The 72089-nt window shown below is 31.5% G+C and overlaps 2 protein-coding genes across 2 annotated transcripts; both read right to left on the bottom strand.

The window, feature by feature from the left end:
* Positions 1-26540: 26540 nt before the first annotated feature.
* Positions 26541-39277, bottom strand: LOC124369625 (piggyBac transposable element-derived protein 3-like). The gene is made up of 2 exons (XM_046827677.1): positions 38584-39277; positions 26541-26833 (listed from the first exon to the last, which is right to left on the bottom strand). Exons 1-2 carry the CDS (start codon positions 39275-39277, stop codon positions 26541-26543), a joined length of 987 nt encoding a protein of 328 aa, XP_046683633.1.
* Positions 39278-39424: 147 nt separating this feature from the next.
* Positions 39425-44489, bottom strand: LOC124369624 (piggyBac transposable element-derived protein 3-like). Its single transcript, XM_046827676.1, has 2 exons — positions 44427-44489; positions 39425-40486 (listed from the first exon to the last, which is right to left on the bottom strand). The coding sequence occupies exons 1-2, from the start codon at positions 44487-44489 to the stop codon at positions 39425-39427; spliced, it is 1125 nt and encodes a 374-aa protein (XP_046683632.1).
* Positions 44490-72089: the final 27600 nt, after the last annotated feature.

The raw sequence follows: 72089 nt of genomic DNA, 5'->3' as shown, positions 1-72089 counted from the left end.
TCTTTAAAGGCATATTAAAGAAATAAGTCCTATAATATTTTAAACAAACTATTCCAACCCTATATTGTGTTTAGGTATAATATGAAACATAATTTAAATAGCAAACATCATATGGCACACAATATTATTGATCATGTAAATATCCGGTAGGCGACAGTCAATATCATATTAGTAGTTTTACTTATTTACATAACTCCTCAATTTTGTTACTTAATTCACCGTAACATAGATTGTATATCTCTCAAGACAATCAGTACAATTATATATATATATATATATATTTATTTATTAATATTTACATATTTATGATGTTATATATATATATATATATATATATATATATATATATAATTTTTATGGAAAGGGATTGTACTTATCAAACATTTTTACGCCTATACGACATACAAGAGTATCATGCGATGTCAACGAGTTGGGAGAACGATATTGGGAACTGTAGAAAATGTGTGAAAATTATTTGCTCTCAGATTATTTATGTCTCTGGTAACGTACATAATGGCTTTATACAAAAACTGACAGGAGGCCCTAGGAGGCAGAAATATAATTAGAAATGATTTTGCACCATTTGCCTCTGAAACCGTTTATTGTCATCCGTTAAAATACAATAAGTGTAAATATCAACAAATACAGAATATAAAATCATAAGCCACAGTGAGTAACTGGTTTGGTATGATTATAAACTTTCACTTGTATTCCAAAAAGTCTGATTGCACGAGGAGAGCTCTCTATACCATAATACCATTAGGCAATAGAGATGAAGAATCTATAATAAACAATTATCAGAGGCTATTATTGTTCAGTAATAGATACAAAACTATATGTGAAAAATGAATAAGGCATAGTACACTTTTGTCCATAGTAGTACAAATTCCGTAAATTGGATATGTAAAATCTTCTTCACACGCTACTGTAAAACATCAATCCCAAAGACCACATTCATGAACGATAATTTATTCTAGTTTAAAAAGATTTCATAAGGTGTGCACTGAATAAACAAATGTTTTAAACGAAGTAGAGCAGTAAGTTTTTTATATAACAGCCAATCATGGAGGCCTTTGATTGCGTTAGACATCCAGCAAAGTTGTCTCGTCTCCACTCAAAAATTGTTTCAATAGACCCATACTCAGTCCATACCATACGAGAAATTGGGGTTCTAATATCATCGGAGCACTTGACTTTAGGGCAAAATCGTTATTGATATTTAGCATTCAATCATTAACTGTCTTGTCCTGTTTATCGTACCATGAGTCAACATGCTTTGGAATTTCCCTTGTTCTTATCTTACCGGTTGCAACAATCTACTGCTGACTTCTCTTTACTACTCACTTGCATTTCATCAGCTGATTGGTTAAGTTGCTATAAACAACATCAGTTTAAGGTTATTTTTTCTGACAAATAGTGTTACTTATTTTATTTCTATATGGAGAATTCCTAGTTTGAAAGAATCACTGTGTTAATGATGAGAGGTTATGGAGAACGTATGAGATCATACGCTGAAGTAGCAGAATTATTCAATGAGGAATTTCCTAACCGGAACAATCCCATAACTAGATTTATGGTGGCTAGAATTGTTCAACGGTTTAATGATACTCATTCTGTAAAGGATACACCTAAGCCAGGAAGGGCTCCTGTAATTGACGAGGAGAAATCATTAGATGTTATGCAGTCCTTTGTTGAAGATCCCCACATATCTACGAGAAGAGCTGCTTTGGAGCACGACATTAGCCAATCTTCGGCAGGAAATATTCTTAAATGTAATAAATTCAAACCTTTTAAATTCAAACTAGTGCAAGAGCTTAGTGCAGATGACTATGACCGTATAGTTTAATTTTGTTATATAATGATGGGCAAACTAGACGCTGAACCTGAGTTACTGAACAGAATCCTTTTTAGAAAACTTTCATGACCAACGGTGCCGTCAATAGGCATAATTGTCGTTACTGGTCAGATAACAATCCACACTGGTATGTAGAGGGCCATACACAACGCCCTTCAAAAGTGAATGTTTGGGCAGGAATATTTGATCACCGTTTGGTCGGTCCATTTATAATTGATGGAAATTTAAATTCTGTTAAGTATTTAGATATGCTCGAAAACCAGATTGTGCCTTCCTGCTGTACTTTCCTGTATTTTCAACTTTATGCCACATCCTTATTTAGATGAACTGTCCTAGTTAAGTACTTCGTACAACACAACTTCATGTACATTAATCGATGACGGAGAAAATTTAGTCCTCCGCCAGAGTCATAAATTAAACTCGTAATAATTAGCGTACCTACGCTCACCGGTTTAATTGGTTTCTATTGGCTTCACATTACCATGCGTACCCTTTACAGATAATTCACCAACCCTAGTTCTATTATCTCAATTTTATTCACCTAACATAATACGCAAAAAATGACATAATAGTTTTCCATTGCTACATATTTTAGTTTTAAACAGTACACAAATAATTCTATTTAATTTCATATTATTTCATCACACACTAATGTTTTTTTTACTCGGTATGACATAAATAAACTATATTGTATAATAAATTTAGTGTAGACCATTCCTTAGTTTTATACGTATATATATATATATATATATATATATTTTATATATATATATATATATTTATATATATATATATATATATATATTTTTAGCTTCATAATTTTAACCTTATTTAATAATTTGGTTTCATTTCTTCATCATTTGCCCTAGCTACTATGTCTTGCCTTGTACTATATCGATGTTCAATATGTTTCCACCTAGAGAAAAATTATAAAAACAAATTCCACCTAATTAAAAAAACTGCTTTTTATAGCAGTGATTGCGGCTTTTTTTATTACAAGAACAATGTTAAGGCATAAAAATATAGCAATATAGCAAGATGGTTTGTAAGTATGAAAACGTATATTTTATATCGCGTTATTGGCTGGCTATCAATACACAAATTTAAAACATTATTTGACCTGTTAACATAAAAAAAAAAAATATATATATATATATATATATATATATATGCATAGTATTGAAAAAATGTTATATATGTATCCATATAAGTATAGAATAATTACCATTATTATTCTGGAGTTACTCTGGATTACTGCAGTCTATTCTGGTTTGTATACTAGGGTTTTTTAGTTTGTTAATAGTTTGTAGATAAGGGTGCTCCTTATCACCCGGGTTATACGTTCTTAAGTACGAAAACATAAAGATCAGTTTTATAGAAGCTAGCTTTGACATAGAATATTTATACTTCGAGAGCATTAAACCTGCATTTACACTCCACCCTTGAAGAATGTATCTATGTATATATATTTATTTATTTTACAATAATCTACCCAACTTGGTAAACGTGTGATATTTGTGCTTTAGCCCAGTTTCATTACTTTATGTACTGGGTAGCTTGACTTCCTCTAGTAGCATGTTTTCTACACTAGTACCCTTGTGTAACTTAAAATTAGTTTTATTATTGTTATTATGCTTACCATAGTTCTGTGACTACTTCAGACGCCCTCTGGGTCCTTGTTATGCTGGAAGCCGGACAGTCCAGTCTTCAAGCTTTTCTCGTAACTCGACGACACTACTAAATTTCATTGTGTTCCTGATCTCTCTCTCATGTATCCTGCAGTGCATAATCCAAAATATATTTTTTTAAATAAATTTATATATCTAAGTTGTAGATTCAACAAAAAAAGTAATATATATTTTTTAAAGTGTTATAAACTGGATAAATTAATAATAATACACCTATATGTGATTGTCAGTGAATTGTTTGAAATAAAAAAAAAATGAATACTATAAATACTTAGATTTGATAGGTATTTACGTTTGTGCCGTACGTAAAAGTGATCTTTTGGGTGCATTAATGTTTATATATATATATATGTTTATATATAACATATATATAAACAAAATGTTTATATATATATATATATATAATATATATATTTTTAGCTTCATAATTTTAACCTTATTTAATAATTTGGTTTCATTTCTTCATCATTTGCCCTAGCTACTATGTCTTGCCTTGTACTATATCGATGTTCAATATGTTCCACCTAGAGAAAAATTATAAAAACAAATTCCACCTAATTAAAAAAAACTGCTTTTTATAGCAGTGATTGCGGCTTTTTTTATTACAAGAACAATGTTAAGGCATAAAAAATATAGCAATATAGCAAGATGGTTTGTAAGTATGAAAACGTATATTTTATATCGCGTTATTGGCTGGCTATCAATACACAAATTTAAAACATTATTTGACCTGTTAACATAAAAAAAAATATATATATATATATATATATATGCATAGTATTGAAAAAATGTTATATATGTATCCATATAAGTATAGAATAATTACCATTATTATTCTGGAGTTACTCTGGATTACTGCAGTCTATTCTGGTTTGTATACTAGGGTTTTTAGTTTGTTAATAGTTTTGTAGATAAGGGTGCTCCTTATCACCCGGGTTATACGTTCTTAAGTACGAAAACATAAAGATCATTTTTTATAGAAGCTAGCTTTGACATAGAATATTTATACTTCGAGAGCATTAAACCTGCATTTACACTCCACCCTTGAAGAATGTATCTATGTATATATATTTATTTATTTACAATAATCTACCCAACTTGGTAAACGTGTGATATTTGTGCTTTAGCCCAGTTTCATTACTTTATGTACTGGGTAGCTTGACTTCCTCTAGTAGCATGTTTTCTACACTAGTACCCCTTTGTGTAACTTAAAATTAGTTTATTATTGTTATTATGCTTACCATAGTTCTGTGACTACCTTCAGACGCCCTCTGGGTCCTTGTTATGCTGGACAGCCGGACAGTCCAGTCTTCAAGCTTTTTCTCGTAACTCGACGACACTACTAAATTTCATTGTGTTCCTGATCTAATCTCATGTATCCTGCAGTGCATAATCCAAAATATATTTTTTTAAATAAAATTAATATATCTAAGTTTGTAGATTCAACAAAAAAAGTAATATATATTTTTTAAAGTGTTATAAACTGGATAAATTAATAATAATACACCTATATGTGATTGTCAGTGAATTGTTTGAAATAAAAAAAAAATGAATACTATAAATACTTAGATTTGATAGGTATTACGTTTGTGCCGTACGTAAAAGTGATCTTTTGGGTGCATTAATGTTTATATATATATATATGTTTATATATAACATATATATAAACAAAATGTTTATATATATATATATATTACTTAGTAACTAAGATCACATATGATCTTTAAACAATCTTCTCTTTACTTCACGTCGAACAAATACTTGGATATCGTGAACAACTAAAGTTTAATAGTCTTACTTAATTGATTCATATTATAAAGATTTTATTGCAGATTGATTTTCATCTTTTAAACTGTCCTACAATATTATTATTTTCATTCATTTTAATGAAAGTTGGATAAACCTGGAACGAAGATAAAATTCTCTATCTCTCGTAAACAACGGTGACACTAACTGCGTGGTTGAATTGTTACACTCAGCAAAGAATGTCTTCGGAACTCTCCGGTTTTGTCGTTTCCCCTTAGGATAGTGCATTGAAAACTTTTAATTAGATTTGAAATATCGCTTATTCTAGTTTTTAAAATAGAATACAATTTCCTATTATAGAAAAACTTAGAAAATACTGAGCGCTTCGATACTTTTGTAACTCCAAAAAGCCAAGTTTGGGCTTTACTATACGCTAAGGGTTATCTACAATACATATAAGACCATGTTCTACAAGCCTCAACCACTTAGCCATAGTGACATTTGGTTGAGTAGGTTGCAAGTGAGGATTCTCAGAATGAAATCTCGGAATCAGAGCCAGACATAATTTCTCAAAATGATGTTTAAAAACGGTTTACAGGACACTGAAATCAGAAGAATGGTCATGTGTGTAGAATAAAATGTATACAATTTCACGTTCCTACGAGTATAAACCATTAACAAATCTGTAAGAAGTAACACCTAGAACGAAGATTACCACTGTTCCTGTGACTATCTAAAGTTGTGTTTATAGTTTGCTGTTACTTTAAAATGTAATTTTATTTTCTGTATTTGCCCACTGATTTTTGAGCACTTCTATTCAATTGTATTATAACAAAAATTAAATAATCAATAGATCAACTGTTCTTAATTTAAATGTATTTCTAAAGCCTATATAAATTGGTATGCTGTAGATTTATATTGTGCCCTAGTTAATTCAAATTCACAAACTTTTTAATTATGGTAACTATTTGCTGTTTGAAAAAAAGGATTTTTTTTAAATATTTTACTGAGTGAGCAAAAGTTATCACCTCTCGTGGAAGATCGAATGCGTTGTTTAAAATGGCGGCGAATTGATATTGAATGTTTAGCATTAATACTAGTTGATACCATGCTCCTCACTCCAATTTTCCCTAGTTTTTGTAAGAGTATATCATGACTTACAAAGTTAAAAGCTTAAAATAATTCATTCATCAAATAATTGATTGACCGGAAGTTTTATTGATTTTATTTCAATTTCTGTAAAAAATCTCGGCCATTTTATTAGGGCGTCCTCATATTACATTGTTTAACAAACGGGTTTTTGGTAATTAACGACAAGTTATTAAGGTTGAAGATGTGGTCTCTATTGCTCTATGAGTGTAATCTACGATACTATTCCAGACAGGAGGCATACCCAAGGTACAATCGAGCCATGAACCACTTTTGGAACTGAAACTTGCCCAACACTGATATGTAACTTTTTTAAAGCATTATAAATGGTTTCCTCCAGAAAACACGAAAGTGTGCCCAGCAAAGATTACTTCGGTATTTGTAGTAGGTATTTATGCCGCAAAAATTTAAGCCTAGCATATCTGATTGAGTTATATACTGAGTTGTTATTTATAATTTTTATTATCAGACTTTGTAAGCACCAGCAACATGAGTAATAGGGACTCAATACTGTCGGATGAAAATATAATCGCCAAAATATTATAATTAGCTTTCACCAGATTCACGCTTGCTGAACTCCACCGGACAGAATAATTCCACCATGACAACGTGCAGTTTGTTTGACATGTATAACAGAACCTTACACAAGGAATGGTATTTAAGGGGAGCATGTACCTTTTTCGGGTCCCATGTTATTTAAATGGGAGTACACTGCAACATGTCGGTACCATTATCTCCTAAACTATTAGACATATTGACTTTAAAACTTTAGGGTTTTGTTCTAAATTAACAGCTTTATATTTTCATGCCTTTTTTTTTTTAATATCTCAATAAACAAAAAAAATTATCGTGGTAGCAATTTAACAATTTTTTTTTTTTTAATTATGTAAATACAATATTTTTTAAAATTATAAAAACATAATATATATTGATAAAAAAAAAAGCATGAATCTACTCACCAACTAGTCTGCAATAAGTGTGTAAAATTTGAAGTCTGTAAGTCTACTAATTGTTTCACAACGTGTTCCGAAATGTCACAAAACGGTACTTTCGGTAAAAACAGCTTTAAAGTTTTAGTTACACTTCAAAACACATAATCACTTTAAAATCCACCTGGACAGTAATCATCTTCTTCATTTTTACTCTTTTTTCCTATCCTTCTTTTTATCCTCTTCTTTTTATTTTCTTCTTGGACTTCTTTGTCAGCTTTTTTAACCCTATTGGAATCGATTTGTTGAAGGCCTTCAACCATAAAGCGTCCTGGTTGGATGCATAATCGTTCCAAAACATTTCACTTTGGCCATTGCTCCTTCATTAAAACTAAGAACTGCATCACAAACCCCTAATTTTAATGTCTGAATGCCAACAAATGTGGTCTTGGGTAGCCTATTCCAAATTACGCTATTGATGCTTTCATTAGGGTTCTGTGTTTTACCGAGCAGACACCTCTTTAGTAGGGCTGGGGCTGATAAATCCTTATAGATTGGTTTTATTTCTTCCATAATAGATTCAGGCAATGAGTTTGTATGTTTGAAATCATCTAGCTTATTATTTGCCTGAGCTTGTCTGTATTTGCACCAAGACTCAATCCCAGGCGGGCATAGTTCGTGCTGAGGTTTTGCGTCAGTCGATAATTTGTGATAGAACGTAGCCCAAATTGCTCTCTTCATTTTTTTAACATCTTCCAAATTATTCCTTATTGCCATCCCATAAAAACGTTGTAAGTGATCTATCTCTACATCAGTCAACCTACCTTGTCCTCCAAGTCCTTTACCATCCTTCAATTTGATTCCTTTTTTATATCCCTCTTCAATCGCCGCAGTCTTGTTCCTAGTCGCTTCTGAATATGGCCTACACATTCAAGTTTTTTCTAACAAAACATCATCACCATAGGGATTGTTTGCCACAACATGAGTAAACCCCTTAGAGTCCCCATCTCCAAGGTATTTTGTGTATCGCACATTGAGTTTAGCCTCAGAGCGACGACAAAGAGTCAGAGCTCCCGCCACCTCCATTCCACCACTTGTACCTGAAAAATTTGCCAAACAAGTACCAGAATTTTTGTGCTGTTTCAATAGGGTTTTGTCATGGCTTAGAGGTTTTCTGACACATTTATTACAATATTTGCTGAAACACTCAAAGTCCATAACCTTTCCTGTATCGAAGGATGTTGCTGTCATTACGCCGTTCACAGAGGTGAAGCCTCGCTTCTGCCAGGTACCGTCAAAAAGCGGCTGCTATATCACGACAATCATCATTTAGGCTACGAACTTCATCAGCTGCCTGTCTAAGTGAACATTCACTTACCTCTGTTACAGCAGTAAGCAGTTTTTTATTATATTTTTCAATTCGGCTGTTTGGTGGAGCGATATTCATCACAGCAGAAAATACCCTACCAGAATCTAGGCCTTTGCCGATTGAACGTAGAGCATAAACATATCTTAGATTCAACTCATACATATTTCTAACACATTTGGAGCTTATTACTGAGTCAGTATGTTTACATACATTGCAACAAATATTTACACGATGTACTATTCCACACTTGAAGTCTTCATCTGGGCTTATGTCAATGCAGTCGGAACTACTACAAATACGAGTATTTACATGCAGTGAAAGATTTTATTAGGCCAGAAATCTGTTGTAAATCTATTATAATATTTACATTGTTTATATCATAATCACTAAATTTAGGCAACTTTGAATCATTAATCTTCTTAGAACTAGATGATTGTTTAGGCCTAGGCCTATTAGATTCACTTGTACCTGGAGAAGCACTTAGTCCTAGTTCACTTGAATTTTTTTTTACGAAATTGGTTACCTCTGTAAGACTGTTTATTGAACCTTTTCACTCTAGGCATGGCTAATACACAATTATATCACTTATTTATATAATAAATACACACTAAGAGTCCAAAGTTTTGATCACTGGCACCACACAAAATATAATTACACTGACAAACACTGTTAGTAAACATAAACAATAACAATAATATCAATAGTGTAGGTTAGGTAAGTTACAGATGACTTACATCCTTCAAATGCATCTAAAGCAAGCAGTGCTACCAACCTAAAGGGGAAAAACTTAATAATCATACAATTGGAGCAAGTAATATGTATATAATACATTCTGACACTAACAATCCATAGCGCGCCATGTTGTCAGCTGAAAAAAAGCGTGAATACATTTCTTAAAACACATTTTACACATATTTCTAAACCTCTCAGACATAGAGTGTTATATATTTTTGAAAAGGGCATAAAAACATAGTATTTTTTATGATATGTTTCAAAAAATCGATATTTAGGTGCCAAAAAGGTACATGCTCCCCTTAAATGAGAACGTAATACTATTTAATATGACTTTATATGTTTTAATTTATATCATAATACGGCCTCTGTAGTTTGGATTTTGTTGTTTGGTATATTTACAAAATAATACTCAAAGATTAGTCCTAGATATAAAAAGTTAAATGATTAGTAAATTAAATTATGTTTAGGTAGCTTACACCAGATGCAGTAAAACAATGTATCAAACTTATAATTATCTTTTATATGCTACTAAATTCTCTATTTACGTTTTATGAAAGTGCAGTATGAAAAATATGCTTTCAGATAATACCGTAATATTCTATATAGTTATCATTCCCAATAATAAAAAATTAATTAAATCTTCACGTTGTAATCTAATTCAAACCAGACGTTCAAACTAAACTATTGACTTTGATATATTTTCTCCTATTTACTAGGTTTTATAAATTTTAACATTTTACCTTTACCCTTTCATATTTACGTAATGCATATAAGGAAATCGTTATCCTCCACACATATGTATATATGTTTCATATTTAAAAATTGAAGTATATAGAATTCTTTTAAAAATAATATGGATGTGGTGTCGGTAACGTACATTGGATATTCATTACTAGCGTGTAGAGTGATTTTATAAATAACAAGAGTTATGGAAACCTTAAACAGAGTTACCTCATTAAATATTAACCAAAGGTCAATACATTATAAGGTGAAAAATATATAATCACTTATATCAATGAAATTAATGGAAAAAATTAATTACAATATGTGGCAAAGTTTATTTCTCAAATAATTTACATACATTTACAATATATTGTGGAACTGATGTCATAGCAAACTTATAAGATGTATAATTAACTAGTTTAGTTAATGAGTGGGAAAAATAACTTTGACAGTAATCACTATTATGCAAGATTTATTTAATATCTTTATTTTTGGCATTTTTCAACTTTCTGGATTTAAAGTATCCCCTATTCCTAAGGCGTACATATTTTTATGTTTTGGTTTCAATTAGACACTTATTACATTTTCATTTTCAAATCGAAATTCCAAAAGTTCTAGACTATTTGGATTAGCTTGAAATTCTACATGTGCTAGACTAGCATTTAATCTAGGGGAACACCAACACCATTCATAATGCATATTGGTTTATAGTCCGTTTACTCTCTTAGAGAATGGTTCGTTTTACGAGTAAAAGTAACTGCCACCACTATTCTGCGGTTTTAAAGGCGTGTGGTTTATTAGCAGAATAAATGGCTGCCAGTAAAATGATTGGTACATCACATCCACGATAAGTGGATTAACATTTGTCTCATCAACATAGCGCTCGATATCACATTTTAGAATGTTATATTATTTAAAAACAACCATAAAACATAATATCTATAATCAGGACTTGTTTCGCTCTCAATTATTATACGGGACTATCACAGTTAACTCCACCAAATCTTACTATATGTATTCTCTTTTGACGTTATGATTTGAATTACGAACAAGAATAGAAGAATCCAAGGTAAGTTTCTTCTAAAAGAGATGATACAGATCCTTTTCGCTCAGCCCCAGAACCAAAACTCCTCTAATAATGCCTCGCTGATAAGGTGAAAAAATAAAAAAAAACCCTCATATTCAGAAACAACTGAATACGACTGTTCGATAATTTTTTTTCTACACACAGAACAAAGCTATAACCCTAAAATTACAAACAGTTCAAGTGTTATTTAGGCATTATCATGAATTTGCAATTATGTAGGCATAATTTAATTTGTATATCCTTAGAACCTACTTGAACAATGACGCAAGTAAATAGCACTTGTATTGAATATACACGTATAATAAAAAAATATACATAACGGAACTGTATGATACGTTTTGTCATAGCAGACTGTATAGTTTCAACAGTTTACAGGTGAAATACCTTAGTTTCACTAAATCTTCACATTTTCATGTCTATGACATGATGAATTGCTCTATATAAAAACATTTATATACTGAGGTGAAGTACTATGAACACATCACAGAGGCGTCAATCATTACAGTTCCCTTTGTTTAGACTTCGTCGCCTTCTTCGTCGGTACAATGCTGCGATTTTTTTTCAACCTTCTCAAGGTTAATATATACCTTCTCCAGCGATCCAAGTATACATTTACATTAGACATTATAGAATATTAGAATATTCTAGGGTTAGACCACATATCATAGTATTCTACAGAACTTAAATTTTCTATGATCAGAATATTTCAGCTGATGCCTGGTGATTAAATTGATTCAAACAAATTTGATCATCACACACATTGTCATCTGTCCACGTTGATACCTTCTTGCTTACTCATCATATTTGCCTAGGTAACAGCTACAGAAACGAATATTTGGAATTCCCTACATTCTCATCTATCATGTATTAAACAACAAGTTGTATACCACGTTCAGTCTTATGACGCACGTTTAAATTAACTAAATACACAAATTTTATTTTTGGACTTATTTTTAACCATCGGTAGAAGTCCTGAATGGATATTTACTTCAAACTTTGGGTTTACCAGGCGCGGAAGTCTGTGGCTGCCAACAAACTTAAATGCTGGGAACCAAAAATGGAGCGCATAGATGTAGCTAAGAATCTTAATAAATTATAACTTTTCAATTGTGTGTATATACTTCATCTTTTTGTTCGGTGTTGCTAATCTATTTATACTTTTAGTTGGACAATTTTACTATGTATTTTATATTTTTGGTGGTAAAGTTAGTTTTCTCGTAATATTAAAACCCTCTTTGACGTATATCCTGTTAATTGAAAAAATAACATCTTATAAGATATTTAATTTGCAATAATTAAAGGTTTAAAATGTATCAAAATTAAAAGCAAATAGTTAATGATATTTAAATTTATTCTATACTTTGTCTATACTGTACGTTGCTTGATGCAAATCAGACCTCTATACATCTGTTCAGGCCTACTCCTTCTGGTCGTCCTTAGCTAATATATTAGTGCAGTTTTTCTGTATTATTATTATATGTATTAATTATTGTATTATACCGTATCCCTGTCTAGTAATTTATATAACATGTGTGTTTTTTTACAGTTCCAGATAAATGCACGATTTTAGAACAGTCGTAATGTGGGAAGACGAATTTGATAGTATGAAGATACAATTCATACTTTTCCGGAAATGACGATAAACATGGGGCTGGAGATCTCTGATATTGTAGTAATAAGTACTCGGAATTACAAAGTTTACATACAATTTAATTATGGCGAATAAAACGTACAAGCACCACTCTAAGATGTTTAAATAAATGACGAATTGCTACGTTGCTGTCAAAATAGAGTAATAATGAACCTAACCAATATCTTGGGGTTCGGTCAGGTGATTCCAACGTTCTTTGGAATTTTGCATACGAAATTAATCATTTAATAACACTTTAAATTTACATACTTTAACAATGATATGTCGACACACACCGTGGTGTCAGCATCTTTACGCGACATTGAAGCTGTAGTCTCCAAAAAAGGAGATTAATAGACTAAAACTCTAGAAGATGAATACTAAAAGTGCTCGAAGTTGAACAGGAACTTGCCTTGATCTTGAAGTTTTACTCAAATTACTTGGTCTAGTTTAGAACAAAACTGTAACGTTTTCAGCCAATTATTCAACTTACAATCACGGCAACGTGATCTCATCGGAAGGAAATCACAACAACTAATATCATTAATAATACGGCAAATAATACATCACCATAGGTAATTTATTTTACCATTTACAAATTTTACTTTATATTACAATTAAATTAGATGTCTCGCATGAAAGAACTAATTTATAATACAAACATGTAAATTTTAATTACTTGGCAGCAACAACATCAGCTACAAAATTCAATAGGCGTTCTAATTAGGTCAGAAAGGTATAATATAAAAATATCTCTGTGTGAGTTAATGGGACATGGCATCGACATGAAATGAAAAAATTAAAAGAAATATTTTTTTATTTGAGGCGAAATTAGGGACATGGGAGCTGGGCCAGTAAGTCATAAGCTATAGTAAAGTAGATGTGTTGTTTTTGAAAAAATAGTATTTTGAGGGTTACCAGTAAATATACATGTGATAATTTAGCAGAAAACTTTCGATATAGCTGTATAAAGCCCAAAACAAAACGTAACGTACATTTAAATACAATTCTAAAAAATGTCGTGATTTCGCCATTACTTTTTAATATTTACTCGCAAAAGGAGAGCTTTTAAAATGTTTTTGCTGTAAACGTTAGGACCTAAACACCCAAAAATACTGTGGACAGAGTTAAAGTGTTTCATATGCAGAAATAAACAGGTTATGTAATTCAAGATTCACTGTTGTCCATCTGAACGGCTGTGAGGACCTTTCATTCTTGTTTAAATCATTGCAAAACGTCACAGAACAATATTAATAATGTTTTTTTATGTCGATAAAATGTTTTAGTTGTACAAAACTCATGAAAATAACCTAGACAACTACAGTAACTGATTGTGGAAACTGTACATAAATATTTTATAAGGTGAACAAGGAATTATGGACTGTTGGAGTATGCCAGTGCAAGTGTGTGTCTCGATGTGATAGGAACAGCAGGGCGATGTGACTTGTACGTCTTGAGTCTGGACTTTACATATCACAATAAACATCTATTCTCTTTGTACATGACAGATGGCAGTAACGTAGACATCTCCAATAACTCACCAGGTAAACTGAACCATCAATGGAAATTTACATTCTTACATTAGACGTCAAAGAATCCAAACTAACAGTTGCAATAAAAATATGTGAATAATATTGTCGTTTTATTAGGAAACTGACTATGGTTTTAGGGGATATCAGGAAGATATATTTGAATAGCGCTTTTAAATTGTCCAGTAACTGCATTCTGGAGAAATACTTATTGTTCTAATATTTTTGACTCGAAATACAATCACAGTTGATCTTTCATACTACTGATAGTATTATTTTACCTACTAAAGATGTTACATTAGCATAATTAGCCGGAACACGGAGACGTTAATATTTTGGCGTAACGTGAAACACATCCTAACGTGCTTTAGTAGTCTTTAAAATGAGCAATTTAAAAACTTGGAGAGCCCGAACAAAATGTTTTTCTTTTGCAAAGACGCGAGATCGCCATAAGACCAAAAACACATTTGTTCGAAAAAATAAGTTTATAAGATAGTTTAGGAAAAGTGTCTCCATACGCAAAAGAAAGGTTAAAGGATGTATTATTTCACCATGCTAAATTAGGACTAAGATCTTGGTAACACCCAAGGCCACTCTACACTGCTATTTGACTATTGTTATGACTTCTACAAAGTTATATTTCTTGGCATATAAGAAATAGACTGGACAGATTACTTAGTAACCTAAAGAATACCTATGACCGAAGAAAAGTTAATAATTGTAACCGCCGCAAATGTTTTTTCAAATCTGTGAAATAAATGACGGACAAGGACTAAAGAACGTAAAATTTATTTAAAACAATATATGTAGCTCACAATACGTAAAGATATGAGTAAACAGGTGGCAGATGTACTCAATAAGTATTTTTCCCAGATCAGGTACAACTTAGCATCGATTCAAGCGGCCCACCTGTTGTTCTGAACAATTTCTACTTCTTTTATTAAGGACAACTTTCAATTAGTGCGTTAATCTCTACTATACTTATATAAGATTAGCAATAGAAAATGTTCTATTACAGAGTCCAAAGGAACATTATGAAATACCGATAAATTATGAAAAATAAGTATTGAAAAAATAAATTTAAATATATCAGACATAAGAAGCACTTATTTTTTTAAAATCCACCATGATTGCATTTAGATAATATAACTGATCTGATAATACAATGCCCTAAACTATTATATTTACTTTTAATTGACCTCGCCTTTTTAATAAATAATAAATTTTTTTTGCATTTCCCTCAATGGGCTACTTCGATCAAGTTGGATAAATTTGGTAAATACACAATGAGTTGTGGATGGAATTGTGTAAAGAAAGGAATTATCTAATGATAAACAGAGGTTGGTTTTATTTTATAATGTAATTTAGGAGGACGCGCTCTGTTCTTTTAACAGAAAGTGTTGAAATTATAATCCTTACTTCTAAAGCACTACTTTTGTTTGTTTAGTTCCTAATAGATTGAATGTGAGACTTTATCTTACTGTGTGAACTGTAAATTAAAAAAGTATTAGGATATAAAATTTCTAATTTTCTATCATATTTTCAAAATGTTTTATAAAACGATTTTAATTGTTTAAATCACTTGTTACTAAACATATGGAAATTAATTCGCCTTAAATTGTTTACGATTTTTTTAAATTAAATGTTCTCTCACTTATCTCTTAATTGGAATGGCAATATTAAAACAGCCATAACTTTAAGACTAGTAAAGGCTTTTATGGCATTAATCTAGGATATAATAGTATATATTTTAATTTCTAATTACAACTATGTACCTAAGTTAGAAGCAGGCTGTGTTAAAATCTTGAAGAGCTTGTGTTTGTTTTAATAAGAAAATCTTAAACGTAGACAATTATTTTCCTCTTTAAATTATTGAGTTTAATTATACCCTTAAAGTGAGATCCTCACTTTAAAATTAAGGGTTAAGGCTTGCTAAATATAAACGGGCTTATAAAATTAAAATGAATAATTAAATTTAACTAAAAGACAAAAAATAAGAGCACGAATATGTTTGTAATTGAACATTGATGTATTGAAAGATTACATATATACATATATAAGATTACATATATTGATGTATCGTTAAATGATGACATATATAACGATGTCATCATTTAAAGTTATATGATATTCAAAATCGTACAAACACATGACACATAAATAGGTGAAAGTAGACTTTTTGTTACTTTCACATATTTATTGTGTTAAGAAATATTTATTTTTCACCCCTACTTTTAAACAATTTGGACATACATTTGTAATTAATCTGCATATGTCTACCTATTATTCCACCTATTCAATATCACCAAAAACATAATGCTGCGAACATAAATGAGTTTTAGATTAAAAATAAAGCTATAAATAAGGTACATAAATATAAATTTTAATAAAAGATTTTAATTTTTTCTATAATAGTTGCAGAAATTTGAAATTCCAAATCGTCATATTAATATTTTTTGGACAGTTAGATTTTGGTCGTTTATGGAAGCACAATACCCACTTTATAATAAACAACATCAACTAATCTGAAAATGCCTTCTTTCCTACTTAAAACTAATATTTAAAGCTGAAAATATCTCCAAAATGTTCTTTGTTCACTTTAACAATACCAATATGGTGTATATTATATTCATAGAATCAAATTATTTTATCTTCACCTTTGAAATTATAAGTGACACGTCCTTCCAGTTTCAAATTGCCGTTTTTTAGCAAGGATATACTGTAACTTTTAGAACTTATTTAAGTTATAATTTATTGATTAGAGTTTTCTTTATGTTTAAAAACATGTAGTGGCTACCCTAAAGCTCTGTATCGACAATAAACAATAGCGGTGTTGTTTTTTGACGACCCATGAAATTAAACAGTAAAAATGTCCGTAACCTTTCTTTCATTGTTTTTATGCTTTTCCTTTGTTTTATGTTTATATTTCGACAAAATGTGCTATTATAATGAAAAATAAACAATTATATTTCTAATTTTATGTTCGATTAAACAAAAAATCTAACCAGATAGAAAAACAAGAAGTCTTCATGTTTGGAAGATATTGCTAGTAGCAGAAGTTCAAGCAAGGAAAAGGAATTTAAATTAAAAAAATGTTTAAATGCCAAAATAAATAAAACAATTATATTTTGCTCTTTGAATGATATTATAAAATTAAAAAATTACCTGAATAATAAATTAGTTTTAAAATCCTGATATGAATCTCTAATAAGTACAGCTAGAAACGGTAGGAAAAAAGTCAAAGGAGGTAGCAATTCATTTTGCATTCGAATATCTGGAAAAGATGTTAAAAGTCAAATTCAACCTTGCTAGACAGTTTTCATCAAAACTTTGGGTACTACTGAATAAATCGCCGATGGCGTATAATTGGGACTCCAGTATAGTTTAGTGGAGGTAATTATCAAATCCAAATAATGGTGTAGCAAAAGAGTTTTGAATAGTTTAATTAAACCTTTAATTGTTTGGGAAAACACTATCACATTTAGAGAGGGTACTTACTCAGCCATTTGATTATAATTCTCTCTGCGAAGAGTATATAATCGTACAATATTCGATTTGGGTCGCCAAATACTGACCAATTCTTAAAAGGAATGCAATATAAATTGTGCACAGAAAGCTAGCAAAAACAGTTTGTATTTTAAATTTGGTTGTAAAAAATTGGTACTACAAAAATTCATTCATCCAAGCTTTCTGTAACAGCCGTAAATTCTACTTGTATAATGTCCACTGTTTGTTAAGTTAACTTTACATAAATTATTAGTAGAGAAAGAATGTGAATCTGTGACTTTAGATTGAACCCGATAGTAAAAATGTCCTGACACAGTTTCCCCAGCTGTGTTCCACAAGCTCTGTAACGCAAATATACGAATACTTTCGCTTTTAGCTGGCTGCCAAAAAATTTTAATTTGTTTTTTATTGTGATGTATTGGTTGCTAATCCTCGCTCCGGGCAAGATCAAAGAAATAAAGTTACCCCTTCCAATGGTAGAACATTCAAACTTACCGTCCAATACAAATTTCGGACTTATTGAATGAGTCAAAAAAACTGAAACATTCACACAGTCTGAGTAGTAATATAATGTTTTTACATAAGCATTGGACTATCCTTACATATCTACTGACTTTGAAATTTTCGACTGGAAAACACCGACCAAAACTCTGACGAACATTTCGGATAACTGGCAATTTCGTCTTGCTCTTACATAACGATTCATAATAACCCAAGTTGAGACTCTGACATCTTTAGTTTTATCCAGGGAGAAGATGCTTACGTGTTACATAATGGAAATACTAAAAAGGAATTTCAAGCCTTCAATGGATGTTATTAGTCCTCAAATAAAAAACTTTTAAAAGGAATACCTGAAGAAACTACGTTAATTGCAAGCTTCAGTTGCTCTTAAGACACGCATTTGAGAAAAACCTCGAACTTCGTTTTTTAAAAACCTTTCCTTTTTTGGAAAAAGTATCTTTTAACCGTCTTATATAGTTCAAAATCACCTTTATCCCTGTAACATTTCAAAAATCCTTTTATCTTAGAAAAATTTCCAAAACTTGTTTAAACCTACTTTCCTTGTTCCGAAAAATTTTCTTTCCTGTTATATATATATATATATATATATATATATATATATATATATATATTATATATATATATATATAAAACTTGATATATTTATATTATATAACTTTATATATTTATATTGTATAACTTTTATACCCACGTTGGTATGGCTTGCCTATTCTACGAATGCAACTCGAAAGTCAATAATAATAAAAGGGTTTAAAAAGTTTTACTAAAAGATTTATGGCTTGTTCTTGGAATCGATCAGTATAAGGCAGTAGATCCGACCTACGGGAAGTCACCGTCGCAGTCAGAACGCAATCAGTTCTTATATCCGCTCTCTTTGTTGCCGATTAGATTGACGTAGAGCTGAGAATCCATATATTTTTACGATGAAAATTGTTTATATCTAGTCACATATAAAAAATGTATTCTTAATTTTATTCATACCATCTTAATTTTCCATTCTCATATTTGAAAACTAAAATCAATGCAGTTTGCTGTAAACTTAGATTTATAGCATCGGTTTACTTAAAGCTAAATTAATCTAAGCTGTATGAATTATATTCTGTGCAGATATGTGTATTTGCTATTTTAAAATATTATTTTGTGTTTTTTGTTTTTCCAACTGTCTGTTAAAGTTGTACCATCGAAAGTTAATTAACGGAAAACTTGTATTGTCTAAATTTATAAATATTCCTCAATGTCCTAATAGTCTTAGAGAAAAAGTAGGAATTGTTTTCAAAATCTTGAGATAATTTTTGACTTTTATTAATAGACTAAGAATAAGACTATATTTACGGCCGGAACCAACTAACTTTTGTAATCCAGCTCCAAGTAAAGATGATGCGTAATTCAGAACAAGAATTTCAAAGTTTGGAAGGACCAACCAAACAAAAGTGTGTAAAAACTTTATTACGATCTTCTAATTTGCACTTTACACCCCGTCCATTGCTAAACAAATTAAAAGTTTGGCCGTATTATGCAGAGCTATCTTCAATAAAAATATTCATCAATTTCAGTTTTTATGGGATTGCAGCTAAACAACATTCGATTACCAAACAATTCAAAATTTACAGCTATCAATTTCTTGTGTTTTCCACACAATACTTTTCTCATTGAAGTTAAACTGTGTCTGTAATGGTTTCCAAAATTCTAGTATACAATTCGAAACACAGTACTTATAGCAGGCTTATACAGTTTATATAGCTCATTAAATTGGCTCTTGGCACCTTAAACGTATTACAGTTCAAGGCGAATTATGTCTTAATATCTCATAGTAGGGGTGTGTAGTGGGGAGAATGGTTCCAATGAAATATATTTTCAATACTTGTTCACGCTCACCCATAATCGTCCTCTATCTTTCCTTGTCTCTATATTACTTGAAAAAAAGGTTTTAAAAGATTTTGGTTAAAATAGAGATATTTTATATAAATATAACTAGGTATTTCAATTTTTTTGCAACAAGATGACTTATGGAAAATTTTATAAACATCTGGAAAATGTAATCACCCTCATGACGGAATTTCTGGGAAATTTCCTAGTGGAATTTCTCTAATCATGGTCGCCAGATACTAGAAGAGATCTGATGTGTTGGCGTTAAGAGGACATTTGAGTACAAACTAAGACAACGCAAACTTAATTTAATTAGACACCAGCGGTTTGGCACGTACTCATTGCATGCAGTGTCGCAACATATTTTAATGCTATATATGTCCTAGCTTAATGCATTAAAGGCAGTGAATCATCGTGGCATAGAAAAATTTAAGCTAAAAGGGTTATTGATATAGATCTTACATACAAAATAATATTGTAATTTTAGCAGTAAGTTAGTGTTATAGCTGTAAATCATAATATGGAGGTGAATTGGTGTTTAATTTTTTTATATTTGCCACATTTACTGTACTGTGAACAGTATATCCTTTATCTCTAAAAAGTTTTTAAATACTTCAATAACTGCAGAATCCATCTATTTAAATATCAAGCAGCAATTATATAACTCAGAACTTTAAAATAATATGTACCCACCTAAACTCATTATAGACAATACTTTACCCAAAATAACTAAATGTAGGCTACTGAACACAGTTAACGTGAACAATACACAAGAAATATCAATACATTTACGTGTATTTCTATTCTTCTTCCAGTCTGTCTTAGCGAGAGAAGTTTAGAATTGTCTTCTCCTAACACATTAGATTGGACTGACCAAGTTTAAGGTACCTGCAATAAAATATTTGTGCCAGTTTATAAAAAAGGGCATGCACTATTTTCAACACAAAAAATAACTCGAAGATACCATATTCGACTACCTTCATTTTGCTCACTTTGTTCCATAATTAGTCATTTGACGTATACACGTTCCTTACCTACATTGTTTTGTATTTTAGTGGTGAAATAAAGTTTTGGTTTTGAAAATTTGTTTTCGTTTTAATTTCCTAGTTTTTGCTATACATTTTCAAAATCTCTTACCTTATAATTACATAAATTTAAAATAAATAACGGCCAAAATAAATATCGTCTAAATATTTAAATATAAAAATGTGAAATGGAAACAGAATATACATGAGTATTAGCTGAAGGGATTAACAGGCTTTTATTTATAAAAAAATAGTGTTAATTTAATTTAATAAAATTAACTAAACAATATGATTTCCTTGAGTACAAAATTAGTAAAACAACATGACACTCCTTGACGCCATGAATAATGTACATACTGAAAACTTTTAATTACTTTATCTTCAGCCGTTTTTATTTGGGTCTGATAAACAAATTTCATAAATGTCTATCTTTATGCCCTGTAATTTCATGTTGAGTAATTAAATACATTACTTTCTTCTTTGTTTGCATTTATAAAAGATTCGTCAAGAGCAGTGAATTAAATAAAAATGGGTGATCGATGGCAGTGTCTTAAAGTATAAAAACCTAAGTCCACAGTACCCTCTTTGGAGTTATATATTTTTTGGTTTATATAAACTGGAATGTATTGCAAAATATATGTTATGGCATTTGTAAGATTCTCTACTATGTAAGGTTGTGGCTTGTGCGATTTTGGTGATATTAGAGACTGGAGTGAATTCACCACAAAAATTTAGGTCATGAACCACTACGTGCATATATATATATATATATATATATATATATATATATATATATATATATATATATATATATATAAATATATATATACACGTAGTGCTTCGTAAATACATCTGCTTGGCCATAGTGAGTGAGGATTTATTTGTAGTTTCGATCAGCAATTCAGTACAGTCACATGAAGTAACTAATAATTTTTTTTAAATTTGAATTCTAGATCTAATTTCATTCTAATAGTTTTAACATTATTTAAACTCAGAAGTATTACATTCAATAAACATATTAAGGATGAAGAAATCTTCCTCTTTTATTGATTAAAAGAATTATATTTTAGAAACTACTCAAGGAAATATCGTTCTCTTTAAATATGTAAACAATTATAATGCCCAAACTATGCAATGGGAGAATGATCTCTTTAAACTTTTAAACAGTTACATGTATCTTTTCGTCTTTTAATGGTATTATATTTTTTGATAATTATCAATACATTACATATTTTATATAGAAATTTTAACTATATCTTTTCTACAACAAACTGTTACTTTGATCTGTGGAAATAATCTTTAAGTTGATTGTTTTAAATATAAGTATTTTGAAAATTGAAACAAAACATTTAATATTAATTGAAAAAACTTTGATAATACCTAATGTTATTTTCTTATTAACTAACGTAGTTATTGGGCACTAATCCAAGACCTTTTACACCTAAAGTATTTTTCCCACACACGAATCACACTCATGCACACACACCTTTTCGTTTACTCCCGCGTCTTCCGCAAATTTTAGAAAACTATGCTCACTGGGCTCCCGTCTCCGCTGCAGGGTTTTGTGTTTTGTGCCTCCCTCCGACTCCTGGACCAAGCCTATTCCCAATCTCCGCTGGTGATTGGTGAGTACCAATATTTTGGTATCAGCATGTTTGGTGGGAACTGCTAAAATGATGATCACATCCTGTTGTCTAGCAGCTGCAAGAGAATGGAAGTCGGTATCCGCTCACGGGATACCACCGTGTGACCAGACAGTCTGTATGCTTCGTAGTATGATTTGTAATACTATACTTCCTTTCCTACGGTGGGAAGGCGGTGTTCCTTTAGTCATGTGTTTTGATTTTCTATTAATTTCATATCCCTTACATTCTCCTGGCTTAGTAACGATTCAACCCACGACTCGTGCTTCTCTCTTAATTTAGGTTGTCCATTAGGTAATCACGTGTGGGTGCTATAGGCTTCAGGAATGTAATGTTGATGTTGTTGATCTAGATGCAATAGAGGGATATAATTGTTAGGATTGCAGTCCAGGCTAATATGATGTACAGGATGAGTTTCTGTGTTTTTTACTATGCTGTTGTCTTTGTTGTTGAGCTGGAAATGGTGTTGTATTTTTGGAATGTGAACGAAGTAGGTGGGTGTCAATAAGATCCAGTTATCATATAATACTTCATGAAGGTGTTGGGAAATCTTGTCTTGTTTCTGTTTCAAAGGTAACATTATTATATATTGGAATTTCGACCATGAGATGGGTAGGAGGTGTGTTATCTGATAGTTATAAAGATATTTGGAATCGCATGGTATTACAGTTTTTACAAGTGTTAAGACTTAGTAAACACACAGAAGTTCTGTATAGTGAACTTTCACAGGATAAGATGATCTCTGGAGTTCCTGTGATGTTTGGTTTTTGGATATAGTGTTTGATCTTATGGTGTTGGCATACTTTTTCAGGTTTGTATGAATGTTTGTTACGAGGGACTTTTGGTTTACGAAAGGTATCTTTTCGTCGCTGTAGCAGGTGAATACTCAGGTAGCTCGGAGAGTAGGTAGTGTTGTTGTATTACACATCAAATCAAATGAAAACTATCATTATTTCTCACAGTTTTTTACAATTAAGTTGCGACATTTTCAAGACTATTTCTTAGCAGGCACCCAGTAAGTAAGACGAAAGTGTGTACAAAGTTCCGTGTAAATCCATTCTGTGGTTCAGAGATATAATGGTGAGTTAGTGAATTTTGTTATATTTCAAATGTACGTTGGAAAAACGTTCACAAATTATAAATTTTGTCCTTTAATTTCTTACAACAAAATATTTAAATTTAGCAGTAATATGTATTTTAATTTATAATAACTTTTAAACGCTAAAGAGGATTTTATATGTTTTGTTTCCCTAAAAGTTATATAATTTTAAAATAGTTCTTGTATAATTTGTACCATTATTAATACGTTTATAATTATAATAATAATATAAAGTAATACTATAAGAAAATCGTGTTTGGTATTTCCTAAGCTTAATATAAAACAATTATGTATCATTTTAAATTAGCACTATTATATTTGTTGCAGTAAACAATAAACTTTTCATACAATTTATCATCAAATATTACAAATTTCTCATAATTAGTCAGTATTAACACAATAAAATACCATCTTATCATTGAAGAAATGTCTTACTTTCTGCAGTTTATCAAAATTATTTTTTTAATATTTACAAAACAAATTTGTGTTTTTCGATATTTTTCCATATTAAGCAACTCATTTCAAATGTTTACATATTTCAGGACTGTATCAAGTTTCTTAAAAGGTTAGCAGGAGTTTAAGCTTTCTAGACTTTTTTACTTTTAAAAACTTGTAAGAAAATTTCCTTTAAATTTGTTTGTGAAAAAAATTAACAAATTATGAAATTTTTATTAACGTACTATCCATGGTTATTACGGTCAAGACTAATACAGTTGCACTTTTACATTTTAAAAATTCGGAGTAACAGCTCTATATTTCTCGTAGCTAGAGTATTAATTTAGAGCCGGGAAACTCTATTAAGATTCACGACTGGGGAGTGCCTTAATTAAACAGTGTTATTCTGCTTTCCACAACAGACGTCTTGATGTAAGTCGTTTTCAAGTTACAAACCACACCATAAATCATTCCTTTTACTGGAAAGAAATACGCTTGCATCATACGATCAATTTCCTAAATCTAAGTTCCTAAGATGCAATCTTAATGGTTGTTCGCTCTTACTTAATAGTAGAAATTATAATACCTAATAAACTAAATATATATTTATCTTTTATGTATATTTAAATATACACATAAAAAAGGAGTTTCGTTACTGAGCATGTTGGAATTTGCACGTTTTTAGTACTATCCTGATTATAACACATGTTTAATAATGTTACATTATTTTGTATATATATTTAGTAAAAAATTATTTCCTACATTTGAATATTCAGCTAGTACAATGCCTAGTAATGAAAAATATAGGAAAATAACAAATCTCTTGAACTGGTTACAAGGCAGTTTGGCTGCAGTCATTTAGGAAATTGTTAATTGTAAGATGTGTTTTATAATTGGCATCTGTAATGTTTAACGCACCTCATATTTAATTACAGAACAGCATTAAAAAGGCTTTAGCGCTCAGAAGGGTTTGGATAAATTCAAACCAATTTTTACTGATATAGAAGAGGAAGAAATATTTGCACACATTCTATAACTATAAGAATTTATATTTATAGTATCATCGTCGCCATACTACAACTCGCAATTTTTCTGGCTGAAAAAATAATATTGCTCGTAATTCCATTAATACTGAAACATAGTTGAAAAAGCGTGTCTTGACAGTTTATGTGAACACCTTAGTTTTTTCATTTACTAATAAAAAATACGTCTTTAATATGAATAAAGTGCTTTTAACACAATGCTGAAAATAAGTTTTTCACTCTTCTTCTAACCACTTATAAAATACACATTTTTACGATGATCGTTTGTCTGCCTTTTGGCTAACACCAAAGTTAATTAATTCTAAATTCAACAAATAGTCGGTTCAAGCACGCTGACATACCGCGTGCACTAACTTGGCTCGGCTACTTCAAGGCGGTTCCGCAGGGTGGTGGGACGCACCCCTGGCAGCTTCGCCCTGCCTAACGGATAGCTAGGCGGGGTCAGCGTGACGTACTGATCCTACTTGTAAGGCGCCAAGCCATGGAGTCGTCCGGGTGTTTTCTAATGTAGGGAGTTCGCTGACACCCCGCTTGCACCACTCGAGAGTCCTGCAATCTATTGGAAGAGCCGGGAGGCACAGAATCTGTCCTTCTCAAATAGCGTACTCTCTTCTGTGCCCAGCCTCTGGGCCAGCGACTTCTTCCTGGCGGCGAGCAGGGTGTTAGCTGGGATAAGAGGTCACCAGACTCTAGTGGCCACCATTTTCAGACTGAAAGAGGAGACCGCTACGATCTTTGCCAGTGAGCTTGCTCCCAGCAGAAGTTGGATATGGTCAGGACTTACATAGTCACCCAGCTGGATTTCAACCTCTGCCTCCACTCGCAGGAAGTGTAGAGCTGGTTGAGTTACCGCCATCATGGTGGAATCCTCTCCAGTTCCGAGCAGGCTGATTTAGCCGCAGTAGGACATGCGTTCCGCGAACTCCTAACCCGAGGATCGCACATCTTGCCCTGGAGGATCTAGCCGTCTCTGCAAGGCATCGCTCTGCTGCCCGGGTCGAAGTTGGACGACTCGTCGCATACCTCAAAGGGGAAGTAGCAGAAAACTAAAACGTCACTACCACCTTCTCTGTGGCCCGGACTGCTAGTAACCGCCTTTCTAAGTGACTGACAACGATCCGTTGGTGGTTGAGTGAGGAGCGGCGAACCTTCAAGCTTGTGGTCCCTATTGCGGGCCGGCCGATCGTCGTGGACGGAGAAGGCGGAGGTCAACTGCTCTACGGCGAGCACTGCGTCTCCACGGCCGAGTTGCCCTTGTTACGAAGCCGGATGAATAAAAGCTTATGGATGTCCAGGAGAGGCACATAACTAACCACAAATGTCTAGATTTTGGGGTTCTAGGACAATTCGATAGGTCTATTCTACTGCGGAAGATGACTGTTGGAATTGGTGAGGTTTCTTCCCTAAGTATCAGAGTCACACAGTATACACAGTCACTTATATTAAGATTAGTTTATTTTATTCATCTTTGTTTCATAGATTCCTTCACATTCACTTGTAGATGTACATATATAATTAGTTCAAAACCTATTTTATATTTTAATTGCTTATAATTATTTCATTGATATTAATCCTTTCTGACAGTTATTCCAGTCTTTACTAAACGCAGAACAATTATATCGGCTCCCTGCATGTTTTTGTATTTCACATAATTAGCAAAGTAGTTTTTCTATAATTTAAAATATTCTGTCTTTATTAGATTATTTCATAAGGTGTATGGCTTTCAGATTGATCATTTTTGTTCACAAATAGAATATATTTCAGAGATTTATTAGGAGATTATTACAACAAGTCAGGCAAACGTCTGTATCTGCTCCCTTCGAACGTAGTCTCATTGTACAACATTTATGTGTATCATCACTGTTGTAAATGTGTCCTTCATGTGGTACACGACTTGTGTCTAGGATATGTTTATGCGATTGCTCTGCATACAATAAAAGTAGTAGGCTAATATATCTAATATTTAATTATCTTAATACAATTTTTACAATTGTTGGCAACAACAAAATTCTAATAAACTTTAAGAAAACAAATACACACTCCTTTTAATAGAATGTTTTCTTCTGAATCTTTACAAACAAAAATAAGTTTTACTGTCATAAACACGAATATCTCTATGGTATTAACTGTGATGTGATAGAAATAGCGGATAATGTAAAATACTTACGACTAACTTTTGATAAGGTCTAAAATGGAATCTCTTTACAAGTATGTTTAGCACTAAACTAAGAAAAATTAATTATGCTATGTATCATATGAAAGGTTTTGTAAAACCCAATCTGTTAATACAAATCTAAAACTCTTGGTTTGAAGGTACTCTGCAGTATAGAATAATCCACTATGGAGGTGCCTACGAGTGTATTTTAATAACAATAGTAAAACTCCCAAGATTTGCTGTGAGAAATATTTATCATTACAGAAATATAATAGAATTTCACATTTGTTCAAAGAAGACAGCAATTTAAATGTTCATATATTTTATATATCCATACATTCTTACACAGTTTGAACACTGAAAAGAATGTACTTAATACAATTTCATCTCAATTAAAGCAAATTTCGATTCCTAAGTACACCAAGAAGTTGGTAAGAAAACAATTTACTTATACAGCCATTAAAGATTTCATTGGACTATAATAAACTATGGTAACGGTCTATTGCATGAACAAAAACCAAAATTTAAGATAAAAGCTTCGGAATCTGTGAAAGACCTACATATTAAATAATTGGTAAATTTTTATCGTTGTGTCACATTACATATAGTTTAAAAATTGTTATATATTTTAGAAATTGTTTGTTGTCATATGTATACTGTTAGGCTGTTCTTATCGAAATTGTTTGTTATATCTATATATTGTAGCATATTATATTAATGTATATATTTTAAATTATTTTTTTTTTTTTATTATATTGAACTTTATAGATCTTAGATTTGTTAAATTTGCTACCATCGCACTATTCATTTATCACACTATCATTAATTGTTACTTTGATTAGAATTTGACTATCAATTAATATCGAATGCAAAGTTACAGTTGTTGAAATAGTTTCATAAATCTATATCTTGTTAAATTTGTTACGGTTTCGTTCATTTTCTATTGAGTCATGTATTACTTATATATATTTTTATACTGTATAAATAGTCCTAATATTCTTTTATGGACTGCTTTTATTTGACGTATGTAACAGTTTATTTATTCTTGATAAATAACAATTTTGAAATATCGTTTATTTTATGTCCCCACTCTGCCAAAACATGACTGGATAGCCTTTAAATATACTTTGAAACTATTTTTCTTATATACTTTGTAACTTTAGTGTATATTGACAATATATTAATAAGGAAATTGTTTTCTCTTCCACACGTGCTATGTATAGCACATGGGATTGTATTTTTTGTAAACCATTTGGGAAATAAAGTTTTTTGTGAACTGTGAATTGAATTATAAACAATAATAGAGATAAATATTGTTATAAAACTCATAGTTACGTCTATCATAACAAAATATATAACATCTTGGTCTTCTAGTACAAACTGATAATATAGCTTCACCTGTCACAAAACATAGTGACAAAGAAAATAAGAGACTTGTGAATATCAAAAAAATCACAAACATCTTTTTTTACATACATTTGACATGGATAACAATTATATTGTTTTCGCATGTATTGGAGTACAATTAATGAAGTGGTTAAGCGCCTCAATTTTTTTGTTAATAAATGACCGAGATATTTTTTTTTAAATAATTTCATATAATTTTAAAGAAATTGTTTAGCATCTTTTAATGCATCTCTGGGAAAGCTTTTTCTTTAGAGACTATAATATTTACTTCTAAATTATAAAATAAACTAATATGAAGTTAACGTGATAGAAATTATTGAGCTGCATGTTGTATTAGTGCTATTAGAATGAATTTTAATCAAATAAAAATTCCCAATAGGACTAGTTATTGAGTTTCGAAACACATAAACATAATACATGTAGGACTGTTTATAACCAAAGGAAATTTAGATTATAATAGAACAATTTGGTCATGTATATTGTAGGAAATACTGTTTTGATTGCAGCTATCCCAACAGATGCATAATTATTTGAAATCTCTGTTTCGAAAAAGTGGAATGTAAACTTCATTTTAACGCAAGTGACGCCCTGATTTATGACCTACAGAGGCCGAGAGAACTCATGTAATCAGTACTTTAAATAACTCAGATAACGAACAAAACTCATTTGTTCTTAATGATAATGCGGTATCTTATTCCATTGGACCTGTTATCTGCTCATATGTGGTAAAATGTTAATGCATACGATTCTTGTTTACCCAAACATGTGGAGTGCCTGATCAGCAAGTGTAAACTGTAAGTCAATTGGGTAAATAAGATTTTTTGAATCATTTAAAAATTGTAAATGTCTTTTGGTTATTTTCGCGTATTGTTTTGATTACCTGGATGAAACAGAGGTTATATTATAGAGGTATAGGTTCAGCACCTATACAAAATAATAACTATACTTAGCTAATCAGAGTATCTGTTACAACTGAATATTATTGAAACGTTTTATTGATTATAATAATCAGAAATTTCATGTGCATACACTGATTTTTTAATAGAATAATAAAAAGGAATTCTACAAGTCATAGTCTATTTGTCAATATATTCCTTAACTTTTTGATCATATTACTATAAAGTTTTGTTTTTTTTTTATTATCTTTATATTTCTTATTATTTTAAAACTTTTAAAGGTATCTAGCTCAATTCAATACGACATTATAAAGTGAGGTGTCGGAACGAAAGTTTGCGACCAAGATGTGTTTATAGGATGTCACTTATGTGATTGTACTCAGGGAAAGTCAGGTAACGTATCATTTGTATCTCTGCTACACTTAACTTACACATATTAACAATCTCAACTAGCCATATGTACTGCCAACTACTACATAAATTAAAACAAAAGGTTTAAAGCAGAACATACAGAATTTCTTTATAAAGTTACAGATTACCTTTCTTGGCTCTCCCACTGGTCCTAACTTTGGATACGAGATATTTGATTGCAGATTTACGATTCAAAGTAGGTATTGCTGCTTATGAATGGTGTTACGATTATGTTTAATCTATGAAACAATGTTTACTTATAAATTACTCCATGATCTCGAACTAAGCCAACTGTTTAGAAACTGTAAGCTAACCAACAAATTCAATGAAAGAATGTTAAATAAACTAATGAAATTCAATTACATACATGGGACGATTTCAGTTAATACAATATTTACGCTGGACAGAAAACATAAGTACAGAAGAAGAAAGGAAACCTATGCAAAATACGAATACAAAACTAATGTAAAACTGTTCTCATATATTCAGCGAAAGGTAACTTCTATTAATATTCAGAAAAAAACTTAAATATTTTTTTACTAAGTAACCGAAAAATATTTTAGTGTTCAGAGCATTCATTTTGAAAAATACTTAAGTATCGAGTAAAAATCGATATTATAAATAAAATCAATTTAGAAACAAACATTAGTCAGTTTTTAAGTTTATCATTTGCTACTTAAGATCTCATATTCTATAAATATGTGTTAACGTAAATTTCAAATTAAATTTTAAAATTGTAGATTCTCTACCAGAATAACACTGCCAACAGTTGGGAGTGTAGGACAGAACTAGCGTATAACTGCGCAGCAGTCAGATCTCCAGCACAAATGCCAAAAGTGGACAAAGTCCCAGCGGCCAAGGTTTCCTGAGAAGGCAATTGCACGAGGGGCGGGAAGAGAAGGGGATGGCTACAGAGTACATGAGAGACTTTCTTTCTATCCCCCCCCACACAATAACACGCCTTTCTCTCCATTCAAAACTCTTCTCCTTGCTATATACCTCTATTTCACCTCCGACTTAATGAACTTAAAATAGCTAAATGAAAAGATAATTTTTATGTGATACCTATTTTTAAATTTGTTTACATTCATCCCTAAAATAAAAACATATTTAGATAAAACATATATGAACCCTTTGCATGCACAATTTTGTCTTTCTTTAAGGAGTTGTAAACATTTAGGCAGATTTAAATAGCATCTTAAAGTCATACCCACAGAAAGATGGTGAAGTAAAGAACAGTTATATATAATGTATATAAACTGTGTTTAGAGTTAGTTATATGAATTTCCTTCGTAAAAAGTAACATCTTAATTAGGTTTTATTAATATGTTTTATTTTAAATTGTATTTAATTTATAACGTTTTATTTTACTAAGTCGTATTTGGTTCATCTAAATCACCCAAATTCTTGATGTTACAATTCGAAATTATATTAATTATTATATACAGCTGGTTTTGTTTGGGCTGGTGTAAAAATTGCCCAAATTTTCTACTTTAAAAATGACTGTAATTCGTGGTGAAAGGTAAAAAAACTTTTCTATTCGTTCTGAATTTGAGAATTTTATTTCAAGGAGCTGCTACTTTCGAATTAAGAAAACCCCAAACAAAAACGGCTGCCCTATCTTAAAGACCATTTGCTTCTCATAAAATAAATAAAAAATAAAAAGCACATTAAACTAAACGTTTCTATTTCATCTGTCTATCAGGCTATCAGTCCAATTATAAACAATTAAATCACTAAAAGCTTTTCTCATATGAGCAAACAAAATTTAATGCTCAACACTGTGGACACCGTTGTGAATGAATGGATTTATCGCATTTTATCGTTCGATCGGTTTTGAATATAACATAAATGTTTATACTTAAACAATCTGGTACATTGATATATGATCAAATCTTAAATAAATGATTGCAAATAAAAACTATAAACATCACGCTTGTTAAAATCAATGTGCTGTTTCTTTACTGGTTAAGGACCAATTAAAATATTTTCAAGTTTTCCACTTGGTGTAACAATTGTTCTGAAACAAGGAAAGATCTCGTTATATCTCCGTGTAATACAAAAATCTATACCATTATTACCGGAATCAAATATTATCTGAGCCAACATTATTGCTCTATTTACATTTTTAACTATATTTTACTTAACATTTGACATAAATAATATAAAACGACGTAGTTTTGTACATTGTGCGTACGTAATTACATTATGACGTACACAGAACACAATCATAGTGGTCTACTGCAAGTGAATATTAGGATAGGTTTCCAATACCCGATATATCAAAAAATGTATTGATTAATGAACATTGTATATTTAAATACGTTGCATCATTCACTATGTAAAAGTCCTAAAATGTATCATTCTTTATATTCTTGTTGCCGTTTTGCCTAAACGTAATTTTATTGTAATTTCCTCATAGCGAGTAATTAAAATAAATAGAACAAAATATCAGCTTGTATACACTTTTTCTTGTCATTACACCTCGTGATTTTATACAAAAATCATTTTTGTTCTAGTGTAAATTACAGAGTTTCGTTGACGGAAATAACCCAGACACCAGCAGTAAGAAGGATAATGACCAGACTATTCACACTACAGCTGGCTCTAGAGGATAGTTGAGTGTTAAGGTGCCTGAAGAAGGCTTTCAAGCACTTCTGTCAAATACTTTATTATATGTAAGGCCTCCCTAATGTTAATGCTATCTAAACTAAATTTTCTCAAATTATTAGTTGTTGATATTATCTAAGAGCTCAATAACATTTTTTACAATATTATGCTGGAATTTATTTTATTAAATTAGCTTACACGCATCAAAAGATCTGATATAACTGTTGGAAAACTAAATATTGAGTTAACCATAAAATATGTGATAAATTAGAAATTTGTTTGATCTTCTTTACAATGTTTACACAATCATGCGTTTAAAAAAAGTGCTTTAGGTCTTTTTTATCTGTGACTTTCAAGTAAAGTATTTATATATTTTTAATTAATGTAATTTTTAATAATTAAATTTAGGTGGGTTAGCTAATCGAAACTGATTTATGAGTTTTATAATAATCCGACGAAAACTTAGTTGGTACAAATATAAATACTTACTAAGATCGATTTGGGTAGTAATAACTGAAACCTAAATGTTAATATTCCACACGTCCATAGAGGTTTAGACCCAAAATTTCTTATATTTACAAGTGTTTCGTGAAGTAGAAAATGGTGGTTTTGAAACGAATAAAAAAGGTCCATGAAACGAAAATTAAAATTTAGTAACATTAAATACATTTGTTAAGAATACGTAGGCATCTAGTACTACAAAAATACATATTAAAAAATAAGCATAAATGCTCAAGCTAAATTGATTTAAAGTTTTGTAATATATGTTCGTCTATCTGGAATTGGCCTGATATTTTTAATTTACTCGTTTCAGCTGATTATTTTAACTAGTGGCATTACGTTGGCCATTTACTTATCTTAATAATACACCAACTTTACAATATATTTATTTAATACGATTTATTTATTTTTATCAGATTTAAATATATATATATACTATTTGTAAGAGATTCAGACTATTAGTTTCAGGTATTAGCCACTGATTTTTAAAATAGTAAGTATTATTGAATTTAAGATATATAACAACAACGTAAAGATTTATTTAATTTTATGTTGATTATATTTATTTGTGTACTAATTGTATGAATTTAGACTTTTATTTGTTATAGAAATGATTTATATTTATTTCTTTGATTCTGCTGTAGGGTGGGCTGAAACTAATAATTAGTTTTTTATTATAATATGTCGACTACAGTATTGGAGGGAGGCTCGTCATCTTGTTGTTCTCATACATTCCAAGTTGATTTCTCTAAACAAGTAAGTAGTGTAGTTTCGAAAGCTAGGAAATGTAAGAGACTTATACTCTGAACTACTTATCTCTAATAATTTAAATAAGTTTGATCTGGTAATGTATATATTATGAATATGAACTTTTATAAAGTAAACCTGAAAAGTGATAAAATGGATTGTGAAAAGCGTGCTAATAGTTTATTATTTTTTCTTTTTAACTATTTCACCGAACACTTATACAACTTATTTAAATACTGAAATGTGTTATAATTAGGGAGAAAAATCACAGGAACTTCATGATAGAATCAATAAAGATATAATCTATTAAGTCTATTAAATTAATTAATAAATTAAGTTGAAGAGGGCTGATAATTATATTATTGTGTGCATGCTTCTCAATTCCGCAGATTAAATTGTCAAAAGAAGATAATTTGGTTGTAGTATAAAAATAAATAAAATAAGTGTAAATAATTATATATGTTGGACTGAAGTGCTTAGCAATAATATATATAATTATAAAATTCCTAATAAACAAAGAAAACTTTAAATACACGAAGAAAATTTCAAATACAAAAAGAGGAGTAATGCGTGTATTAAAATCCATGTATGTGAACAGAAATTAGGGAATAAAAAGGTTAACCAGACCTATGAACGGCTCACACACACAACACCTGTGACGAAAGATAAGCGGACCACACCAGGGGCGGCTCGATAAAATGGGCATCCGAGTAAGTGGCCTACTATTAACTGGCCCTCATCGTGTGGCACCTGATTGCCCGTCACCAAAATGATATTCAACTTCAGGACTTCGTCAAACAGGACCTAAGGATTGCAAGATCTGGAAATCATGAACCAGGACCCAGGGACCGCAGGATTCATGGAACTTTGACAATGCTGTAACCAAATAAGACTTTTTTAGTTTTTAAAATAGAAATGTTTGTCTGTGTATTTGTCAGCCTGTATGAGTGTGTGAAATTATATTTTCGGAGTTAAATTCAGTATTGTGCGTAGTGTTTTATGAAGTTCCTTATAATTAGATATGAGAAGCTGTACATACCACAAGTTACAGTATATAGCTTGATCGAAGACACGTCCTTAGAAGCATGTTGATACTAGTCAACAATAGATCGTTCAGAGAGATACCTGTGCTGCTCTTACAGCTAGCATCAAAATCTGTTTTAAATTTTTGTAGTACTGCTGGTTTCAACAGCCCGTGATTAAGCAACAAGTAAGGAGTGGTAGAGAGATCAAGGGTAGGACATTCCTTTCTTTGTCCCAGAGCGTGTTATTCATCTATAAAATCTGTATATCTTTTCTTAAACTGGGGTTGAGAACAAAACTTATACTCCAAAGAGGTAGGCATTTTCTTTGAGCACAAGAACGGTAAGTTTAGACAAAAGCGTCCGTCCGCGTCCCAATAATGTGTTCGAGCACAGTCTGCCAAAAGATTACTGAATAGGCTTTGAATGTACTTAGCCAACTGTAGTATATAATATATAATGCCAATATATTAAAAAAGAAATAGTTTTTCTCTCCCACGCGTGCTTTGTATAGCACATGGAATTGTATTTGTTTGTAAGATTTTTTGAAAATTCAGTTTTTTGTGACCAGTGAATAGTAATCATTACACATTTTTCTTACTGTGTTTAATTGGAGGTAGATGAATGTTCGTTTTGTTGCTTAAAATGTTGCCACTCACAGTGTAATACGTTGTCATGAGTTGAAAGAAATTAAATTGAAAAGTTACGGGTCTATCGTGTATGTTCATTACATGAGAGTCTGTTCCTTTAACACGAAGCAGAAGGGGTGCCTATTACATGAGGCATACAATGTCCCAGAGAGTGATTTTCTTTCGTTAGTACAGGTATAGGAGAGCAGGCTATCAATATACCAATACTGTCTGCTAAATGGAAGGAAGGGTCAGCGAGAACGTAAGGTTTTACTCAACAAAGTACTTACAGTGAGAAGTTTGTTTTTAGTAGATTATACGAAATCTTGTTCAGTTGTTCAGTAGACAAGAGTCAGCTAAAGAGAGTTGAGCGGCATCATGCCTTTAGTTGATTCAGAGAGTTGAGCTAAACCTGCTATACTTAGATTAGGATCATATTGACGTGAGTCTAACAGATTTGCCGCACGTTTAGAGAAACGTAATATGAATAACCTAAAATCACATTTCAAGTACTGTGATTTTACAGAAGTTTCTTACATATCAAGTAAGTGAATTCAATTATCTCCATAAAATCTATACGGTCAATTCTTAGAAACGTCGCATAAATTAAGAATAATATTACAGTTTGGGTTTTAACAAAATATCCCTGATTGAGCCGGCTCCTGTTGACCTCTTTCACATGCTAAACACCTCACTTAAGCATCTATCACAATAAAATTTACACTTTAATTACATCGGAAACAATTGTTACTATCTGTTAGTATTCAACCACATATTATAGCAATAAATGTGTTTTATAGATTGTAATAAGGAAAAATATGGGGAAAACAAAGTTTTCTGTTTAAATGTTAAGGTTACTTATGTTGAACTTCTTAATATGAAAAAATTTACTAAATAATTTTCTATAATACTAACTAAGGACTAATATCTCAACCGACAGAGACTTACAATATATTTCCAAACATGTTTAGAATGTTTAGTAAGTAATGCAAGTTTTTAAAATCATATATAATACTATGTTATAATAAAAACAAAAGATGTTTTTTAAAATAATTGGGAAATTGTTACTATTGTACATAACAGAAAAGAATTTCCTATAAAACGATAACTTTATTCTGATCTTCTTAATATATATTTATAGTTTTCGCTTGAAACGTTTTGTAAATTATTAGTATATTTATCGAAAGATTTTTAATGCTAACTGTAAAATTGTGATATATATTTATGGATCAAATGTAAACTAATATAATTTTGTACTGTTAAACATACGAAGAGATCGAATAACATTTTTTTGAGTTGTTGAAATCTATATTTTGTATAAATTAGCAAGTTTTATTATTAATTTTACTAAAATATTTTTCTTTCCGTGTTTTAATTCTGGTAATGTGCTATATATTTATTTTAAAATTTATGAACATTCACAATGTTTTACAAGTATTAAAACGTAAATGACTTCATTAAATTAAAACGCTAAGTGAAAACCTAAAATAAATTGTTACTTTTGTATTAACTGTCGGAATAAACTCGCATTCACGGGATAAATCATGGAAGATCGGTATTTACATTATGCTGAATACTACATATTTATGAGCTTTGCTATTTTAAGGTAACCATTAGAACAATGTGCACCGAAGTACAAATGGTTGTACACCAATAAATATATGTTAGCCTTAAGAGTTGACAATTATCATTTTATGTAATACTGTCTGGCATTTTGCCCTTGTCTAGAAGAATCTCTGACTTACTTAAAGACTAAAAAGCCTTGGAAACATATCTCTATATCCCTGAACACTTGGTTTATATCAACGCAAAGTTCCAAATATTTTTCATAATAAAAGTACTTCCTGAAAGGGATTTTGGGTCTACGAAGTAAGGATGGTTTCTATTTATTACGAGCACCCGAAATGACTCTTGACCACAAATATTGTTTAATAAATTCTTTTAACTTACTCTACTAAAATAACTAACATAAATTAATTTTAACGTGCAACTTCGATCAGGAATGAGACATATAGGTAGACTTGGCTACAATCTGTATACTTGTGTTACTACTGGTCCCAGGATATTGTAGACGTATTTTGTAGGTATTCTACTCATGCCACACACACACACACACACACACACACACACACACACACACACACACACACACACACACACACACACACACACACACACACACACACACACACACTTTGGAAATTGTAATAACTTTTTTAACCCATTAGTGCCCAGGAACTTTTTTTTCTCAGATTTAGATTTTTCTTTAATATTGTAACAAATTAGTCATATAAACACCAAATATATGTGTATTAGGCTCATTATATACTTAAATGCTATATTATGAGGTGCCAACAAATGTGGGCACTGGGCATACATGGGTAGGGTCAAAGTTATTAAGCAATTGTTAAAAAATACAGAGTTAGTGGTTTAGGTTAGGTAAATAACCACTACAATTGTATCATATATTCTGTATATTTTATTACAAAATATATAAAAACCATTAGGGATTAAGAAAAATTAAGAAATGTTACAAATGGCAGGACTATTTACATACATGTTGTCAAGTTCAGGAGTGAAAGTTTTCAAAGCATTTTATATGACATACAACAAGACACTGTTTACACTTTTTCCGTGTGTTCTTTCTACAGAGGCCACATCGTATTTGTGTCGGGTTAGTTTCCAGGACATGAAGACTGTTGGAAAGCCGCACACTTTCTTCAACCCGTTCTTTTCCAGTGACAGACACACGGGAAGCTCTCTGACGTTGTGGGGTATATTTCTGGAAGTATGTCTGCACAATATGTCTTATAAAGGACAGTAGGTCTTTGGGATCTTCTCTTCCTTTTGGGGTGAGCCTGTATAATTGCCAAGCATTATTCATTGTAGCATTTAAAAGGTACGCTAGAAGTGCCCAATACCATTTCCGATTTCTAATGCCAATTCTATAGGTTGATATATTCTGGTCAAGTTGATCAACCCCACCCATGTAAGTGTTGTAATTTATGATACAGGCAGGCTTTTGAACATCAACTTGACGCTTTGCCACACGACACCATCTCTTGGCCTTACCCATGGGCTGTACGCCACATCTTGTTGAAGCAACAGTTACAACATTGTTGTCATTATACCTTACCAAGGTGATACCTGTTTTTTGTTCAGTAAGTTGATCGTATGAACCTCGTGATTCCTTTTTCAAAACAGTTGCTTCCTTGAGTGGGGCATTTTCAACTCGGTTAGCCTTTATTGTGCCTGTAGCATCGTGCCCCTTTTCTGACAAATAATCTAGTAGTTTTAAAGAGGTAAAAAAGTTATCCATATAAATACTGTATGTCTTGTTTTGAGGCAGCTCACTAAGGATATCTATTACAACTGAACCACCCACTCCAATTTCAGGGATGGTGTTACCTGTTTTCTTACCTTGGTATGGTTCAGCCTGAATCAAATACCCCAGGCGGGTACATACTCACCAAACTTTGTACCCAAACCGTATAGGTTTCCCGTGTATATGCTGTTTAGCACCATGTCGTCCAAAGTATGGAACCATTGATTCGTCGATGCTTATATTTGCATCGCCAGGGTAAGCTTGAAGCCATCGTTCATTCAACATATTCCACAAAGGACGTATTTTGGCAAATTTATCTGAGACATCTAAATTTGCATTATCACAGACATGAAAATATCGAAGAATCTCTTCAAACTTGTTTCTGCTCATAGCTTTTGACACAGTGTCATGATGAGTGTCCGGAGATAATTCCCAGTACATCCTCTTCCGTGGTACAATACAATATCCACTCAGAAACAATATTGCCATGAATATGCGCATTTCTTCTATTGAAACATTAAAAGATTCATTACCACTTTGCAAGGCATAAATATTAGTACTCTCAACAACATGTTCGATAATCTCATTAGTTAAAAGTTTTTCAAACATTTCTGTTGGAGTGAAATCTTTTTCGAGCCACGAAGGCCTTTCAAATTCCCTCTCAGGCTTATTAGGAATGTCAACATTATTCCATGTTCTTTGTTTATCTGTTTTTGTCTTTTTTCTTGCATTTGACTTGTGGGAACTCGGTTTTGTTTTAATTTTTCTTTTCAAACTTGGGAGCGACTGAGATGGAAGGTATTGTGATTGATTTATATTGTTCACTTGTAAAGATTGAGAAGTGCTTGGTTCTGTAGGTATGTATTGTCTTTGTAAAGAGTCTGATTGTACCGATTTAAATGTAGACACAGTTGCTTTCGGAATTACAGTTATAGGTAATGAAGACTCGCCGCTTAGATTGTTATCAACTATGTCTTGTTCTGTACATACATCTACTTGTACAATACCATCATTTGTGAACTGTTTTGCCTTTAACTCTGCGGCTCCACGCAGTTGATTTCCTGTGAAGTGAGTGAAGTCGGTGTCGCCATCGTCACCGCTATCCTCATCACTCAATAGAGGGTTTTCAGGCGGTTGAATAAAAACATCAGCCTCCAGAAAGTCGACTTCATCGAATAAGGCAGTGACTTCTTCACGTTTAACCTGTAAAGGAGCAAAAATATTACATATCAACCATAAATTTATATCATGCAAAACAATAGTCTTGAATTCAAAGAACTCAAAACACACTGATCAATCTTAGTTTTACGTATTAAAAAAAAATAAATGAATCACATTTTTACAGTTACATAGGCCTCTATTTTTACTACCCAGTGAATCATAATTTTACCAGTTTGATTCATGTTATATACCATTAAATAATAATAAAACACCACCAGCATATATGCCCAGTGCCAACATATGTTGGCAGATTGATGAAAAAATACCCCTACTCTCTTGTGCCCACTGCCAACAAAAGTGGGCAATTCACTTTAACTACAAATTATTCTTACAATTATTTGAATTTAAGGGCTAAACTATAAAAAAATATTAGTTTAAGTCTACGTAAAAGCAAACATAACATTATGATTTTATAAGATTGTATTTGAAATATTATAGTATTACTTACCAGTTGTTTTGATCCATTGAGGTTAGAATACACAACAAAACAGAGCTGTCATTTGTAAACAACTGCCAACTACAGTACACCAGGTGCTTTAGTGAGTGCAGAGTGGCCAACCAGACATATTCCAGCACCAAATTTCCCTCGATAAATTTTTAGTGTATTGTGACGTATTTTAAAATGCAGCGCCCACAAAAGTGGGCACTGGGCACTAATGGGTTAAAGTGTATCATGTACAAAACTATAACAGCCTACTATGTGGCTACAAATATTTTATCCAAGTACTATTGTGATGCCGGTATCATTAATACCTGAGAATAACACTCAATAACTTGTCTTGAATTTAGTATTGAAACTCGTCAGTGGGAAATTTCAACTCGAAAACGTATGTATAAATTAAAAAAGTTACAATAAAAAGATTTTAGTATGAACATTTTATTACAAATGCAACGATACCATTTTTAATAAAATCAGTTGATGAACTAGATACATGTTGCCCTTTTAATATCCAAAGTACTTGACAAATTATAAGATCACTTTCTGCTGCTAGATAAACAGTATTTTCTGTATTACACAGATTGTATAAACAGATAGTCGAGTATTTTACAATCGGTGTTCAAATTTCCTAAATCCTGTTTGGATGAACATTTTAAGTGTCAGTAGAGTTAGTTCCATTTATCTAAATTAGATTTTCCACTAGTTGTGTAAGGAACACAAATCTTTATTTTCAGCTTTATTTAAATAAAGCTGTTATATTGTAGACAGGTGTTTCAAATGGTTCTGTCTGTTGTTTAGTAACTCTTTTATAACAAAGCCGATTTTTTTTTATTAGAAATTACAAGTTTTCAACTAACATCTTCTTTTGTTGTTATTGAAAATACTTTTTTAATTTCCTTTTTATATATTTAACATTATTTGACAAATTTTGGTTTGGTAGCTTAACTAGAATTAGAGATAATATTTTTATAAGAAAATGGTAGCTAGCTGTAAAACGAGACATTTCTCGACCTATGTTTATATGAAAATTTTTAATGGTGAGTAATTTAAGCCACATAAGTATGATACACTCTTTTTTGAACATTATGAATATATACAACTATTAATTGAAAATTCACATAGAACATTTTTAATTCATTGGTTCATTATTAGATGTAAATTTTTTGTTTACTAATAATATAATTTATTTCTTATTTTCATTAAATTCTGATATCGTTCTTGTTTTGTAATACTACATATTACAATGACAATTAAACATTGATGATAAGTTAATAGGACAATAAAAATTTGCTTTTTACACCCAAAGATAATTTATTTCATGTGTTTTGTATAGTTTTTCATGTGTTAACGAGTAGTACTGATGTTTATACAATTTTGGGATCGTCGTGGATTAAAAGTTTTAAGGTTAAGTTTGTTTATTTTATTCTAATAATTATTATTGTTTATTTAATGTAAACTTGACCTATTCCCTCATTTAAAAATTTTCTGTTTACACTTGTTACGACACACCGTTACCTAGTAAGGTGGCATTTTAAGGGTTTATTGAATCCCATGTTGTTAACATGTACAATGATGAAGGTATTTTATATCTGCTTATAAAGTTTTTTATGTCCAGATGTGATATATAAAGTACTTTATATCTAACTGTAACGGTTGTACTGTAATTCTGGAATATTCAGCAACGTTTTATATACAGGCTGACTTTAAAACAGGCCACTTAACTGTAAGAAATAGTTTTAAACTGAAATAAAGCAAATAACTCCTACTAATCCTTAAATGTCCTTAAAAATGTGCCTATTTGACTGGTTTTGTTTCATACATTGCAATACGTTTCTCAGTAACTGTTAAAGTTAAAAGTTGAGAACTTTTAAAATGATTATAGTTTTAATTATTCTCTATGACAAATAATAATAATAATAATACATTTCTCCACATTTTATGCTAAAAAATGGTTTTATTATTAAAATTGCTACAATAGGTAATAAGATGTGACTTTTTAATCAGTTGCAGTGTAAATTATTAATTAATAATTTTTAAGTCCATTAATACACTTAAAAATGTTTGAAAATGATAGTAGTACCGCATTCATGTTAAAATAAAAAGTGATAGCAAGTCAGACATTATATTATGAAATAATAAATGATATAGGACATATTTTACATAAGGCAATCGCCATTAATAACACTTTTTAACTACGCAGGCAGCTATCAGAGAAGAAGGTTTCATATTACTTCGCCTTCTTTGAAGATATTTCAATTGACCATCACTGGGATATTTTATTTGCGAATAAAGTACGTGGAAGGAAATGGAACAGACACGAGATGCGGAAGCTGATTGGCTGAGAGTGTTCAGTGAACTGTGAAGTAATGTAGCAGACGTGTGCTCATTGGCTCTAGCAGCTTTAATTATGTTGTTTTTACCTCGGGTATAACACCTTTCACGACACAGCGGTCTATCAAATAAGGTAACAGTTACACTATATTGCAGCGTCCATAGTTAAGTTATACCCTAGCACTAATTTTAAATCTAAATTAATATTTAACATTTGTTTTTTATTCTTAACACTTGGTGTAACTGTATTGTACTTAATTGTACGAGTAATAGAAAATCTTACAAAATAAATTATTTTCAGTGAGGTTAATTCTTGATTTCTCGTGTTATCTGTTATATCAATGTCAATTATGCGTGTGTGGGCGCGCTTTTGTGTGTAAGTGAAAGCTTAATCAATTGTGCGATAAAAAGATTGATACAATTATACTTGTTTATGCTTGTGCATTATTATTGTTAATATTAAATGTATCTAATTCATATGTTTTTCGATGTATTGTTAATTATATTGCGATATATAAAGTTCTTTATTTATATCTTCTTTTTTAGTAAATGAGTTTTACCTTTATTATAATAAACTTATTATAGGTTTACTATAATGAAGGAACAGTTTAGCTGCCTTTTATGTGCAGTTAAATTAGTGATTTGTGGATTCTACTATTAAATCTCAGATGAAGGATTTCGTTCACATAAAACATACTACCATTTAAACCATACTTATAGTAACTATCGCTAATGCAACTACAATTTATAGCTATTTCATTGCAATTTCCAGGATATCTGAATGACTTATGTAACAGCCAGGACATTACGCATAGCTAAGGTCTTGATTCTTGGATATGACATATGGAATATTACAAATGGCAGAATCCTTCGAACTTGCCCTATAAGAGATTTTTTTAGTGTTTATGGGCAATATAGTATTACTGAGAATGCTCTCTACGAGAAACAGTCATCATTTGACTGATACATATGTTTCATTTTGACTTTGGATGATAGTTTTAACTTATTAGACCCACCACGACTCACTATAAGGAACTAAGAATACCAACGTCATCATCCTCATAAGTAAGAGTAAAAAAGACTTTGATTAAGTTTCCTAATATACCAGGAGTTCTTTAAATATAGAGTGCATTGAAGTATTTCAGAACGAACTTTGAACTTACGTTTAGGTAGCAGATTTCTGATGACAGACACACGCAGGTACTCCACATCCATTAAACAAGCACTTTTTGTTTTTGTGAGATATTGGTGTAAGTATGTTATTACAAAATCGTTACAGGAAAAAGATGACGGCAAAGTAAAAGAATTTTGGGACGGCGCAATTTGTCTATCCCGTGTTTTCAGAACACCATCTTAACAGAATATCCTTGTGATTTCACATGTTTTTTTTAAATTTACTCAGTTACGAGTGGAAGTGGATTTAAAAAGAAAATGGGGCTCTCGCTTGTCCGAAAACAAAATAGTACTTATAAGCTACTGAGAAACAGGTAGATGCATGATACAAGAGGTAAAAGAACAATAGGGTTGATATTGTAAGATTGGTTGGAACGTGTTCTTTTAGAGAAGTGCCTTTGTGATCTAATGTCTATGATGTACCTGTTCAAAATAAAATAAGAAAACTTGCAATGACTTTGATGTTTTTTTAGAGTATTCATCTTCTTTTATGAAAGGTGACAAGAAGAAAACTGAAAGTTATTAGTCCAATCTTGTCAAACTCTAATATTTAAAAATAGGTTTTGATTGTTGGGCTTTATCAGGATACATATGTGCACTTGTAGAAAGGGAACTGAAAACAAAACAAAATCAAAGCCTATATCCAACTTGCAAGCTCCATGAATGAATGAAGTAAGAATCCTCTTCTGACCTATAGGGCAACTCTTGAAGTGATGCTGAAAAAAAGAAATGGAATCGGCAAGAATTTATTCCTGGGTCGGTGGTGTTTTATTGCCATTTCAGCCCCAAAAATTAGTCCTCAATATGAACACACCAAAAGCTGTAAATCTTTGTCTTGTTGGAGATTTAGGACCTACTGAAACTCTAACCATACATGCAACATTAAGTTAATCATTCTCATCCTATCTAGGGCTAACAGGTTCGAGACGACTTACTAACTGCTAACTATGACCTGTAATATGCACAACCTTTTACGCAGTGTTCACGTAAAAGTTGGAGAATTTTTTGTTGCAGTATATTTTTGTCAAAATATTTTAACTTTCTTCTGAACCTATATTTTAAAATCTAAAAATTTTGAAAAATATTTTTTGAAGAGTTTTCATTAAAATGGCCACTTTAACAGTATTTTAGATACATTAAAAAGTTTTATTGAGAGAGAAAATGTTTTGTTGTTTTAAATGCATTTATTATCAATTGTTGTTACAACATTCCTTATTTTGGACTATTGATCATTAGCACAAGAATAATGTTTTATATATTGTGATTATGTTAATCATATACCTCATTGTCGTTATTCACGAGCATTACATAATTTTTAAATTATAGTTAAGTCCTACACCTAATGGCTGTTATTTTAACCTAGTTTCGTTAATCTGTAATAACGGAATTATGTGTTAATTTAGAATATTAATGAACTATACGTTACAAAACAAGACATATATTCGATAAATCAAAATTAACACACATTTAGCGATCTTTGGCGTTTATAGTTCAGAATTTGAAGAAAAATAAAATAAAAGGAATTTATATTCATTTTATATATTTAAACTATTAATGTTTTATCAAAGGGGTGCTCTGTATTAGAATTAAAGCGTTTATAGGTAATGAGTGTAATGAAAATTAAAGAAAACATTTAATGTCAGTTGACAAGAATATAAAATGTAAAAATAAGTTGTGAATAAATAATATTAATATAATAATGTAATGTGGTACACACCACTTGCCTATATAAATCCGCTTTATCTGGATTTAAACGTAGAAATAAATCCCTAGAAGTTTGTGATTAAATTACGAACTTTCTCTCAGAAACCTATACACAAACTCAAAGTTTTATTTACTATTCCAAACTGAGTTGTACGCTGGGCGAGTAGTAAATACTTGTGCTGGAGAGTGATTTATTCACTTATATTATTGAATAAAAAAGTTAAATATGAACAAACATTCAATAAACAGACTTTGGGTTTGTGGTAGCCTGTTTTTAAACAATGTTTCGTAAGATGTAGCCTTACTTATGGCTTTTATCTTATCTTTATGTAGAAATGCACAAAAATTTATATATTTATCGCCTATCACATTACGATTTGAGTAGCTTAATGACTCATTCAAAATATATGAACAAAAACTGCCTATTTATAAATGCTATCAATTTTATAGGTCCAAAATGAAGGTTAAAGGTTTTACCTTGTTTGAAATAGACATAATATGTAATATTATTACTTAACTAAATGTGCTGCAAAGTTTATAATTATGTACTTATTGGCTCTGAAAGTACAACTCACTATGTTGTACTGCATGCTAAGTACATGCAAAGATATTAATGGGTAGAACATATCAATGTGGTATAAACGATTTTTGTTTTGGAAAATGTTTTTCTTATTTCAGATTCATAAGCTTTTATAATAAGTTTGTTATAGAAGGTTTCATAATAAGTTAAAATCAGGACTAGACAATTATATTAAGTACAACTTAATAGATAATCCCTAAAAATAAAAGCGTTAAATAATTAAAGTTGTACATGTGATATTTCAACAGAGGTGGCATATTTTTTATTAGTTTATAAATTAATATTTACATTTTATTTGAATAAAACTCAAGAAAATAGCAAGTATTATACTGCTTTAGGGATATCAATTTTATAAAATATATAAAACTTGTCACTCGTTTGTGTCTAATCGTATTATATGTATATACTAATAAACTTTCACATTGATCGTTTTTGTGGGCCTAATTATAAGATTCGGTAGCAGCACCTTAAAGCTACACAAGACGGATTTTTGCGCAAAAGATTAGAAATACGTCACAATATAACATATTGTGTTCAGTAATCTTTCTCTTGAATCTCGCTTTTTAAATATTTTACTTAGGTTTAGATTTAAATCAACTCTATTTAACAAGAATACGAGAGTAATAGAACATACAGATTCATTTCAAATGTGTCTGTGTTAATGGTAATTTTTTATGGTTTATAACAAAGATATATTAAATGGCCCTAAACCTTATAATGGTACTGCCCTGACGTATAAGTTACGAATATTTCAATATAGCCATACAAGTTTAGTGCTTGGAAATTTTCCTATTAGCCAAGCAATGATAATTCCATAATTATTGGAAATCATCTTAATAATGAATATACTGGACAGCAGTAATACTCCAACAGCAAAAATACTGCAGACGCCAAAACAAGAAGTAGAATGAGACCATGAAAAAGATTATGAATGAAGAACAAATGGTGAACGAAGAAAAAACCATAGCAAACAATTATTAACTTTCAGTATTGATATTTATTTATATTAAATAGAAGGAAACCTCCTCACAATAAGGATGAAGTTTGTGCATGCTGCCAGAAACCTGCTGCGGTGTCTTAAGTGGCCTCCTAATGCTAAAACGAGAGTCAGATTCAGTCTAACAGTTTAACCTAAATTAGCGGAAATGTTAATTGTTTTACTGTCTACAAATATTGTACTGTGTATGTTGAACTGTGCAAACCTTTCACAATAATATGTATACTAGGTTACTATGCGCAATGTAGCTGTGGTATCCATGTTCCGAATATTGTTCTCCGTATAGTCACTGCATGTTTGTCACAATATGGCGACTACAATATTATCTAATGGCTACTATTCAATAATCCCATACCCTAGAAAACTAATAGGGCAATTTTTTAACCCTTTTTACAGAATAAAATAATTATAAAATGTAGGATTTTGCATGTTTGCATATCGTTAAAATTTAGTACAGACTTGGTTTTTATATATTAGATTTCAATTAAAAACATTTTACAAGTGTTATTTTTTATGTTTTGTGAAAGGTTATTACATTATAATAATATTAATGTCAAAGTTCATTTCTGAAGGCCTTTAGCGCATATTCTTCTGTTCAATTAACTATACTCCAACATGTCTTTATTGCCTGATGTGGCTGTCTGTTTGGTTTGTATGAAGGTAGTATTAGACACTGAGAAAGGGATTCAGTGTGAGAAGGAATTTGGTAGATGGTTTCACTCCCATTGCATGAATGTGACTGATACGGAGTATCGCAAGTTGGCCACTGATAATAAAGTTAAATGGTTTTGTAATAGGGTGGACTGTACCAAGCCAAACCAGCATCCGCTCAACCAAATGTTTTCTCGGTTTGATGTGGTCGCTTCGCAAATGGCACTTGTTTTGACCAAATTGGATAACTTAAAGGATGTTCCTGCGAACATTGGCGCCATTAAGGATGAACTTGCTTCAGTTAACGAAAAGTTAAACAATTTCGAGCCCCGCATTGCTGATATTGAGAAACGTGTGGAGACACTTGAGGACCATTTGAAGGATTTACAGACTGGCAATGAGTCCCGGGTCGGGATTGAGTCTGTGTTGGAGGAGATGTCTGATAGATCTCGTCGGTCTAGAAACATTATCATACATGATTTACCTGAAAGCAGTAGTAAAACGTTGGCTGTAAGAGTTGAGCACGACAATCAGCTTATTGCCGTCTTGATAAGCAAATTTTGTGCTAGCAAGGATATGACTTTTAAGTCTTTCAGTATAGGAAAACCATCTGCTGTAAAGCCCAGACCTTTGAAAGTAGCATTAAATAGTTGCAATGATGTCACCGACTTTTCCAAACACTTTGATCAATCTTCATTAGACGGCCTGGATTCTCGTCTCTCTGGAATTAGTTTCTCCCGGGACAGAACCCCTCAGGAAAGAAAGCATCTCTCTAATCTTAGGGCTACATGCATCTATGATATACTGGTTTTCACAGAGACAAACTTAAATTCTGATATTCATAGCTCCGAATTGGGTCTTGATGATTTTAATGTGTATCGTCACGACAGATCTCATACTAGTTATAAAGAAAGTGGAGGTGGGGTTCTAGTGGCCACTAGGACATATCTGGGATCTAATGTTATACATACTTCTGTAGAAGATATTGAATGCATCTTTTTGTCTGTTAAGGCCAATAAGTTAGATTTACCTATACTGATTGGAGGAGTCTATATTCCACCACAACAGCCCGCTGTCACCTACACCCGCTACTGCAATGCAGTCGATGAAGTTTTCTCAGATGGTACTACTTTTTGCCACAGTTTGTTGCTGGGGTCTTCAACTTGCCGGATGGGGATTGGGCTCGAATTGATCCTCTCGCTTCTAATGGAGCTGCTTCCTATATTATTGAAATGGCAGCCACTTATAGTTTAACCCAGATAAATGCTGTGCTCAATCTGCGCGGGGTGTTGTTGGATCTCATATTTGGCTCTGACCCCTCTGTTTTGGTTACTGCTGCCCTTGATCATCTATTGCCTATTGAACCTGCTCACCCGGCTATTTGTTGTGAAATACCTTCTCCCCAAATGATTGTCGATGACCAACTTGTAGTCTACAATTTTATTAAATTTAATGTGGGTGAAATTGCTCGAAGATTGCATTATTTACTTGGAACTGTTCAATATGACCTGCCTGATGTTTCTGATTTCTTCAATGATCTGTTGGACAAGATTCGGAGTATTGTGATCGAAAACACACCTACTAGGAAGGTTGGCAAATCAAGGTTTCCCATTTGGTTCACGGCCGAGTTGAAGAGGATGACAATTCTTAAGAAGACTGCTCACAAGCGATACAAGGTCACTAATCGACTTTCAGATTACGAGGAATTTAGGCATGTCCGCGCTCTCTGCAGGGACCTCAGCTCTGAATGTTATAGGGGTTATATTGCACATGTAAATGGTTCAATTCCCAGGAACATTAAGTCCTTTTGGAGCTTTGTCAATGGAACTTTGGGAAGTCATCGGACATCATCTGACTCATATACCCTTGGAGATCGTATGGCTTCAACTCCAATTACGGTTTGTGATCTTTTTGCCGACCATTTTTCTTCCGTATACTCTGCTTCAAATGTGACTGTGCCACCATATAGTTTTGATCTACATACAAATTTATCTTCTTGTGTGTTTGAAGTTGATGAAGTTAAACGAAAGCTTGATTTACTGGATCCCTACAAGGGTACTGGCCCTGATGATATACCTCCTCTAATTCTCAAGAGATGCAGTGATATTCTTGCTCCCCAGCTAACCGTTATCTTTAATAAGTTTCTACTCGAAGGTGCTTTTCCGGATAGACTCAAGTCCAGCTTTGTGGTTCCTATACACAAGTCCTCAAATATTGAGGATGTCCGAAACTACCGCCCAGTTGTCATACAGCCTGCACTTGGGAAGCTGTTTGAATCACTTGTACTGGATCGCATTGGATTTTCCTTTCGCCACATTCTTACATCTGCGCAGCATGGTTTTGCAGCCGGAAGATCAACTACTACTAACCTTGCATTGTATGAAAGTTTTATCATCGCAGCTTTTGGAGATGGAATGCAGGTTGACACCGGTTATATTGACTTCTCCAAGGCGTTCGACACTGTGAGTCATCCGCATCTTCTCGGCAAACTTAACGCTTATGGTATCACTGGCAATCTTCTACAATGGTTTCAATCATACCTGGCAGACCGTAGTCTTTCTGTAAAGTTTTTGGGTGCCACTTCTCGGCCTTTTTATGCTACATCGGGGGTGCCTCAGGGATCCCATTTGGGCCCATTCTTGTTTACTGTATTTCTCAATGACTTGGTGGATGTTATCAACGTAAGATGCTTACTTTTCGCTGATGATATTAAGGTTTTTTGTCCTATTTCATCCATTGAGGATTGCCATCTGTTACAACGTAACTTTAAGAGAATCGAAGAGTGGTGCCTACTCAACGGAATGAGACTGAATGCCGAGAAGTGTGCTATTGTAACATTTCACAGGAACTCCAAGCCTTTGATGTTTGATTACTGTCTAAGCAACACTACACTTTGCCGTAAGTCTTACATTAGAGACCTTGGAATTGGGTTGTCTTCGGACCTAAGCCCTGAATTACACATAGACATAATCACCAGGAAGGCTGCTAAGATGTTGGGGTTTATCATAAGGACTTCTAGAAGCGGTCTTAGTGTTGAGGCGATGAAGATAGCATATACAGCGCTAGTTAGATCTGTGTTGGAGTACGGCTGTGTTGTGTGGTGTCCCTACCAACTTGGACATATTCAGCGACTCCAGAGCATACAAGATCGCTTTGTTAGGATAATTGGTACCAAGCTGGGATACAACTACAGTGAAGTTCCCTTGGAGTTTGTAGCGGATCAATTGGGGCTGGCTCCATTATATGCGAGAAGGAGACTGCATGACCTGGTGTTTCTACAGAAGATCCTCACTGGAGATGTCGATTGCTCAGAGTTACTCCACCTCATCAATCTCAGAGTACCTGGTAGAACTCGGTCTCTGGACATCTTCTGTGTACAGCATTGCTCCACCAACTATGAATTTTACAGTGTCATCCCCAGATTACACCGGCTTGGTAACCTAATCTGCCATCACCACGACTTTTTTTGCAATAGTGTGTCATCGCTGAAAAGGATATTTTTCTTATTGGGCTACACTATGTAAGCATTATCTGATACTGGATAAGTTAGAGCATTGTTATACCAGTTCGTTTTTATAGCTCTTTTGTATTTTATTGTTGAATTGTACTAGTTACTGTATTTGTTGATTATTGCCCTACTATATTTCGTAAATAGTTATTGCACCTTGCCGATATTGCAGTTATTTTCAATGTGTTTTTCTATGTAGATATTATTGTTATTTATTACTTAATATATTTATTTTGTATATAAACTGTATATTTTAGATATTAATGGCATGTACTGGTTGCATGTTTTTGGTTGTTGTATTAATTTGTTTTATGGTATATGAATCTATACAGACTGCTCGTGTATGAACTAGTCATAATGAATCAAATGTATTGCATGTCTGTCAGTTGTTTATTTATGCCTAGTATCTTATTGTGTTTAGCATATTGTATTTGGCATATTGTATTGTTTGCATGTAGCCTACATAATTTTCTTGGCTTCTCTCCCGTTGCATGAGTATGATTCACTTAAGATGAAGTTTTGTTTTGTTTTGATTGTATATATTGCCATCTTGTGGAACATGATCTATTATTATATTACTTGTAAAAATGGTGACAACCGTGTATAAATAAATAAATATTAACAGTTTAAAAGTATTAATGGGTGCCACTTTCAAAAGATAATACCATAAAAATTCGTTTCTAAAACTTCAGTCAAATATACTAATTGACTTATCACGAAAAATTCTAAATATTTTTACACAAGACTTTCTCCTTGGCTGATCCTATGTAAACGGTTGTTAAAAGATCACAGTCTAATGTTGTAAATAATTAGGTACTTCAATATATCTTATGAAAATTGTTACTAGAATTAGAGTCGTTACAACACTAGAAATACTTTTGGGGCCCCACTTGCGTTCTATAGATACACTAATGTTTGAAAAATATTGTAATCTTGTAAATTTAGTTAATTGTAAAGTTTCATAAAATGCTCAATAAGTCATTAATGATTATTTAGTCTGTCTTATTGTTTTATTTGCCAAATGCTACGCCGTTGGGCATTTTCTCTATCTAAACAATAGGTCAGCAGGTACTCCTCGAATTAATACGCCAAACAGGTGAGTGTGTAATAATTTTTATACAATTATGCATTCTTGGGGGTGTAGCGAATAAGTTGATTCACAATTTTCTACCAAAATTATGTTTGTATATTTAAAACATGCGTTCTTGTAAGTTTTGTGATGTTTGTAAATGTCATCTTCTTTATTGTCAGGAATCATTACCCAATTAGATAAGTAAGTTCTCCCCAGGCATCCAATGTTTAAGGTGCTTTAAAATAGGTTTTTGCAATCAAGTAGGCATCTATTTCAACGCGTACTGTTGTATGTTTATCTAATTTTACAAATGTGGTTAATTTTCCAATAGACCATAATCGTATGTTTGGGCAAGGGTGGACGTTTGTTATGTTAGCCGTAAGTTAAATTTTTGTACAATTGCATAATAAGACAAAATTGCATTTTGGGCCTATTATATCACGTTTTATTTTCAAAATACTAAGCCGTTGGGGGATTTATATATATATATATATATATATATATATATATATATAATATATATATATATATATATATATATATAAGTAGATATGAATATGGGGTTCCTAGACCACTTTTGGGACAGACAGAAAATCAAGGGAAAATACTTTTAAAGGACAATAAACGAATCTGTAAAATCAAACAGTAACTCACGAATGAAAAATTAACTGAATCCGTTCCAAAAGCGACCCAGAATCCCCTACTGACCAAAAATGAAAAAATCACGAATGAAACCCGAATCTATAGCCGTTTGCTTCTACTTTCTTGAGCTGTTTTAATGTACAATATATTGGAAATGTTGTCAAATCTGCTACGAATAAACGAAAATTCTGTAGTAAATATATTAAAATCTTAATGAAAAATCTTGGAAAAGTTAAAGAAAAAATTATTGAAAAAATAGTATAAAGAATTTAAATTACCTCATACAAACCAATATAGTAATTAAAGTACTATTTTGTCCTATAAATATACTATTTTTTCAATAATTTTAAGTCTTAGTTTACAGATTTTTCTATAATAAATAGAAGAATCTATCGCTGTTTCACCAGAAATTGTGCTGATTTCTGTCAAATTCAAGTAAAAATCATTACTTTATCAAATTCATAGTTAAGAAATTTTCCCTATTTAAATTGAGAGGAAAAAGGTATCATGACCCTACTGCAAAAAAGACATTTTTGACCACCATTATGATAGACATTATAATTCTAAAATTCATCTGAAAAATAAAGATATTTATGAAAAAGAACTAAATTATTTGAGGACTTGGGCTAGAGAAAATCAAATTGATGATCACCAAAACATGTATAATATAGAAAAATTAAGGGAATTAAAGAGAAATTTCAAAGTTGAAAAGAAAAATTTAGATCTATTTAAAGATGAAAAAATTCAATCAATCGCTGAAAAATTGTCCATAGAAACAAACGATAAAACTAAGTCTGAAATGATCGAAGAAATTGACAAAACTCTTAACGAAAAACATAAAAATGTCATTGATGTAGAGGTTTTATCCTCAATTCACGGTCTTTTCAAGCAATACATTTTAACGAATTTAAACGATAAGTTCATGTCAATTTACAAATATCTATCAATTATGAGGCCTGAAATTAAAAGTTTAATCGAAAAATTTCAAGAAAATGTTAAAAATATGAAGGGCTATCTCTCTTTAGAATGTGAATACGAACGAACTTTAGTTAACGGTGAACCACAAATATGTCCAATGTACTTTACTATAAAATCCGATGAAGTCTTTGACGTAAACGATTTTATCACTAAACAATTTAATAAATTAACGCATCGTGAACAATCTAATCATCCAAATCGAGGTTCTGGATGGACATTAAAACGCTGTAAACAACTGATTTTGAGCCTTAATAAACACGAAATAATGAACGCAGGATCATATATCGATTTACCAAAGAAAATCAAAGATAAAAAAGCTTGTATAAATATCAAAAATAAAGATGATTATTGCTTTATTTATTCTATCCGATGTGCTATTGAAAAACCCGAGACTCATGTCGACAGAGCAAAACAATATGAAAAATTTGTAAATGACGAGATATTTTCAGGTTTCGAGTATCCAATGTCCTTAAAAGATATACAATTATTTGAAAAACGAAGTCACAATTCCAAGTACAAATATCCAAAAATGTCTATAAATATCTACAGTTATGATGAGAAACTCAATATTGTTCCGTTACAAATTTCTGAAAAATATGATGCCGAGTTAGAAATTGATTTATTGTATGTTAAACAAGAAGACAAATCTCATTATGTTTTGATAACCGATTTAAATAAACTCGTGAGTTCTCAGTTATCCAAGCATAAGGAAAGAAAATTTCTTTGTAGAAGATGTTTAAAGCCATTTCTACAAATCTGGAGATTTAACAGATCATTTAGAAATTTGCAAACAACATGAAGTTTGTAAACCAATTATGCCCTTTCCAGGTCAAACAACATCATTTACTAATTATCAAAAGAAGTTTAGCCATCCGTACGTTATTTATATGGATTTTGAGAGCATATTAGAAAAAATTCCGACATGCAAGAACAATCCACAAAGATCGACTACAACCAAGATTCAGAAGCACATTCCTTATGGTTTTACTCTATATTTAGTGTCTAATGTGACCAATCGCATGTATAAACCGATATGTTATCGAGCCAAAAATGAAGACGATTTGCCTAATGTTCCTGCAAAATTGTTTGAAGAACTCAATAAAATATCAAAATACATAGCTACAAAATATAATTCTAAGAACAAAAAAACCTATGAAATTGACTGAAGAAGAAGAATTAGCGTACCAAAATGCAAACGTTTGTCATATCTGTGAATGGTCTGCTTATGATGTTGGGTCAGTTCAGTATGGTTTTACTCCTGATAGTTGGAAAGATAAGAGTTATAATAAAGTGAGAGATCATTGTCATTTAACCGGCAAGTTTCGAGGCGCAGCTCATGCATGTTGCAATCTGAATTTGAAATTTCCACAAAACATTCCAGTTTTCTGTCACAATATGAGTAACTATGACACACATTTGTACATAAAAGAATTAGCTAAGAAATATGGAAACGTTGATTTGATCGCAAACTCAGAAGAAAAATATATAAATTACTCTGTAAATTCTGGATACGGGTATGAGTTTGATGGTGACAAACCTAGAAAGTTCATAAAATTCTCTTTCGTAGACACATTTAGATTCATGGCCTCGTCTATAGAAAAGTTAGCTAAAAACCTCAAGAAAGAAGACTTCAAACATACAAATCATTTTATACAAGATGGTCTGAACGCAATTCTAGAAAGACAACCAAATGACGAAGAAGAAATCTTTAAAATTCTATCTGGAAAAGGAATATTTCCCTATGAATTTATCGATAGTATTGAAAAACTTGATTACACAGAAGAGCTAAAAATTCAAGATTTCTATTCACTTTTAACAGATGAGAGCATATCTGAGAAAGATTTTCAACATTATTTAGCTGTTTGGAATAAATTAAAAGAGAGAAAAATCTAGGAAATTACTCTGATCTCTATAACATCCAAGATGTTTTATTGCTTGCCGATATATTCGAAAATTTCAGAAACATTTGCCTAAATTGCTATAAACTCGATCCGGCACACTATCTAACAGCTCCCAGTCTCGCATGGGACGCAATGTTAAAATTAACGAAAATAGAATTACAATTGATTAGTGATTATAACATGTATTTGATGATTGAAAAAGGTATTCGCGGAGGCATTTCTCAATGTATTAAACGATATGTTAAAGCAAATAACAAATATTTGAAAGATTTTGATAAGACAAAGCCCGAAAACTATCTGTTGTACGTCGATGCAAACAACCTTTATGGGTATGGCCTCATGCAAACTTTACCATATAACGAAATCAAGTGGATGAACCCGAAAACATATACAACAGCAGAATGGCAAGAAACAATTTTGGAACTCACTGGCGACGAAGATTATGGCTATATTCTTGAAGTCGATCTAGAATATCCAACAAATTTACACGAACATCACAAGGATTTACCTCTTGCTCCAGAACATTTTAAAAACAAACTTTGCACAACTCTACTGGATAAAACTGAATACGTTGTTCATTCGAGAAATTTGAAGTTCTATTTGGAACAAGGTATGATTTTGAAACATGTGAATAGAGTTATCGCATTCGATCAGAAGCCTTTTATGAAAGATTACATTGATTTTAACACAAACATGAGAACCAAAGCTACAAGTGACTTTGAGAAGGACTTTTACAAGTTAATGAACAACTCAGTTTTTGGAAAATCTATGGAAAATGTGAGAAACAGATGTGATATTAGACTAGGAAATGAAGAATTTTCAATGAAACAAGCTAAGAAAACAAATTTCAAATGCTTTAGTATCTATGACGACAACTGTATAGCGAGTCACATGTATAAACAGAAAGTAAAATTTAACAAGCCGATCTACATAGGATTTTCAGTTCTCGACCTCTCAAAATTGCTAATGTACGAGTTTTATTACAACAAATTAAAGAACTATGATCCAGATTTGAATCTGTGTTACATGGATACAGACAGTTATTTTCTAGAATTAAAACGTGATCCTTACAAAATTATTAAAGAAAATTTGAATGACTTTGATACGAGCGATTATCCAAAAGATCATGAATGTTTCGGTACTAAAAATAAGAAAGTCATAGGAAAATTCAAAGACGAACTAAATAGCGAAGTTTTAGAAGAATTTTGTGGTTTAAGATCAAAGATGTACTCGTACAAGTATCTAGACAAAAATCCAGTTAGGTGTAAAGGAATTAAGAGAAGCGTTGTAAATAAAACAATAAATATCGAAAACTTGAAGAGATGTTTGTTCGAAGATAAAGAAGAATTTAGGGAGATGACAGTAATCAAAAGCTACAAACATGAGTTGTACACAGTTACCATAAACAAGCTGGCACTGAACGCTAAAGATGATAAGAGAATTGTCCTAGAAAATAAGATCGATACAGTATCGTATGGATATAATGGCGAAATTAAAACAGATATTTTAGAAGAGTTAAACAAAGTTGGAAACTTTGAAAATTGAGAAATAACCGGAAGTTTTTTCGAATATGAATTGAGAAAGTCAAAGCTGTAATTTTTTCTATATAAATGGAGGCTCAAAAGAAGTGTACAATTTGTCAAGAATATAAATATTTTGAAGAATTTCATAAAAATAAGTCTAAAAAAGGAGGAATAGAGTCTATGTGTAAAGTTTGTCGTAGTAAATATGAGAGAGAATTATACGATAAAATAGAAAAATTAACGTTAGAAGAGAAAAAATGTTGCATTTGTAAAGAAATTAAGGATATTTCCAAATTTTACGATTGGCATTATAGTAGAGATAAAAAACATACACATTGTAAAGATTGTGCTATAAGAATTCAACGAAAAAGTCAAAAGAAACCGACTCTTTGCGAGTGTGGACGAATCATTCAATGGTTACCTTATCTTCAAAAACATTTACAGACAAAATATCATAATTCTAGAGTTTAATAAAATTTAGAAACATTTTCATCGTAAAGTCCAGATTCATTGATAAAAACAGTGTCAGGATGAAGATTGTTAAGGGGCCATTCGAATAGCCCCTTGTTTCTCGGGGTCTATGGGATAGACTCCTGTAATTTATACATACAAAAGTTGTTTTTATCATCATTATCGACATGATAGCTTGCCTCGTGTTTTTATATTCTAAAATTTCTGCAACATCTTTTGCTTTGAACCAAATTTTGAAACGTTTCTGCTATCTTCGTTTTTGATTTCAGTATTAAAGAATATATGCCCGGTTCATTAATGAAAATAGTGTTTTTTTTGAAAGTTTGAAGGTAAGAACGATTCGTTCCCCCCTTCTGAATCTATGTTATCGTAGCTTTTTTTATATTTGTCTTTAACGTGATCTCTAATCGCTTTCATCGTATTTTTAAATTCCAATATTTCTGCAATATCTTTTGCTTTAAACAAAAATTCATTATTTTCGTCAACAAATGTTAAAATTTCTTTATTATTGAATTTGAGTAGATTCACAACTGACTCCATTTAGATAGAAAAGAAATTTAACTAGTAATTTTTATTTCGAGAATAAAGGCCAGATTCATTAACGAAAATAGTGTCAGGATGAAGATTTTGAAAGGGTCTATGGTATAGACTCTTGTAATTTATATATTTAAAGGCTATTTTCTCGTCATTATCAATATTATTTATGATAGCTTGTCTAGTATTTTCATATTGTAAAATTTCTGCAACATCTTTAGCCTTAAACCAGATCACATTGTTTTCGTCTACAATCGTTAAGATATTCGTGTTATCGAATGTAAGTTGATTATTTCTTAGATCTATGACTGACTCCATTTAGATAGAAAAAAATTTAACAAGCAATTATTATTTTGAGTTTAAAGGTCGAAAATAGTGTCTGGATGTAATTTTTGTAAGAGTCGCGATTCGATACCCTTGTCAGAATCTATGTTTTCAAAGCTTTTTTTGTATTTTTCTTTAACATGATCTATAATAGCTTGTCTCGTATTTTTAAATTCCAATATTTCTGCAACATCTTTAGCCTTAAACCAAATTTCATTATTTTCGTCAACAATCGTGCAAATGTCTTTATTATTGAATGTAAGTTGATTATTGAGTAGATCCACAACAGACTCCATTTAGATAGAAAAGAAATTTAACTAGTAATTTTTATTTTGAGAATAAAGCCTAGATTCATTGATAAAAACAGGGTCAGGATGAAGATTGTTAAGGGGTCTATGGGATAGACTCCTGTAATTTATACATTCAAAAGTTGTTTTCTTGAAAATTTGAAGGTAAGCTATTCAATAGCTCCCCTTGATTCATGTCCGTTGCTTCAACAATCTTAAATATATTGTTGTTTTACTCTCATTATTTAATAAATTTCCCTCAGAGTCTTGTATAGTTAGAACGATTTTTTGAATTCTTTTAATATTTTTTCTAATTGGAATATAATCAATTTCATTCGGTTTTTCACTGATTTTTGATCCATAAACAACATTTGGAAAAATATTGACAAATTTAGTGATCTATTTAAAATTTTAAGTTTTCTCTTATAAAATAACCTGATTCTCTATATTGTTTTAACAGATTTATACCTTGATTGGTATGCAATTTTGCGCGACTGTGATCAAGACTATTATCGTTTTTGTCATAAAATTCCAGGTCTTTGTTATCATTTTTATTTTTATAATATAGATTTAATCGTTTTTTATTTATACATTTTTTACAAGATGATCTGATTTTTTCGAGTTGTTTTCCAAATTCTGCAATATCTTTTACAATGTTACAAGTAGAACATTTTTTAAAACAGTTATCCATTTATTGACAACAAATTTGACAACATGAACGTAAAAGTTGACAACATGAACGTAAAAGTTGACAACATGAACGTAAACAGGACAACAAAAACGTAAAAACGTTCCACGTTCATGTTTTACGTTCGTGTTTACGTTTCACGTTCATGTTTCACGTTCATGTTTTACGTTACGTGTTCACGTTTTTACGTTTTTGTTGTCCTGTTTACGTTCATGTTGTCAACTTTTACAAAATGACTTTTCAATGTTCTACATTTAACAAATGTGTTTATAATTTATTATAATGAAATGAGAATCAAATTAGATTTTCCAAAATGCTTATTCTCATGTCAATATATTTCGGTATACAAGTAATAAATTTCGAAATATTATTAACGTGTAACGATGCATTAGGGCAGAGAAAATGAATCATGAGCGCCAGTTTAGGAAAATCTATTTTATCAAAAATAAGGGGGCGTCCTCGTCTTCAAATACTGTAATGGTACTTATATGAGAATGCCCTGTTCTTTCTTTCTTACATCCGTGTAAGCAACATACTAAAAGTTTAAAATACGTTTGTCAACACAAGTTATTTTACACATAATATTTCGTTTCAATAGGTTGTGAAGACATTTTCATCAGGTAAGATTCATTACAAATATGATATTTTATCAGCAAACATATAGTAGTTTGAGTTTATAATTTTTTTATAATTCATCTCAATTTTTAGTGCTGAAATTGTAGATACTGTGTTTTAATAACAATTTTAATTTATTTTATTCACAAGATATCAGTATTTTAATGCCGTGATCTGGGTGGAAAACTACAAGAGACAGGAAAACTTCCAGTAGGCTAGAACAGTAACTTAAATGTTAAACACAAGACAACTAAAACAGTCCTATAGAGAAACTGTGTTCAGGTTAGAGATTGGTTGAAGGGAGGCACTAAGATTTATATAAAACCTCCTTTAAAATATGAAATAATATAATAACGTAATCTCTTATGATTTATTTCCAAATATAAGCAGTTTAGTCATGACATCACGTAATGTAAGGATATATCAATGGAAGCAGCTTATTATTTATATTGATGGCATAATCCAAACTTGATAATCCAAGTCCGCTGGAAGTAATATATTTTATAAAATGACCCCTCTATCTACTGTTTTGGTTATTGATGGTCTTATCATTGCTAGGAGAGGTGGCATTACAACAAAGCACAATTTCTGATTGTAACTTTCGGGCATGGCACGACCCATCATGGCAGCTTCCTCAAGCCCAATATGCATAAAATAACTTAATGTATTGCATCAACATAAAATAATGCACTTGCATACAGTGTTACCAATACAACACAAAAATTGAACAAAGGAAATATCCAAAATGTTTATTTCACATCACAAAAATTAAAGAAATGGGTCAAAGTTAATAATACCACATAAACTACCGAAAATACAACACAGCCTAACATAAATTAACATGGTTATAAATACAACATTATCAGTAACACTGTACAATTTACTAGAATACAATACTAATAAACCATCGTATAATTAACACTTTTATTTTAAAAAGTGATTTTTTGGATAATTTAAGTAGAAAAAATATCATAAACTGAAATATTAAATGTTGAAAATCCTATTTTTGTAAATCAATAAAAGTACTCTTTATAGCAGCAGATAGTTTGTATAAAAAACAGGAAACAAAAATGTATAGGTTGTATTATTTACGTTTTAAAAACCTTTTAAATTGTTGTTCCTCTTTGTTTTTATAAATAGGGCATTTAATTAATTCTATATTCTTATGTTGCAATGACAAATGCAAGGACCCGTTTTCTATTACTCCTATAAAAAATTAGACTTTCCATATTGCACAGCTCACCTTTATTTGGAAGCAAACGGAGCTTAACCAACTATGGGAGCTGAAAGTTGTTTTCATATTGAGACGTTTTTTTTCTGTTGATTCTTAATACTACTTTTTATACTGACTGAGACAGATAAAGTTCCTCCACCAGTGGGGAGCTTTCCAATACTATTACCTCGCAGCTATTCTGTTAATCCAGTCTTTAAGTTTTCTTTAAACTCCTTGTACGCATTTGAAATTTTTAAGATTAGGTCCTAATATACGTGTACATTTTCGACTTGGTATTCGAAACCACTTTAAAAACTGAATTTTTTCGACTTTGAGTATTCATAGGTTTTGGGTACATCCATCTCAGGCATCACCTTTTACTAGTTAACCACAAGAATATAGGCATTTTCCGATGACGATAAAAAATACGTTGGACACTAACGCTAAATTGCTTTCTGCATTACATTGCCGGTAGACGCAGAGAACGAAGGACCAAGGAGACGGAAAAGAAAATATTATTAACTATCTAAAACGTCAGTTTACATTTTTAAAACATATACAAAGTTTTAATTCGTATAAAATAATATTGTGAGTAAGATCTAGCTACTCTCTGAATACTGCTTCTCATTGTGTAGTAATCGACGACGGCGACTATGAAATAATAAAAGAAATATCGTGACGAGTAATAGCTACTTTCGGAATATCACTGAGCAACGTCAGTTAACTACGTGATAATGAAAACCAATGTCGTCACGAGTAATAGCGACTTTCGGAATATCACTGAGCAATGCTTGTTAACTACGTGATAATGAAAACCAATGTCGTTACGAGTATAAGTTACTTTCGGAATATCACTGGGCAAGGTCAGCTAATTACGTGATCATGAAACCAATGTTGTCACGAGTAATACCGGTAGCTACTTTCGGAATATCACTGAGCAATGTCTGTTAACTACGTGATAATAAAAACCAATGTCGTCACGAGTAATACCGGTAGCTACTTTCGGAATATCACTGAGAAATGTCTGTTAACTACGTGATAATGAAAACCAATGTCGTCACGAGTAATAGCTACTTTTGGAATATCACTGAGCAATGTCTGTTAACTACGTGAAGTTACTTTTTGTGGCGACGAAGTGTTATTTAGATTGATAAATATATCATTTTTGATAATGATATCTAAATTGACTCTTAACTACAAGTATACACTTTAAAATGTATACAACGAAAAGTGTTAATTGGTAGTAGGTAGCGAGTGGAAAGTATAAAGCATTTTGAGGGCAGTATTTTGACTTTATTCGTTAGTATACCATGTTTTACCAAGTTATTGAACATTTGTTTTTAAATAATGGTTTGTGTACTATTTCATTCACACGTTCACATATTCATATTGTGTAAGGATACAGCTTTGTTGAAGTTACGTATAGTATACGCCATAAATAAACATATCGTTTTGGTTAAGGATACAGCTTTATTGATGTCACGTATAGTATACGTAATAAATACACATAATCATATTGTGTAAGGATACAGCTTTGATGATGTCACGTATAGTATACGTCATAAATAAACATAATCATATTGTGTAAGGATACAGCTTTATTGATGTCACGTATAGTATACGTCATAAATAAACATAATCATATTGTGTAAGGATACAGATTTATTGATGTCACGTATAGTATACGTCATAAATAAACATAATCATATTGTGTAAGGATACAGATTTATTGATGTCACGTATAGTATACGTCATAAATAAACATAATCATATTGTGTAAGGATACAGCTTTATTGATGTCACGTATAGTATACGTCATAAATAAACATAATCATATTGTGTAAGGATACAGCTTTATTGATGTCACGTATAGTATACGTCATAAATAAGCATAATCATATTGTGTAAGGATACAGCTTTATTGATGTCACGTAGAGTATTCGTCATAAATAAACATAATCATATTGTGTAAGGATACAGCTTTGTCGATATCACGTATAGTATACGTCAGACATAATAATAATTAATGTTTATATTTTCGTTCTTTTTTTAGAAATAACCAAGATGTTGAGAATACTCTTATACATCTAAGAGCTGTGTTACATTACGATTTAAACTTTCACAACTACGTGTACAGTTTTAAAGTTCATGTGAGAAGTATATCACTTGATTTGTGTTTAAACAGCAGAATGTATTAGAAATAACATAATTTACGTATATTAACAGTACTTACAGACTTAAAACCGTAAGTAACTAGGTATATTTTGCTCAAAAGTGCATGAAATATTAAATGGGTTTTCTTAAACAATATGATTATGATATTAGTTGTTCTATTTAATTATGTGTTCTAGAGGATTTATTATTAATTTGACAACACTTTATTATTTATTAATTATGAAATAATATGGAAGAATTTTTCAGCAAGTATATTCGTGTCTGATACACGTTTTAATTTCAACGATAATTACCAAAATTGTCTTAACTCGAGCTACTCATTCCAATAAATTAAAATAATTAAAATTTGTCGTACAGTATGAGCGTAATTCATTTAGTAAAAACGTAAAATGTAATTAACATATTTTACATACCGAATTTAAATAACCCAACAAAACCTAGTAAATCCCAACGTAACCTAGGACACTCTGACCTAGTAAAAAACAACTTAACCTACCCAATCTAACGTAATCTAATCCCGCCTAATCCAAGACCGTCCCTTTCTAACACAGCCCAAACTAATCGCTTCTTATAACGATGTTTTAGTTTATACTTATGAAAAGTAAATTCCCAATAATATATACTTTTAATTAAGCTTTCAAGTTCTCGTTGTTTTGAAACAATGTCAATACAAATTTGTGTTTGACATACATTATCATCATATATTCAATAAACAAGCCTGCTTATACACTTGAATTAGCCGGAACTATAATATAGTTGGCTATTAAAAAACTAATAAACGTCTATAAAGCAATAGCCTAAATTTTGGAACTTTGGATCACACGAGGAAAAGTGCCATTATAGTACGAAACACAATTAAACTAATATAATGACTTTTCAGTAAACTAGTTACAGTTATTTTAGACAATATTGTGACCTATATTAAAAAGTAAACACCTTCTTGGAATGTAATTAATAATATATATATATATATATACATATATACAGGGCTCGATTTGAGACGGAACGCGGCGAAACGGCGTTCCGGGACCTCTATCCTTCAAAAAATAATAATAATAATAATCTGTACCAAAAAGCCACTGAAACCAAAACTAAATTTTTGGTTGGTGAGTTAATTACCAAATTTATTATGAACATCAAATTCTTAAAATATATGATTACTATAGTTTACCTCGCAATCAAGAATAAAACATTCAAATGTATCACGAAGCTATCTCGAAGTGCCTACAGTTTTTAAAATGCGCCTGAAGCCTCTTTCTTTCCTCCTCCACATGCGTCCTCCCCTCCGTCAGTGGCATATAGACTCGCCCGATTACTAACTCCCCTCCACACATGTTACCTCTCCTCCATCAGCGACGTATAGACCCGCCCTTTTGGCTGTGTCGACGTGTCGTATTACGCATTCGCTCAGTTGCTCAGTAGTAGTGGTTTCAAATGTGTATGCGCCTCTTCATCGAAAACGTGGTTTTCTTGCATTTATTATGTTACTTCATTGAGGTTACATATTTTTCTGTGTTTGTATTTGTTAGTGAAGTGTTTATTGTGAAGTAAAATGAACAAAAAATTAACAGATTACTTTTCGTCTTCGGGTGACAGTAAAAGACTTTAACGAACTGTTGCATGTCCAGACAACCATGAACAACAGATTTCATCGACGTCACAACCATCTTCTAGCAGTGAAAAGGTATCCAGCTTTGAAATTAATGTGAAGCCCCCTATAGAAAAAGAACAGCAGATTGAATGCAACAATGGCTTGCAAGATTGTTGGAATAACTCGCAAAAACCGAATTTTGCAAAAGGTATGACTGGTTGTTTATTAAAAATGGAATTTTGGGATGTAGGACTTGTAAGGAAGTTGGGATCTTATCTGTAAAAAAAAAAAAAAACAGGCATGAAAATATCAAAAGAATGGGCAAATGGTGAGATAGACAGTTATGGAGACACAAAAGAGAAAAAACAAACTTCATTAAGGAAAAAAATGTATGACACAAAGAGAGTGCTGGCCATCAAGCAGCAGATGAAATTTTATCCGAAGCTAAAGACGGAGAATTGGAGAAAAATATCTTGAAACAGCGTTCCCAGAAAAAAGGAGTGACTGAAAAAATATTTCGAACGGCATACAAGGTTGTTAAAGAAAATCAATCCTTTAATGATTTTGAAACAGAAATAGATTTGCAAGAACTTAACGGGATTAACATGGGTCGCATTTTACATTCTAACAAAGCTTGTGCTAACATTGCTTTGCACATCAGTTAGGAAATGAAGAAAATATTTGTAAGTGAAATTATTGAGAATGAGACAAAAATTGGTCTGATAACTGATGAACAACTTCCTTAAGTAATAAGTCAAGTTTTATTGTATACGTCCGGTGTTCTTTGAAAAAACTGGTATGTGTGGCTCCACTAATTTATTTCTGGATCTGGTAGAACTTGATGGCGTTACCACTAAAGAAGTATTTGACTCTTTAATGAACTGCCTTCATTCAAATGGGTTATCTGAGCAGTTTTTAAGCGATAACTTGACAAGATTAACTTGTAATGGTGCTGCTACCATGCTCGGAAAACACAAAGGAATTGGGGCATTATTTTGTAAGAAATGCCCTTCTATTATTGTCTGGCACTGTGCAAACCACAGACTTGAGCTGTCAGTTTCAGACGTTATTAAATCTGTTTCAGGAGTAAGCAGATTCAAATCCTTTATTGATAAACTCTATGTAATCTATCACGCCTCACCAAAGAACGGTAGGGAACTCCGGAACTGTGCGAATCTATTAGAGGCAGAAATTTTAAAAATTGAAAGAGTTTTGAGCACCCGTTGGGTCGCATCTAGTTTCAGATCTGTCTCAGCTGTATGGGAGCCCTACGAGGCGTCAGTATAACACTTAAAAGAAGCTTCAAATGATACAACTAGAGACAAAAAAGAAAGAAGTACTTTTTCTGGCCTCCTCAACAAAATCACAGATACAAATTTCATATTAGACCTGGGTTTGATGGCTGACGCTTTACAAGAGCTTTCAGAACTAAGTGAAGCTTTACAGCATTGCAACGCAGATTAGAGCTATGCAAGTAGAAAATTGCAAATCGTAGTTGCTTTATTCGAAGAAAGGAAAACAACTCCTGGTCTATATTCTAAAATGGCCCAAGAAGCAGTTGACTTGTCTTTTTTCAGTGTTCCTCTCCAAACAAAAGCTGGTCGAGTAAACGACCAACCGATGAACCCGGAAATATTTTACGGAGTACTGAAAACGTCTATTGAAGCGAGACTGTTAAATGAAAAAGACACTAAGTTAGCAGAAACTTTCAAAGTTATGGACATTAGAAACTGGCCTGAAGACATCCCAATAACGTTCGGAGAAAACGAAATGAGGGAACTTGCTTCCAGGTTTAAGCTTAATGAAAGGCAGTTAATAACGGGTTTCAGAGTATATCTACTCCAGAATTACCAGACAGCCTCTGTCGGCTCGAGCATTCGATCAACTCGGTTGCCATTTCATCAAGTCAATGTGAAAGAGGGTTTTCTCAAATGAATTTAATAACAACACCTCTGAGATCGTCACTCAAAATTACAACGGTGTCTGGCCTGTTGTTTGTAAAAATAAATGGACCTCCTCTCCGGCTGTTTCAACCAGAAAAGTACGTTGACACTTGGCTTTTTTCGGGACACCACTCAGCGCTAGCTGTCAAAAGTAAGGAGAGATCAAGAGAAAAGAAATACGATGAAAACAGGTTATAGTTTTGGACTATATTTTAAAAAGAATCCGAATACAAAAAGTAACGCTATATTGCTCTACTGCTATTTATGTTAATAAAAGAAGTTTGAGTTCTATAAAATCTTCTTGTTTCCTTTCAATAACCTAATTCTTTACACAGGCCAACACTGTTTTGTGGTGATGGAATGATATATAATAGAAGGGGGTGGGGGATAAGTCTCGGCAGGTTGTAGTTCCGCGGTACCTCAATTTCTAGAAATAGAGCACTGTATATATATATATATATATATATATATATATATATATATATATATATATATATATATATAATCAGAAATCGACTGATACCACCAATAACTAACATATTTGATTGATCAATAATACCAGAGGAAATATTTCAATAACAACCTCTAACAACATAGAGATTTGAAGTAAATCATAGGTAATACCATTACCTGTCATTACAAAAATTCAGTTTAGACTTAGATTAATAAAATCTAGGTTTCTTACTTACAATTTATTTAACACGTTCCGTTATAATGTATCTATGTTCAAACTATAAAATACAGATTTAATCTGCATAACGTAAATATTTGAATACTTAAAGGTTTTTGTATTCTCCAAAATACTACACTAATATTTCGCTTCAGAAATTAGTGAGGCAATCATTAGGATCAATTTACGTTTTTCACGACATAATTTCGTATAATAAAATAAACCTTATGCCCAACCAATAACGGAATAATCTTAGCATATTCTCATGCACTAATTGAATACCCCGTTAAGCAACATTACATAACGTGAAATCTGCAATGAATATATTTGTAGATATGTGTAGCCATATTGTGTATTTGAGTAGGATCCATTTATCAGGATTAAGTGTGATATAATAAATGGTTTAAGATACATTATACAGCACAAAGCTACTTCATTGGACCTTACTGTTGTCCAATCTATTGTATAAAGAGCAGTCGAGTTAGTAAACAAACTTATGTAGATCGACGGAGTGCTGCAAAGTTTGATTGTTTCTTCAAATGTACCACAGCTTTGGCATGACGATGGAATTTACTGCAGTTAGGTAGTGTCATCAATTTTGGCCTTTTATATTTCAATCCGGTCCTTTTTATGGTTACTAATGCTACGTTGTCACAACTGGGAAAATGTAAATAATTCATTGTAGTTAACAGAATTGTTTACTATTTCATTCGTTATTTAGATCCATGTAGATAACACATATTGTGCCGACATAAATTGTATCTAATTTGTCAAAGAGTTATACTAAAATTAAAGTACGTCTCAAAAACATATGATACATCCAAACTTATTTTTACATAGTACACATATAAAAAGTAATTCTGATACTTAATTAAGTCAATGACATAATTGTTTGCGTTACCTTATACAAGGGATCCGAATATCAGCTGGCCCAAACTAGGTTTATATAAAACAATAATTATTACCACGAATTTTAGTAACTAACAAGTGTTTTATACGTAACGTGGCAGTATGGCAAAGTTTAGTTATTATGTAATTAAGATTAAATAAAAATTAACACATTTACTTGTTTCGTTGAAGATTTCTTTTTATTTAATCCTATTTAAAACTATGATTATCTAGCTGGTAAAAGACAATTGGACACGGAAAATGACCACTTTTGCTTTATGGACGGTCTGATTAAAGAGATATAAAGTTTTCTGAAGTTAGATATGTATCACTGGTACGCCTCAATTATTTTTGAACGCGGTTTACCGCAAACAACGAATAAAGTAGTTTGGCTTGTAAAAACTAAACTTAAAATAACCGTATTTAACAAATACATTTGTAATAAAACATATTATTTGTAAGTTAAATGTAAAAAAATATAAAAATGAGAAACGGCAGAATAATTTGTGTTACTTTTAACAGATTAACATTTACACAGTTTTACAGATCCTCACTCCTTTCTATTGCAGAAACAAACTTTGATGAGTGAGACAGATAAATATTTATACTGAACCTGTTACATGTCGTAAATATTTAACTTTATTTTTAACTTTATAAATTATTTTATAAAAACCGTAAATCCATGTGTATGAAATTAGTTTACATAATTATAATGTTTTTGGAGAATAATGTAAGTTAATAATATTTTGAGTTATTATTTTTCGCCAAAATTACATATTGTTAAATATTTAATGAGCTATTAATTGTAAATAGTTATTCTAGTATATATTGTTGATTTATCCTAATTTGTATTTGGGCTTATTAATGTATTATGTTACAATATTTTTTTCTGTTATATTAATTCCATCGTTATTAGTTCTAAAAGATTTGAGACATAGTTATATAGTAATGAATACTACTCTTGTAATAAGTTAAATATAACTATTTCTTACGACTAAATTTTACTTGGTTAAGCAGTTAGAAGTATATAATGAAAAACTGTTTTATATCAATAGGAAAGACCAAAAGCACTATGGAATTCATACATAATTATCTCGTAGTATTTGCGTATTAAGCTACGCCGAAGTTCTTTTAGTAAAGAGCATCAGCAGAGCGCAATGAGTTCCTAGAGATGACATTTCAATTAATAACAGTTTCTTCCCTTGTAAATATTTGTAGTTCGTTAAAAATGCAGATAACATTACATAAGACCTAAAGATCCAATCGCTGCCTCTAATCGCTGTAATATATTTGACTAATGACAACGTACCAGATTATTTAGATAGGATGGCAAGTCAGGACAAGCGGGAGGAGGAGGAGTAGGAGGAGGTAGAGTGAGTCTAAATTGGAGACGGCTGATGAGTTGTGGGAGACAAAGGCTTAGATTACTACAGCAGAATATATAGTCACTCTCTACTTTACTTTTTTTCATTCCTTTAATAATTCCTATGAAATTTTAGAAGAAGTATTAAACAGCAGACAATTATGTTTAAGACTCTCCAGTGTGGATGAAGGATTCTACTAGCTATCAAGTCCTTTGGTAGAAAAATTCCACCTATAACTTACTGATGCTGTACAAATTATTTAGATGAAAACTGTTGTGCCCTGACAATCTTATTAATGCCGCCATAAAGGTTATAGCAGCAATAATAAGAGAGGGAAATCATATATTGAATTGAAAGTGAAAAATTTCAGTTTCAAATTTGTGTGAACTTAGAATTCATTATACCATTCTGTAGGTTGGCTAATTCATTTGTATAATGTAATAATTGTAATTTAAATTTTTATATTAAAAAAATAATAAGATTATGAGGTTGAAATATACGTTTTAGAGTGATTAGCACAGTGAAGCAAAGCAGTAGAAAAGACCATTAAAAACCCCCCAAAAATTCTAAAACAGTGTTCAGTTGCAGCACATCGTTTGTAGCTAAGGCACTGGTTTCTTTCGCTATTTACATTTACGTATTAGAGTGGTGAGCGTAGAGAAGCAAAACCGTATGGAATCCCACAAACTATATTTAACTTCGAGAGTTACCGCACCTACCTGCTAGCATTCTTATGGATATGTATAGGTAATTAATTTCCATTACAAGGGTGGGACAGTAAATCTCACAGGCACAGCTCACGTACTAATTTCACCTTCATTAAAAACCTGAAAAATGTTATTGAAAAGACCTAAACCAAATAAAGTCTTTATGGCATTTTTGGTTACTAAAACAATATTTATTTATATACCATAAAGGTAATGAATGATTAATAGAGTCTATAACTGGAAAAGAGTGCACGTTTTTAAATTTATCCAAGAGTAAAGTTGTATAGAACTGTCTAATAAATAAGCCATTAAATATTATTTCGCCTATTGTGTCGTGTTGTTTTATTCGCCAACTGCTAAACAGTTTTAGATTTTCTCTATATAAACAATAGGTTAGCAGGTACGCTTTGAATCATTAGGCTAAACAAGTGAGTGTGTCCAACCCAGGGGTCTAGTATAAGGTTGAAGGCGCTTGAAAAAGGTTTTAGTTATTACTTTTCTATCTATAGCAACGTAAAATATTGCATATTTAGTTAATTATACAAATTGTGTTTATTGTTAGTAAATCTGAATTATATGTTTGGGAAAGAATATAAGTTTGTTATACTGGAAAAAA

The sequence above is a fragment of the Homalodisca vitripennis genome, chromosome X (genome assembly GCF_021130785.1).
Source record: "Homalodisca vitripennis isolate AUS2020 chromosome X, UT_GWSS_2.1, whole genome shotgun sequence".
NCBI classification, from domain to species: Eukaryota; Metazoa; Arthropoda; class Insecta; order Hemiptera; family Cicadellidae; genus Homalodisca; species Homalodisca vitripennis.
This window is presented reverse-complemented; position numbering and strand designations above follow the sequence as displayed.

Bases quoted from the DNA above. Each gene is read 5' to 3' on its own strand.
- LOC124369624 (XM_046827676.1), bottom strand. From the start codon at position 44,489: ATGGATGTGGAGTACCTGCGTGTGTCTGTCATCAGAAATCTGCTACCT. The intron at 40,487-44,426 runs GTTCGTTCTGAA...GCTCCTTTACAG, and splicing joins TACCTAAACGTAAGTTCAAA to GTTAAACGTGAAGAAGTCAC.
- LOC124369625 (XM_046827677.1), bottom strand. From the start codon at position 39,277: ATGGATAACTTTTTTACCTCTTTAAAACTACTAGATTATTTGTCAGAA. The intron at 26,834-38,583 runs GTAAACAGTGTC...CTTCGTAACAAG, and splicing joins AAAGAACACACGGAAAAAGT to GGCAACTCGGCCGTGGAGAC.